Source organism: Calonectris borealis, chromosome 1, assembly GCF_964195595.1.
Source record: "Calonectris borealis chromosome 1, bCalBor7.hap1.2, whole genome shotgun sequence".
In the NCBI taxonomy this organism is placed as follows: domain Eukaryota; kingdom Metazoa; phylum Chordata; class Aves; order Procellariiformes; family Procellariidae; genus Calonectris; species Calonectris borealis.
The window spans coordinates 157,326,646-157,398,734 of record NC_134312.1 but is presented as its reverse complement, the minus strand read 5'-3'; positions in this window follow the sequence as shown (position 1 = coordinate 157,398,734).

Here is a 72,089-nt window from a genome sequence, read left to right as displayed (position 1 = left end):
AGGGAATGGTTTTAAACTAAAAGAGGGTAGATTGAGACTAGATAAAGGAAGAAATTTATTGCGATGAGGGTGGTGAGACACTGGAATAGGTTGCCTAGAAAGGTGGTAGATGCCCCATCCCTGGAAACATTCAAGGTCAGGTTGGATGGGGCTCTGAGCAACTTGATTTAGTTGAAGATGTCCCTGCCGATGGCAGGGGGGTTGGACTAGATGACCTTTAAAGGTCCCTTCCAATCCAAACTATTCCATGATTCTATGATTCTAAAAAGCCACTTAATGGAAAGGTGGTCTGTAGGAGAGGACTACAAATTGGGCAGTTTCAGAGACAGTAAAAATTGAGCAGAGGTCCAGAACTGGCCTTTGGCTGGCTTTTGCTCTGCCTTTAGAGATGAATAGGCAAACTTTAAAAATATACACATAATGTAAGCTTAGATATAGGCACAGGCATATGTCTAACCGTCAGTGTAGATATCCTGTGAGAATTTAGACATGGTTATCTATTCTTTCCAAGCAGGCATTTCTTTGACTGTGGGACTCGCTTTACATGCACTGCTACTAACTAATATTTTGCTTGAACTTGTGAAATTACTTTAAAAAAATCAACAGATTTCTGAAATGATTATGTTGTTTATGAAAAGGCAAAATCTTTAACAGTGCATTATGGAATGGAAATTAAAATTGTACTTAGTTGGAAAAAATAATTTGTATTTGAAATGCCTAGAAGGGAAGAATACTTTTGTTATTGTTGTTCTATGTAAAAAAAAAGTATCATCTTGACACATTTATGAGTTTTTTCCGGTATTTTATGCATTCTGGCAAAACACAACTTAGTAAATACCAAGATAGCGAACAAATCTGTTGGAAAAAAGTATATATTCTTTTGAAAAATGTTGATGTTTTGAGACCTATGTTCCTTAAAGGGAATGAATATCTAATATGTGAAAAGTACATATAATACATAAAAACTAGTATTAATAAATTTATGAAAGGAATTCTAAGATGTGACTTATTAAATAATAGCAAATACTGTGCACATAATTTCCAGTAATATACTTTGGTTTCTGAAAATTTTTTGGATAGCATAGATTCCTGTGATTAGATATAAAAATCTTAATTTTATAATTTCTCAGTGAATAATTGAAAAAAATTATCTGGAAAATTAATCTATCTTCCAAGAAAATAATTCTATAATCCATAGCAAAATAACTGATGACTGTTGAGAAAATACTAACATTTTATAAACTTTTAAGAAAAAATGTTGCTCTTTTGCTGAAAATTGAATGTGTGGCCAATAAGAACTGCATGCAAATTTAGAAAGCAGCAGTGATTTTTTTTTGTTTTGCTTGAATAAGTGCTATAGCAGAAATGTAAAATACTAAAGTATTTAATTTCAACATTTTTTGTATTTCCTAATTCTATCTAAAAATGATATTTTGAAATTTGGCCATTTTGATAGATCAAACAAAAACTCAAAGATATGTTTCATTTTGTATTTAAATAAGGTTTTTGCATTATATTCTCAGATTTAATTTTTAGCTAGTAGCAAATACATGCTGTATCCATTTAAGCTTCAATGACTTTTTTCATGTTTTTTTCTGCTTCAAAACATCCTTAATTAATAATTATGTCTTCTCATGGCTAAATAGAACCCTAGGAACTTCCATCTTGCATCTGCTAAAAAGCTCATTTCATTGAATAGAATGTTACTATGTTTTCAAACATTTTTTAAAAATAAATCTTCATATAAATGTATTCTCTGATTCTAAGAAACTCTCATTTCTTCTTTCTTCCTTGCGTCATGTTTTTGTATGTCTTTCTACAGCAACTTGTGTTAGAGATTCACCATATTTTTCGCTCTCTCAAAAGAAACCAGAACTCAGTGAGAGATGAATCCTGCTTTGTGTGGGATGTGCTGTTTCTCTCTACATTCTTCTCTCGTGAATAATGCAGAACTGTCATCTCCTCTCTTATGCACCATTTTTGCCCTTCCCATTTTCCTAATCAATAGTTCTATGCAGTTTCTCAGCAGTGACTGTAACACATCAGAGGAATTGGTACATTTCTGAATTATGTTTCTCTTTGCTGTACATCACACATGGAAAAAATAGATTTTCAGGACCACCTCTTTCTTCCTCCTTTTCTAATTTGCTGTGTATATTATGTTTAAGTGAAAAGCACAGATGCAGCACAACAAAAAATTAACACTACCAAACACAAGAGAGGAACAAAATGTTAAAATTTATCCTACATTCTCGGCACAAGTGCTATTTGTGCCACAGCACAAGTGCTATTTGACCAAAGTCTCTTTTATGGAACTATGTCAGCTCTTCTTTTGCAACCCATATATGCTTTGTAAAACATGTGTTTGATAGTATGTGAAATATTTTATTTTATTGGGAATGTTCTTAATAACATCCACTATGGGGACTTCTCTTTAAAAAATGGTATTTATTTACAGTTGGTTCCCACATGCTAAGTATTTTCCATACACCTTCTTCAAAAGAAAAAGAAGAGTTAAAAATCACAGCACGAAACAAAATCCAAGAGAATTACTAAGTAGACCTCAACCTTTTACTTCTTTCATCCTTTTGAGGAACAAAAACAATATCATCTGAACAAATTAACTAATCCCAGTTTATAAAAGAATAAAATATTATATCAGAATAATAAAAACTGCCTCCTCCATAGTGCACCTGTCCTGGACTTGCAGGTGGGGGGGGGGGTTGTGTATTATAGGAATTGTAGCAGACAACAGTCAGCGGTATTAACTACATCTTGCCCATTCCTCCTTTCACCACTCTATGATCCTCACATGTTCAGGCCTTGGATAACCAAGCATAAAAGGACACAAACATCAGTAGCCCATGGGTTTAAGAAGATAAACCATTTAAAAAACATTCACAGATTGAAGACTTTATTTATTTTGAAATCTCTATATATTTAATATATGAAAAAAAAGTAAGAACTCCTACAAAATTACCTTTCATAAAAATTCTGCCTAGTTGATAAGTAGCTATAATTGAAATCGCATCTATGTGGCATGCATGTATGATATGACTCTTTAATATTAAGTTATATGCATATATTTGAAAATTGTCATGTGGGCTTAAAGTGTCACATACTGGGAATGACAGTGTGGTGCTATAATATTTCCTTGACAACACAAAGGTTATTCAAATGAAGAAAATGAAGTCTGATTACATGCCATGTATTTTATTTCCGAAAAACTACATTAATATCATCAAAATGGTGTTGTTAGAAGGACAAGATTTTATTCAATGAAGAATGATGGATAATTTCCCCTGAGTAACAGATATAATGGATGGAAGCCATTTTTCTAATGTGTATGAAGTCCACCGAACAAAAACAGTTGTAACAGTCTCTGAAAGCATTTAACTTTATGTATGCCTGTTTCTTTAAAACTTTAACTCTCTTGTGCCAATGTTTTTCAAAAAGGAAAGCACAGTACAACTGGGTACATAGTGCTGCAAGTTGCTGAGAATAGATTTTCTTAAATAGGTTTATATAGACATTTTATCGATTTACACAAATTTTTATATTGTTATCTATTTAGTTGTGATATTTACAACTTTAATGGTAATTTTGGCTTTAAGCAAAACATTGAAAACTTTCTATTCATTTTCTGCTTTATTGTTTTGATTTTATCCATTTGATTTACAAGAGCTCCAAAAGTACTTGAAACTACTTTAGAGATGTGAAGACCTTTTAATATGTCTTTGCTTACAGAACAAAGCCTCAGAGCAGAATTACCTAGCAAATAAGCAATCATAGCATTTAGGGACAGATAACTGTCTCAGATATGTGAAAAGCATTCAGGTGGATTGCTTTTAATAAAGAAATTTTCTGTAAGCAAATCAGTTTCTCTTATCTGATGACTTTTTCTCCAAGAGATTTTGACCTATGATGTAATTTATTTCCTTGTTGTGAAACAATACTATAGAGGTGTGTATGAGAAGTAAGTACTACTTTGAAACTGCAAGTATAAACATGCCTAGATATTCAAAATAAATGAAGCATATAATGATGATCATGGAAAGCATCATAAACATGTCTGGATTAAAAAAAAAAAAAAGGAATGACAAGAAGACATCTAAACACCATTTCCTTTGTGCTATCTGCCCCATGTTATTAAAACAGAGGGTGTTCAGAAATTATTAGGAAAAACTCAGGGCTGGGCTGGTGCTCAGTTCTATGAAGGAAAAACTGATGTCATTGAGTCTGAGAGCTCTTGGTACTTTCAGAATAAATTACAACATTGTGAGGATAAAAATTGATTGCTATTTATTTTGGATACATGGGGTAAGTTTTTCTCTTTTGTGTTTTATCATTTCAAACACTGGATGTTTTTGATTGCAGTGTAAATGCAGATAATGGTACTGACAATAACCATGTCCAGTAGATATTCTGTTCTTATACCATTATCTACAGAAATTCTTTTTTCTCAGTTTGTTTTTCATGTTCAATATTGAATAAGCAATGATAAAACTTTTTTCCTCCTTTTTCCCACCCCCAAATTTGTCATACTTTTAGAGACAACCCATAAGTACAGAGAGAGCAACAACCTGGACTCATACTCCCTCACTTGTGGCTCTAAATGGGCACATTGACTTAAGAAGCCTTATAATCCTAGAAAAATTTCTAAAAGCAATTGACAGCAGTCAAGATCTAAGTCTCTTTCGCAGGAGATTTTGAGTAACCTCACAGGATGTTTTTAGCAGCTAGATCATCAGTAGCTTCAACTAAGTGCCTAAAGCTGACCATAAACTGGAATGAAACCAAGCCATAAGTCAGGTTGTCAGAATCCAAAACAATAAGACCATTCTGAAGTTTGTAAATAAAAGAATTACTAAATATTATCTCTTCTTTCCAACAAAAACAAAAAAATCCTGAAAAATTTTTAAAGTGACACAATGACATAGCAGAAAAGTGTCTCAGGTATCACATTCCTTACTAATCTTAAAGTCTGTGGAATAACTGTGCATTACAGAATAACATTTGTCAAGTGGTGAAGAGTATAAACGTCCTTCCATAGGATGGGGCAATACCACTTAGGTATAGCTAATAGAATGCCAACTAAAGCTGCAGCAAAATGTTACAGTCCACCAGCTTAACAACACTATGTAGGCAACAATACTCCATGACCCTTAATTAACATTATAAAATAGCTTCACATGTTTTGGAGATTATAATTGCAAGATTTTACAAAGATTAAAGTGGTTAAAAAATACTGCGCATTGTTGTGTATTACATATATAGGTTAATAAGATCTAGCAGGAAAAACGTTGCAAGTTCCAATTACGGAACAAAAGCTACCTTTTCTGTTCAAGATGAGTGTTCTCTATAGGCCTTTAAATTTTATTTAAAGGCTAATTTCTGCTCAACAGCTTTTCTTAGGTTTTATAGCAGGCTGATATTCATGCATTATATAATGTTTTGAGACTTACAGGCATTATTTAAAATAAAATGAGTTTTTCTCCTGATTAATTTTTTCTGTTAAGATAAGGGGAATGTATTTATTATTAGGCTAAAATTTTTTTTAAATAATTTGAGATTTTGGTGTATGATTCCCTTACTGGAAATATTTATGTGAGTGTGAAATGATGAAAAGATGTTGTTCTTTGCATACAAGAGGATCAGCAAGCCACAAAACAGAAGAAACTAAGCTAACAAAATTAGTTTCATTATTTTCATAGGGATTCTCCCCGCCCCTGCCACTTCAATCCAGTCAGAAGCTCTGTTGTTTAAATTGATGACCACTATTCCTCTCTCTACTATTGTGCAGTGTAGTAAAAATCTTGGCTCTCTCTTCTCATCAACCTCCTCATAGGTATGGGAAGGTGACTGTGAGGTGCTTCTGAAGCTGTCTCTGGCCGGCTGAGAAAGACTTGCTCCCCCAGCCACTCCTCACAGGGCAACTGCTACAGCCCTGACCGTCCTGGTGGCCCAGGACTCGCCTCAGTTTATCAACAGCTTTCTTCTATTGACTTATTTCTCAGTGAGGGAACCATGGATATAAAAGATAATACATGGCTGTGGCACCAGCCTTACAATCAACTGTTAACTTGCAGGATCCAAACACTACTACTAGAGCCTTTCCCCATCATCTGTAGGATTGTGCTGGTTTTGGCTGGGATAAAGTTAATTTTCTTCATAGTAGCTAGTATGCGGCTATGTTTTGGATTTGTGCTGAAAACAGGGTTGATAACACAGGGATGTTTTCGTTATCGCTGAGCAGTGCTTACACAGAGTCAAGGCCTTTTCTGCTTCTCACACCACCTCACCAGTGAGTAGGCTGGGGGTGCGCAAGAAATTGGGAGGGGACACAGCTAGGATAGCTGACCCCAACTGACCAAAGGGATATTCCATACCATATGACGTCATGCTCAGCATATAAAGCTGGGTGAAGAAGAAGGAAGGGGGCGACGTTCGGAGTGATGGCGTTTGTCTTCGCAAGTAACCATTACACGTGATGGAGCCCTGCTTTCCTGGAGATGGCTGAACATCTGTCTGCCGATGAGAAGCAGTGAATGAATTCCTTGTTTTGCTTTGCTTGTTCATGCAGCTTTTGCTTTACCTGTTAAATTGTCTTTATCTCAACCCACAAGTTTTCTCACTTTTCTGATTCTCTCCCCCATCCCACAGAGGTGGGGAGTGAGCGAGTGAGCAAGTAGCTGTGTGGTGTTTAATTGCCAGCTGGGATTAAACCACAAGGATCAAGAAAAATAGCACCATTTTCAAGTTTAAAAGAAAATTGAAACAAACGTGACAACATGCTGGGTCCATGGAGAATCATATCCAAATATATGTTGCCTAGTGGACATACTAGATATTCATCATGTTTTATGTTTTGCAAGCAAAAAATTATTTATAAACTGTATTGAGGAGAGGTGTAACTGAGGCTGCAATTCCATCACAGCACAACTCTAAGTCAGTGTTGTTACAATCTCACACACCAGCCGCATGTTTCTTGTGCTAAGAAACTGCACAAGAATTTACCTGGTCTCACAGTGAGTCAGTCTGGGGATTTGGACTGGTCCTTCAAAAAAAAAAAAAGTTTCATAGTTTTGTAGTTTTCTCCACGTGTTGGTGCCTGAAATGGCTAGGAAAACAGAAAGCATGTGTCTGAGCACCAGAGTAGAAGATACCAGAGCCATGACAGTACAAATTAAGATCTCGCAAACCAAAATATAATTGAGTGAAAGAAAAATATTGTTATACAAAAGAAAAGAAATCAGGAAAAGGGTTAAAGCTAAAGGATTTTCTTTTCCAAATACATTCTCAAATGACCGTAGAAACTGTTGACAGAGCCTTCTTATACCTCCACTATTATCTGTTACTCATACAGTGGCCAAGAGACATATAAGCAGAGTGAAGTAAGAAAACTCAGATCCGTATTCTGTCCAGATGAAAAGAAAACCAGCTCTAACTTTTCTCCCTAAGGCAGTTATCATTTATCTCTCTCCTTACAAAATGGATATACTGCCTCAATATGAATCTGCTTCTGACATGAAAAAATAAAAATCTTAGAAAAAAAACTTTAAAACCCCCCACTATTTTTATATTAAAATGTCCTCTTTTTTCATAAGTTAACTGGATTTGTAGTTGGCTGAGGCAATTTTTTATCAAATTTCAACATTTAACAGGGTCAAGGTGAATGTTAAGGTTTAGAATGGCCCAGGCACAAATTTGAGACACAGAGTTTTAATTTATTTTATACATAGGATGATATCCTGGCTGAGGTTACACCTCTAACCTCATAGTTAATGCAGAGATGCTTGTGTCTAACCACTGCACACTATTATCAAGATTTAGACTGCTCAGAAATTTATTATTTGCTGTGTCCTAAGAGTTTAAGAGTTAGATTATCGAAGGCTTACTAAGAAATACTTCTAAAAGGCAATTCAACCCAAAATGGATGTCTCAGGCCTGATGAATCTCCTTTCTAGGTTCTTGTATTTCTGATATCCTAAAGAAAGCCTAGACTGCATAGTTTAGATTTACAGGCATAGCTCTTAGACATCACAGGCTAGCCCAAATGAAGATCAATTTCCATGCAAAAGGAATTTGATGTTTTCAGGCACTAAGAGGCACATGCTAACCCATTAGTGCAGGAGATCTGCCTCAACAAATCCCAGATCCATTGGACCTCCTGAGTATGCACTACTCAGAAGATACATACTTATTTTTTCTGATTAGTACTAATCAAAGTGATACCAGTCTGTACTCTTTACAGGTTTATATGCACAAGAACCAATGCCCAAAAATGGCGCTTAGGAATAAGACAATAAAAATAATAGCTTTAAGAAGTAGTTATTGTAGAAAAATGAATAATAATATCTGATTCACTATCTGTTTTCTGTTGGATACATCCCAATCTTTTCTGTAGCAGCTGGAGACCAGTATGCTGCAGTACTGTTTTCTTTTGCAGACATTTTGTCTGAGTAACAAATAGATATTTTACATGTTATATTACTAGTTAATAGATTGCCAATAATAGCAGGCCTTTTTCTAACAAGTAGTGGTTTTAATCACAATTTTAGCACTTGTACGTGTTGCAATAGTGCCCACAAAGTTATAGGTCTTAACAACACTTTATATTTGCTCTTTAAGGCTTTGCAGAGGGACCTGGACAGGCTTGATGGGCTGAGGCCAACTGTATGAGATTCAACATCCTGCACTTCGGCCACAACAACCCCATGCAACGCTACAGGCTTGGGCAAGAGTGGCTGGAAAGCCTCCCAGAGGAAAAGGACCTGGGGGTGCTGGCTGACAGCCGGCTGAACATGAGCTGGCAGTGTGCCCATGTGGCCAAGAAGGCCAACGGCATCCTGGCCTGTATCAGAAATAGTGTGGCCAGCAGGAGCAGGGAAGTGATCGTGCCCCTGTCCTCGGCACTGGTGAGGCCGCACCTCGAATACTGTGTTCAGTTTTGGGCCCCTCACTACAAGAAGGACATTGAGGTGCTAGAGCATGTCCAGAGAAGGGCAATGAAGCTGGTGAAGGGTCTAGAGAACAAGTCTTATGAGGTGCGGCTGAAGGAACTGGGACTGTTTAGTCTGGAGAAGAGGAGGCTGAGAGGAGACCTTATCATGCTCTACAACTATCTGAAAGGAGGTTGTAGTGAGGTGGGTGTTGGTCTCTTCTGCCAAGTAACTAGCGATAGGACGAGAGGAAATGGCCTCAAGTTGCGCCAAGGGAGGTCTAGATTGGACATTAGGAAAAATTTCTTTACTGAAAGAGTGGTCAAGCATTGGAACCATCCCTGGAAGTATTTAAAAGACATGTAGATGAGGCGCTTAGGGACATGGTTTAGTGGGCACGGTGGTATTGGGTTGATGGTTGGACTCGATGATCTTAGAGGTCTTTTCCAATCTTAATGATTCTATGATTCTATGATTCTATAAAATGTACTAGTTTCATGTATTGTACCTTTACCTCTCCAGCACTTTGCCTCACCATTTCAATATTTTAAATTGCGTTAACTAGGGAATTATTTCTGGAGGTACCTGCGCAGTCATTAGGAACATAAGGACTAGCAGTACTGTAAGATCTAAACTTAAATATACAAGACTGAAGCCCATGAACAAGAGCCTCTCTGGTCTCTTTTCTCAGGGGCTGTAACACAGCCATGGAAGAGTGCTGGACCTCTCAGCTGGGCACAGGAGTCCAGCACCACGAGAACACCCCACACCAAGCCAGACAGCTGGTTGCTATACGAGATGAGCTCAGATGGGTCTATACCTGTCTGTGAAAACAGTTTGGAGCTTCTGTGGATAACTGATTTCTTTTTCCGCTAACTTAACAGGCACTGAATGAGGTCCCATATTGTTAAATCAGTGCCATCTGTGTTGTATTTCCTCCCATCCTCCTCAGCATAGGCATGTTTTGATATTATTCTAGTCTGGTGCACACATTTTTCTTTTTAGTTTTAATTTCTTTATTCTGTTTGCCATATGAGAAAAAGAATCAACACATCTTACAGAGATGATGCTTAGGACATATTAAAGTTTAAATATATTGATTTTTTATAGATCTTCAGTCTGGAAACTTTACATCAGTACAAAGATGCTGCTAATAAACCTTAACATTTTTCTTAATAATCTGTTAATCAGCTGCCTGGAAAATCCTAAATCATAAATGTATTATAAATGTTGGAAGATTATCTAGATTAAATTATTGCTTTATTAATCTAACCAGCCTTACATTATGGATATAGAAGTGTTATATTTTAGAGGTAAAATATGGTTATGGACTGGTACACTGTAAGAGAGATATGATATTTCTGTCTGGTTTTGTAGATGTTCATATCGTTAATCACAGATTTTCTTCAACTTATCCTACAGCCACTATATAAATCCCAGCCCCAGAGCTACCCTTGTCCAAAAGAAATCAGTCCATTAGTGATGTTTAAAATCAATAGGAGACTGAGCTAAGTGACAGTTTGCCTGCACGTGCTCTTTACAGCACACATTTATAATGTGTTTATAGGTAATTAACTTCCTATTTGCTCTGCTTGGGACAAAGATATGTGATGGCATGTGATTGTGCAGAAACAGTTTATTAGAGGGAGAAAATTTTGACTGATCACTAAAGGAAAGTAATTATTTCAATGATTTTTGAAGGAATGTGAAAAGATAGGAGCACTTTTAAGCAAGGTCCTCCTGTTTAATCGTAGAGAATGAGCTGAAAGAGCTTGTCTCAATCTATGGAAGAGAGAAGGGGTTTAACCTTATGTCTTGCAGATTTCCAGAAGTGTAGGAAGATAAAGTACCTCTGCACAGCCCCAGCAGGTCATTCCATGAAGCTGACATTCTTTTGGATTTTTCTCTAAAAGGATGAATCTGGATAAGTTAGTGATAACTGTGCAATAAATGAAATCTCTGTTAGAAGGGTTCAAGGTGTTCCCAAAAGGAAGCAGTTACAATTCTTCTGTCCTGCTCTTTCCCTCCACTGTACAAACCTAACTTCCGCAATGATGAATAATGCAATGATGAATAAACATGACAGAAAGAAGGTTAAAAGGATGGAATAAGGTGATTCAAAATGTTCAGCTATGACATAGTTCTTAAACAGGCAGGTTAGAAAACACCCTTCCACACGTCTGGAATTCACATTAGGTCTGACACTGGTTTTACCATATTAGAAGTCTTTACATACTAAAATAAGTAAATAGTTTATCTGGATAAACCTTTATACTAAACCATTATTAAGCTGTATAATTTTTCTATTAATTCTAGCCCATAATTTATTTTTAGGGAATGATTTTAGCCACTAGTAAGAATTTTAATTCTATTTAATGAGCATTTTTAATCAAGAGCAATATGTTATTATGGCAGCAGGATCTTTATTTTTAGCCAAGAAGGCCAGATTGCTTAGAGGAAGAGATTTAGCTGGAAAGTCTTCAAGTTTTTAAAATCTAAACATTATGTGCTTCAATATATGCAACAACTGGCCCATTTCCTTCCTCCCTTCCATCCTCCCTTCCCTCTTTCCCTCTTTCTCCCTTTCCTTCCTTCCTTCTGCCTTTTTGCCTTCCTCCCTTCTTTTCACATAATGTAGCCCAGTAATACCCTTTTCCCATCTTACAGAATCACAAACATACATAATACTTAAAAATACAAGAATTGGCAAGTACAATACTTGTAAAATCTTTGTAGGATGATTTTATTTCAAACTCTAAGTCAAGTGCATTAATCTACATCCTGGTTTTAAAGCCATGCAAAAATACGAGAAGGGTTCTTTTCTCCTGTTCCCTTCCCTTCTCCCCAGAGCATGAAATTATTGTGAAATGTTTCATAAACTGGAGAGAAATTTTCCATTAAGTGCAGTATGGCTAAATATAGAGGTAACTCAAGTTTGTGCTGCACCAGAAACACACACTTAAGTTCATCAAACTCTGGCCAAAACTTAAAAAAATTGAACAACATATATGATGCCAAAATGTATCTTAATATGCAATCTAAATTCACATTTCCCGTTCTTGTAGTTCCGCGGTCACTAAACATATGCAGGCATTGACTTTTCCAGACAGAAAACAGTTCCTCTCTTCCTCTCGAGAGTTCATTCCTAAGTGTCCCATAAGTGTAATAGCTTAATAAACAGAAAGGAAAAGTTCAAGGAGATGTTCATTCTTCTTTCCTACTGTTTGAGCTAACTGTCTACAGAAAAATATAAAGCTATATGGTGGTGGTGGTGGGCAAAAACTTTTCAATTTCCAGAGCTTCCCAATAGCCAAGAAAGAAGATATTGATTTATGTATCGTTAATGTGCCCCTCAGTAGACTGGATGCCTCCTGGTCTAACTAAGGGAAACCAATAAACCACAGTTAGTTCCTGAAAACTTAGTTCACCTGTACCTCATATCTACTATGTAAATTTGTAATTCTCTATAAACCTTGTGTACTGGGACCTAATGCTAATTTTAGTCTTGATCTTGATCTCTTCTTATTTTCCATCCTTTTACTGTTATTACTTTCACAGCTTGGCTGCATTTCCTACTAGGCCTAGGAATGGGACAGCTTTGATTCTGAGATTTGTTGATGAATCCATTTATGTCCTGATCTTTGTGAAGCAATCAACCAATATAATTAGAAATCTTTCTTCATTCAGTTATCTGAATGCACTCTCCTTCTCCTAGCAATTATTTCTCATGCCTAAATAAACTCATGCCTCTGACAGTAGGATTTTATATAATTTATTTTATTTTTCAATCTGTGATGTATGTTTCTTAAACATGGGTTTTCCTATTTTTATACAATATCTAAAACAAAATTCAACAGTACAAGCAAATTCATTAATAACACTGTTATTAACAATTCCAACCATTTTTTTACAAGTATCTTGATGCTTGTATTGGCCTGAGGTGTGAAATTCCTCATATTCTCATTATTTAGATTTCAAAATTATTGTGTGCAGGCATATAAGAAAAAACATTACTACAGATAAGTACAGTGCATATCTACAATGGAAAATTGTAAATGGGAATTTCTATCAGTGTAACATGAGAACTTTAAAAAGCATATTTTCACTTCCACATTAAAGAAAGGCAACTGAAGCATACTGAAATTTTTTTTAATTTCGTATAATCAACAATAAATTTCCATTTTGAACACTACACTTAATATTAGGCAGTACTTGTAATTCATTTCTGCAAAGTATGATCTTTTATAATGACATCTCATTGAGAAACAGAGTGGTGAGAGAGAAAGTAAATGAATTAAAGCATTGAAAGGCAAAAATAGAATCAATCTATCACACAATTTTCTGGCTATCAAAGACACCCTCAGAAAATGCGTAAGAATAACTGCCTAAAAGTGCCAGGAATCTTTTCTTTGCGAGGTTTGCACACCAAAAATACCAAACTATTGGTGAGGTTACCAGAGAAACAACTTCATAGCAAGGTAAAGAATCAGACTATATGGTGCCTTTTCATTAATGGATTATGTAAAATGGTACAATATGAAAATACAAGATGAACTTTTATCAAATGTATTTGGTCTCAAGAAAACATAGTGCCATAATATTTTTTTTTCTTATTTTGCTTTATAGATGACCTGTTTATGAGCAACAACAGCAACAAAAGCTGTTAATACCTGATTTTCATGTTATAAAATAATACAGACCGTCTATTTATCATGCAACTTGTGCTCTTAAAGACTGGTAATTTTCTGTCCTGGTTTCAGCTGGGATAGAGTTAAATTTCTTCCTAGTGCTGTGTTTTGGATTTAGTATGAGAAGAATGTTGATAACACACTCATCATGTTTTTAATTGTTGCTAAGTACCCTATGTCAGCTTCCATGCTCTGCCAAGTGCACAAGAGACTGGGAGGGAGCATAGCCAGAACAGCTAACCCAGCTGGCCAATGGGGTATTCCATACCATGTAATGTCATGCTCAGTATATGAATGGGAGCGTGATCCAGGAAGTAGCGATTGCCACTTGGTTATCGGTCAGCGCGGGTGCTGAGCAATTGCATTGTGCATCACTCATTTTGTATATTTTATCATTATCATTATCATTATTATTTTCCCTTTTTTTTTCCCTGTTCTATTAAACTGTCTTTATCTCAACCCACGAGTTTTTCTCACTCTTACCCTTCTGATTCTCTCCCCATCCCACCGGGGTGGAGGGGAGTGAGCGAGCGGCTGCTTGGTGTTTGGCTGCCTGCCAGGTTAAACCACAACATTGTCATCCTGCTATATACCATTTAAATCTGTGCTTTTCCTAATATAATCTCAGGAAAATATTGTGTACACCATGCATAAAAGGAGTAAATTTACATTTTCTATCATCACACTGATAAATTACGCAACTGCCTTTACTGTGTTTATAAAATAAAGCAAATTTCATATAGCACTGATTTAAAAAATAGGATTAAATGTCGAAGTAAAGAGATAAATGAAAATTTGATCTATAAAAAATTTCCCAGTATGTAGTGCCTCTGACTTTGTTCAGCAAGGTAGTTTAGCATATGTGTATGATTGCCTTCCAATCAAGGTGTCAAAGATAGCCAAACATTTTCACAGGGATTTAGCAGACAACAAAAGCAGCATGACTATTAGCAGGTTATGATCAGGCAGAGGATATGGAGGTGCATGATGGATAGTGAATTACATTCTGTGAATGAATTTGAAATTTCTACCATGTACTGTTTTCTCTACTCTGCTCTCATGAGACCTCACCTGAAATACTGCGTCCAGTTCTGGGGCCCCAGGTACAAGAAAGACATGGACCTGTTGGAGTGGATCCAGAGGAGGGCCACAAAAATGATCAGAAGGATGGAACACCTCTCCTGTGAAGACAGGCTGAGAGTTGGGGTTGTTCAGCCTGGAGAAGAGTAGACTCTGGGGAGACCTTATTGCAGCCTTTCAATACTTAAAGAAGGCTTATAAGAAAGGTGGAGAAAGACTTTTTACTAAGGTCTGTGGAGAGAGACTTTTTACCAAGGTCTGTAGTGACAGGACAAGCGGCAAGAGTTTTAAACTAAAAGAGGGTAGATTTAGAATGGATATAAGGAAGAAATTTTTTACGATGAGGGTAGTGAGACACTGGAACAGGTTGCCCAGAGAAGTTGTGGATGCCCATCATTGGAAGTGTTCAAAGTCATGTTGGATGGGGCTTTGAGGAACCTGATCTAGTGAAAGATGTCCCTGCCCATATCAGGGGGTAGGACTAGGTGATCTTTAAAGGTCCCTTCCAACACAAACCAGTCTGAATTCTATGATTCTAAAGTAGATACTAGTAAAAGAACATTTTATATTCCCCTCCTCTTAGACAAATATATAAACTTAAGTGAATCCAACTAAAGTTTCCTCTTTATAGTTGGTGAAACTGGTAAAATGAATCTCAACACATCTAGATATCAAGGTTTTTTCCAAATGTATTTTTAATCTGAACTCTGTGGCTTAAGTCTGTATTTAAATCATTCAGAATAGATACTCAGTAAAAAATTCTGATGGTCTAATGAGAGATGTCTCGTTCATTTCAGCCAGACTGTTCATGTAAGTTCAGATTTATGCATATATACAAACAGCAAAAAAATTCCACATAATAAAGAGCATAACTCATTTGTTATTAACATTTTTCTGATAGGAGAAAACAAGTATGGAACAGCTGCTCATTTTGACCCTTTCATCCCTGTAGAAGCTCGATCAAATATTTTAATTACACTTTTCAGATTTCCTTGTCCCAATGAAGATCCATTTTGCAATATTTTTATGACCATTTATGATAATTTAATGTCTAGAATTAATTTGCATTATTTTATAGTGTCATACTGTGCCTTGAACTGAAATTATTAATAAAACATAAAGAACTTTTGTGACTATTTTTCCAGCAATCAGTGAGAAGACAGTTGATATTGATTTCCACAGGAAAAAAATATGCTTCTTTTAAGTATATTTCATCTGACCAAAATTTGAAAGAAGATGAAGCAATCTAAGAGCAGGAAAGTTGACTAATCGTCCTCATGACTTTTTGACAGAGTAAGATTTCCACTTCTTTTTTTTAATACTTCTCCTTTTTATCCCTATTTCCTTGAGTAAGAATGATGTTTAGCAGGAAGTTAGATTTTGCCTTTTTATTTTGAAAAATGTGTCCACATACTTGAATGATAAAAACAGCCATGCCACATTTTATGACTGTGTTTTTTTAGCAAACGAGGTACATGTCAGTACATGCATCTGTATATGTGCACACAGGCATCTGTATGGAAAACTAGTGAATGCATACATGCAGTGAAAATTTTTAGAAAGGTTTTATGCTTTGTCCTACTGTATTTCAGCAATTTTGTGGGAATCTTGTTCTTTATGGGAGTCAGCAATTCTGTCTCACTTATCTGTTAGATACTGAAAGAAACCATTGCCTTCCTTTGCCTTGTGCTTGACTTGTCCCAGATGCAAGAATGAATTAGAAACCAAATGTTTTTCTCTATTACACTCATAGTTCTCAGGATGTTTTCCAAAAATTTCTTCCATTAATTTTAAGAAAGGTCTGAAGAACATTTGCCAAATCTCACTTGGGTTCAATTAACGATGAACAGTGGAAGGACACAATTAATTTTATACTCTCATGTTTTGTTGGCCATTTTTATAGACAAATGGGTGTCAAAAGTCATAAATAAGGCAAACTTTATATTGACACTCTGTGAGTTCCTTTACTTGCTAATAAAGCTTTCAGAAACTGCCATTCTGAAATAAATAGTATTCAATGTTAGACCTATCCAGTGGAAGATAGAGACTTTTTTTATTTGTTGGTTGGTTGGTGTTGTTGGTTTTGGGTTTGGGTTTGGGTTTTTTTCCACATATGTGCAAATATCGAGCACTTTCAAAGATTTCTGAGAGGTTGAGCTCAAGGGTACTGAGAAGCCTACAAATACTAAGATATTTGTATGAAAAGTGGCAGAGACATTTAAATTTCAGCTTTGAATCTGTTAGTTTTGGATCTGTTAGTATCTGTGTGGATACTTTTCCCTGTTACACTTCCTTTTTGGTAAACTGGCATTTTTCTGAGTGGATTATAGAAAATGAAAAATTTTGTCTATACTTCAAGAAATGAAGAGGGGTTGGAATAAATGCTTATTTGGAATAAATGCTTATTTGAAATAAATTGTGAGTATCCATCGACTACGGCATAGCTAAATGATTTTTATTTCTCCAATCTCTTTTTCTAGTGGAGCGTACATTAAGTTCAATTCAACTTATCTCAGCTTAAATTATTTGTTAGTTTTAAACCATTGCAACATTAAAAAGCAGCTTCAAAAGACAGTCCTCCTTCATGTCTTTTGTTAAATTTCATCTCCACTTAAATTACATAAACAGTCAACCAACAACCTAATCATGACTATCTTGAGTGAGACACTTGCTTTTCTACTGAGGAAGAACACACTTTTCATATTATATTGAACTGTTAATCTACGCATATAGCTGATCCAGGTAGCTACACTTTTCTCATCATTTTTATTTTATACTTTTTTTCTCTTTCCAACAGTTAATTATACTTGCTTGGTTTATAGTGTCTTTTATTAAACTGTAATGTGAGTTTTCAAAGACATGGTTAGTACTTAAGCATCTAATCATCATCAAAAAACAAAGGTGGTAGGTTCTTGGATGTTACCTTTCACTGGTACCTTTAAATTTTGATCGTCCTGTGTTTTCTACAGTAATCTACCCACATTTTTACAGAGCATCCAGAGCACCTAGCAAATAGAACCTGGAACAGAGCTACTAAACAAAAATCCATTCTCACAATGTTTATCCTCCTTTTCTTTTTTTATTTCTTTTTTTTTTTCTTCTTTACTGAGTCATTTCAGATAGTTTTACCTCTTTATTTCTTAAAGTAAATTTATTAAAAACAACAACAAAAAGGGTTGTCATAACTTTTTCACTAAACCAGCCCTTTCCCTTTTCTCTCATTCCCTCAGAAAAGGACAAGAGTTCAAACTGGGGGCATTGATGATGAATTTTTTTTTTTTAATAACAGATTTATTTCTTTAGATCTTTGATACAGTTTTACTGTTTTTTCAAGGTGGTTTTTTCCCTCCTTTTCTTTGAATACTTACTCTTTTCAGCTTCATTTTTATTAAATTGGGTTTTTGGGGGGTTTTGTGAACATTTTAATGCACAAAGTTTCACTAAAAAGAGAAAGAGTTATGATGGTATTTTTGCTGGAAATGGGTTTATTCCGTTAAACTACCATAGAGCTATACCAGATTTGCATGATGTTCACTGAGAAATAATCACTAGTGATTATCCTGATCCCCTTACACAATTTGGCCTACAGTGACTGTCAACCATTTGTCAAGAAACAGGTATCTACAAGGAGAGAGCAGAAAGCTGCATAATTAAGCAAAACCTGAATAATTATGGTTCATTCTTCTGGGGTTTCTGAATGCTCTACAGCTGACACATTAATAAACTTCCATTGTAAAGCAAAAGAGGGCAAAGATGTACTTTTTCAATATTTCAGTACTGTAGTGAACCTGTACGCATTTGTAGTGATATCAGGTTTGAAATTCTTGTAAGCTTCAGTTGCCTGGCACAAGATCAGCTTCTCAACAGCCCCTGTTAAATTCTGCAGCCCTTGGTACTAATGCAATGCATGTATAGCATCTGTGTTTACAAAAGCAACATACTAATTTGTGGAATTTTTATTCTTGAACCTTAGTTATTATCATCATTGCTATAGTTCCAGTCTATTCTTTCTCACAGAGTGGCATTCCTTGCCTAAATTCACTATCTTTGATAGATGTTTCTTACCAATATTTCATGCAAAATCCTCTTGGTTACTTTTAGCCATACTGTGGATCATAAAATCATTTTCACTTTTGACATTTGTTTTTAGAAAATGTAAATGACAGTCACAAGAATGAAAACTTGGCCCACTCCTTTTTCCCACAACAACTCTAGAATTTCTTTTTTCTTTCATTGCTCCAGGCCATAAATACTGAAAATCCTAATTAAAACACAAAGTTTGACTCTGTTCTCTTCAGGGAATATGGGAACTAAGTAAATGAAAGAAATGTGAACTAAAAAATTATACTGGTCCCAACAAAGACACCCTCAGAGTTTTAAATTGTTAACTTTTCTTTGCTCTGGGATCATGTACCTTGTAAGGGAAATAGTTACTGTGGAAAAACTAATGAATGTAGACATCATTCAAACCAGTTTCACACATACATGAACTGTCAATGTGAATAGAATTTCAAACAAAAACATCTAAGCAATTACGCAAGGAGGAAAGAATTATATTTGCTAGATACAAAGACAGCTTTGTTGCATCTGACTTCATAGAAATAAGCGCACTTGTGTTTGTGTGCGTATGTAAAGTATGCCTTTACAGTAGTAGTAAGGCTTCACCACTTGAACAAACCAGGCAAGAAAACTGACACATGTTCCAGAGCTGATGTCAAGAGTTGTAGGTCAAGGTCAGGCTGAACATAATACCTTCTCTCTGTACAAGGCAACTTTGTTTGATTGTTGCCTCTCTTCTTCTCCTTCCCTCCCGCCCCCGCCCAGAGGTAACACACTCAAGTTGAAAAGGGGAAAAAGCAGCCCTATTTGCCAGAATCTTGCCTGGCTGCAGCCTCCCTGTTGATAAGAAAACCAATTCAACAGCGTGGCTGGATTATTCTTACCACAGATGAAGGGAGAAAGGATAGCTAGTTTGTTTCATAGGGTATTTTTGCTTTGTCTGTTGTATTGAAAATAAATGCTAAAATGAACTCTGGATACAGATAATGAACCAGATTCTGTCTCTAATATTGTATCAAAATAAATTAGGAATCAAATGAGTGAAATTTGCCAAATGAACAATGATTTTCCATGGTACATGATTTGGCTGATCTTATGGTGTTTGATAAGTGATCTTACAGTGTTTATACAAAACTGAATTGGGCTTTTTAAGGCTATCAAAATACTTATAGAAAGATTAGAATAGAATAGAATAGAATAGAATAGAATAGAATAGAATAGAATATTTCAGTTGGAAGGGACCTACTAGTCCAACTGCCTGACCAATTCAGGGCTGACCAAAAGTTAAAGCATGTTGTTAAGGGCATTGTCCAAATGCCTCTTAAACACTGACAGGCTTGGGGCATCGACCACCTCTCTAGGAAGCCTGTTCCAGTGTTTGACCACCCTCTCGGTAAAGAAATGCTTCCTAACGTCCAGGCTAAACCTCCCCTGGCTCAGCTTTGAACCATTAATTGGCTGCCTTTGATAATTTTTGTTATTTCCTCCAGGGAAGGTGTTCTTGATTTACATATAATGTAGATGGTTAATAGAATCCAATAGCTTTCAACTCCAAAAATACTTTATATCCCACCTACATTTAAAATGCCAATGGGAAATAATATGCAAATTCAGGGTTTTTTTGACTTTTTCAAAACAGTGAAAGATTTTACAAGTAATAAACTTATATGTTATTATATTTCATCCATACTTTTTTAGCTAAATCTGGAGAACATTATTGAGCTTTTTTTAGGTCTATTGCAATACCCAAAACAAACATGATATTTTGGTTTTTTTGTTATTTGGTGTGTGTTCTTGGTTAACCACAGCCACAGTGACCTTAGTCAAAAATGTAAGACTACTTGTTGGACAATCAGTTCAGGCCTTAACTATACACCGAATTCTTATAGAAGAAAATGATGTTTATTTAGTAATTAGATCATTAGCATATCATTAAGAAAGTGATTCAGATCTGAACTCTTACATAAACAAATACTAGTTTCTGTAAAACACTGATTTTCTTTTCTCTTCTGGATCGTCTCTGCAGTACTGCAGAAAAAATTTGGTCTTTTCCAGAGAGGTCTAATATCCCAGAAACATACAGAACTGCTATATGTATCCAGCTATGAGTTGCATGCACGTGCAATCTGTTCATTGTGTTCAACAGCATGCTCCATTAATGTAACATATCTAAATACAAAAGCACTGCAGAAAGAAAACACATTTTAAAGCACAGATTCACTGCATCTAAGTCAAGGGGCCCTTCAGTTAGCAACCTACATTCTCTAGACAGTGATTAGGGAGAAAAAAGTATTCCGGATGGGAGATTCAGCTCATGAAAGGTCTGAACTATGATTCTCTCTTTCTTGAAAATACTGCATTATGACAGCTAGCTGGCCTGGACACTCTCAGCAGTGTCACAAAGCTAACCGCAGTTTCATATACGCTTAGGTGTTCAACTTATTTCATAAAATATACTGGGAATCTAAGCACTAAACTCAGGTTTTTTTGGTTGTGCTCTATTACCACGGACTGGTTTAATCTTATTTAATTTTAAGAATGTTAGAATAGAATAGAATAGAATAGAATAGAATAGAATAGAATAGAATAGAATAGAATAGAATAGGAGTAATTAAGTTGGAAGGGACCTACAACAACCTTCTAGTCCAACTGCCTGACCACTTCAGGGTTGACCAAAAGTTAAAACATGTTATTAAGGGCATTGTCCAAATGCCTCTTAAAGACTGACAGGCACAGGCCATCGACCACCTCTCTAGGAAGCCTGTTCCAGTGTTTGACTACCCTCTCGGTAAAGAAATGCTTCCTAATATTAAGTCTGACCCTCCCCTGGCACAGCTTTGAACCATTTTCTCCAAGGTGCTTCAGATGAGGTCCTAATAATCAAAGGAAAGGGATAAGAAGACAATTCAGCCTTCTCAAAATTTAAATAACCAAGTAAAGGTACATATCTTTGTAATGACTATAAAGGCAGTCTAAGTTGATTAGGCTTCTAAATCAGCCATCTGAATTTAGCATGTAATATGGGATATACAGTACAGGACCAGGTGCCTAGAAGATAGGTATTGGCTCTTGTGGCTCTTGTGGCTCTTGTTCAGATGTCAAAGTCTTTCATTAAAAGTAATCTTGACACCTCAAATAAAACAGGCCTTAAATTGGGAAACAAATATAGAGTATATAAGCAAAAAACAGATAATGGAGTGTGGCTGGCTTGCTTGTTTGTTTGTTTGTTTGCTTGTTTTGCCTTTGTGTTCTCTATATGTGTATTTTCCAAAGATTTCTCTCCTGATGTACAAGAATTCTTTAAATCCAAAATACATTCTTTTATTTTTTCTTACTAGGTTGGTAGCTAAAGAATGCAATGAAGACTAATGTCTCACCTAGCTAAACAAACATTTATGAAGAGATGGGACATTCCTCAAAATACCTGCAAGTAGCTCAAATATAACTCATCTGAGCTGATTGGAACTATTTGTTCCCAAATTCTCCTCTTGTAAGTGAAGACACCATCCTAAATTCTGATCAGTTAAAAATAAAAATAAAAAAGTACTAATTCCTCTTGTCTGCTATGCATATGCAGCACACAAACAAGAGCACTTACTTCCTTGCAAATGGGTGACACTTCCATAATAATATAGCAAGGACAATTGCATTCTGCAACATCTATGTTTGCTTCTCAAATCAACATAGATTTACTTAGTCAACACAGATCATCATAGGAACATCAAGATATCCCTACATAGATTTCTTCACCTCTCAGCAAAGTTGACACTTGGGGAAAAAAACTAAACTAAACTAAATTAAACTAAACTAAATTAAAATCTTAGCTGAGACAAATGAGGGAAACCACAACAGAAATGCATGCAAACTGCAGGGAAAAGAAGAAAAGAAGTAATAACATTAAAAAAGAAAAAAAATAAAAGGAGGAGAGGAGAGGAGAAGAGAGGAGAGGAGAGGAGAGGAGAGGAGAGGAGAGGAGAGGAGAGGAGAGGAGAGGAGAGGAGAGGAGAATATGAATATATGTCCTTTCATCTTCCTGTGATTATTTCCTCAGCTATAAGAGACAAGGAAGGCTTTTTGCAAATGACAGGTTCAGAATTTGCAAGGATTTGGACTGTGGAATTGATCTGAACTCCTTCCTCCCTTGAGCAAGGAAAATGAAGAAGCATAACTCAGATTCTGAATATTGAAAAATACACAGTTAACTACATGCCCAGTATTCTTTCAGGATGACTTTTCAGAGCTATTTATGGAACCTGTTCTTAAAGACTTCCACTACTGGAAATTATACTACCACACCAAGCAACCTACCTCCTAAAAGGTACTACCATTCTCCCATTTATTAAACATTTTTTTCCTGCTGAAATTTAAATTCATCAGAGACATGGATAATTAGTTATTTCTGTACTGCTAATTCTTATATAATGAATATATCCTTTTTTTCTTTTTTTTTCCTTAGACTATACAAACTTTCTTCATTCTTTCTTCATTTACTGTTTTTTCTACATCTCTGATTATCCTACTTGCTCTCCTCTGGTCTGCTTCTACAGGACCACGTTAACATGGAACTGGGTACTTCACAGTCTGTAGTGTTCATATATTCACAACTTTCCATTTTATACAGGAGGAACGTACAGACAGAAAATTCAGGGTTCAAAACTACAAAAAGACTTAGCTGCGACATGATTTAGAATCACTCTGTGGTTTTTTTCCTCTGTTTTAGGCATCTTACTCCCAAAAAGGAACTCACAGCCACTAAATTCCTAGTGTGAGATGAATCTGTGTTAAGCACTAATTTTTGACTTTTAACTTATATTAGTTTATTCATGTTAGACTTTCACAAGAGTTGTTATCCAATCAAGAATCTAATTTGCACAAATAAATGAGACTGATTCACAACCCATCACTTCTGAATTAAAGTATGTAAGACATATAATATAATGCACTTTAAAGTGTTAAAAGCAGAAATGATCAACAAAATAATTGCAGGATATCTGATGTGTACTTGCAATAAAAACCTTTAAGTTACTGATCTATGGATGATAAGAGGAAAAAGCAGAACTCGTGAATGGTAAATCCTGTCACGGAGTTGAAACAATTCAAATGAAATAAAAAGCAGTGAAAAGGGAAAAAAAAAGTTAACAATTAATATAGATTTAGGTTAGAAGTAGACCTACAAAAGTTCCAAGTTATTTTTAGTACTAAGATTGTTATTAACATAATATATATTTTTTAAGCAGAAATCCAGAACATGAGGTAAGTTAAATATTTGGTTGACAAGACTGTTTTCAGTCTTCAGAAGGTTATGAGGAGCTTCAGAAGTGGAGATAATACATGTAGCTGGGCATTGAAAGCAAAGGAAAATCACTGTAGAGAAATGCAAGCTTATGTACAATAGAAGGAACAATTTCAACTTGCACAAACTGGTGGATCCTAAATTAAGTGTAGCCATCCTAGAAAAAGTAAAATAACAAATAAGTATAATTTTTAAAAGCTCAGGGGAAACATCTGTTCAATGCCCACTGTCTGTCAATAAAAGAAAGCAAGTGGTAGAATATTATGAAATGAATAAATTAAAATACTGAAAATATTATGTCAGAAGGATAGCTTCTCCTTGATATAAGAAAAACAAGTACAAAATTCAGAGAAAGACAGCAAAAAACTTCAGAGTTATTTTACTGTATTACTGTAAGGAGATATTAAATATAACAGAACTCTGAAAACAGATGAACAGCTGATTAAAATTGGTGTAGTGCCTTTGATTTTATTAGTATTTTGCAATTTACAGCAGCTGAAAACTCGGCCACTAAGTTTAAAGAAGAGATGAATACCAGATGACGTGACTGAGAAGTATAAAATAACAAATAGTTTAAAAGCAATTATATGTTCTTGTTTTCCCCTTTAGTTACAAGAATAAAAGATCAAACATTTCAATTAAAAAAAGAAAAAAAAAAAAGTAGTCACAGTTAAAAAAAACATACAGATTGAGGGTAGGGCTAAAAGCATTTTATTAGAAATTGATACTGCAAAGCAGCGAGGCATGCATTTTATTCTCTGATACTTACCCCATACATACCAGTTTTGAGTTCAGCTTCTGTGATAATCATTCTTTCCTCTTGATTTGGAGTCTTTTTTCATTCTCATGTCTTTTCCTCACACCTTTCTTAGCATGGCCTACACTAAAATATATTTTTTGCAATCAATGTTAAAATAGATAACTACTGAAAGAAGAAAAATCCATTAGTCCTAAAATAAACAAACAGGCAGAAGATCCAAATAAATTTCTGAGAATGGTAATGCACGTAGAACTACATAACTAAACTCATGGAAAATGTCATCTGGGCTACAGCCCTGAAAACAACTCAGGAGTGTCTGATTTCTTGTGAAGTTATGTGTATATCAATTACCTTCTCTATTTATCATTTAAAAATAAAATTAATAACACTTTTTCATCTCAAAAAAATATTGTCGGTTACATTTATAATGTGAGGCTATCTTATCTTTTATTTGCTCTAAAGAGACAAAATTCTCCCCAGATGAGATTATTTAAAATTAACCTGTGTTTCATTGTTTAGTGAACCAGTCCTAACAATGTAAATGACAAGTCAGTCAGTCAGAGACAGGTGAATTAGGAATTCAGTTCAATGCTAGGTAGCTAAATTCTGGTAGATAGCATCTTCCTCCAGAGGTCTGCAACATTACCTGTTTTTCTCTGTTCACTAGATAAGAGAGGCAAGCACTTATAGCATGTAAAATTCAGTAAACATCCAAGCAGTACATGAAAACACATTATTCAAGTGAACAGGGTATAAATCTACAGAAAAGAAATTATCACTTGTTTCTAAACCAAGTCTTTCTTTCACACATTATTCATACCTTTCTGTGCCTATGATTCTCTCAGATTTACTGGCCTTTGAGAAAAGAACTGTTTCATTTGTCTATAGATATTTTACTATGCTTTTACACAAAGTTATTATTATTGCTATTGCTATTGTTATTTATAAAAAAGAATTCATAGAAAAAATATGATGTTATATAAGGTCAAAATTCTCTCCTCTGATCCACATTAGTAAAGTAAAAATTGCATTATGAATTACAGATCTATTGTGGTGATTATACAGCAGAAATTTTCCAGTGTTACTGGATTTGGAAATGAAAGATGATCCAGGTAGGCTTTACATGAGAATTAATATCAGTGCTCCAGGTCCATTTTTGTTTCTGAAACGTTGGAAGTTATTTAATTGAAATAATACTGTGCTACTTTAGAAATGTACAGGACTGTTCTCTTTTATTTTTTTTAATTATAAGGGGGAACATACTTCAGTGGAAAACAGTAGAACACCTTAAGTTTTGCTCATGGTAGAAATTTCTCTTACTCTGGAAAGGACAGAAATCGCCACTCCATATAACAATCTTGAAACCGTTATTAAGAGAGTTCATCTTTATCGGAACACACAATTTGATCAATATAAGTTGCTGCTGTTAAAGTTCTGTATTATATCATTTTACTAAATAACAGAAGATAAATGGAGCTGAAGTCAGACGTTGATAAATTCTCCCTGCAGGAAATGTTTTCACAACAGATGGTCTCTAAATATGTAAATATGTAACTTACATCAAATATATCTCTTGGTAGCCATTTTTATAATAAAAAAATTAAGTAAAGAAAAAATAGACACATTACAATTATGGACCTTAATTGCCTGAGTAGTTAGAATAAAAAATCCTTTGAATGTAAGCAGAACAAAGCAGAGAAATGTTAATGATCTATACCTAAGTAAATGGTGCATGACATAGAGTAATTGCATGTTTTCCAAGATCCCTTCCAAGTACCACATTTTTTTTCCTTTGGTATGGCTGAAATGACTAAATAACTAAAGAAGACTAAAATGTTTTCTATTTAAGACCTCATTTTTCTTTTTTTTTAATTTGTTTTGTTCACGTGGGCTTTTCCCTGCAACAAACAACACTATACATTTGTTAACGTAGCCAAAAAAAATCACAGCACACACAGACTTAGATTTTTCAGCTGTCTTAAATATTTAATAAGTGTTTTGTTTCCATTATGAAGAAAAGGGGTGAGGCCCAAAGCTTTGAAGAAGAGATCACATAACCTGTAATGAGGTTTCTCAGTGTTCCAGAAGGAGGGAGGATAAAGATGCCTTCAACATTCCTATGGTTTGGAATAGTTTCACTGTTGGCATCACATTTGTGAGACATTTACAAATATTTATTTACTCTCTGCAGAGTGAAACTGTTTATGTATCACCCACTCCCATTGTGGTAGAAATGGCTGTATTTCTTTAGTAGCTCACCTAAAATCAACTGTTTAAACTTTAGGCTTCAAGTCTAAGCTAGACATCTGGGCTCTGTCTCCAGTCAATGAAGGCAAAAGGAAGAGCCTCTCAAGGTATGTGTTTAAGACACTGGTAGAGACTCAAATTCTGAACCCACCTCTCCCTCTCAATCTCCCTTTCCCTCTCCTCACCCCTACCCCATGACCTCAGAGGTAGCTTAATTAGGGTCCAGACAGATTCCTGCCGTAAACAGAATTTGTCTCCTCCTATCCAAGATGTCTTTCTTCAACACCTTGCATGCTCACAATATCTGAGTTTTCTTCTCAGGGCAGAGTCAGTTTTGTATTAAGCATTTTTGCTGTGCTCAGTAGAACACTTACTGAGAGGTGTGGTTGATATACTAGACCTAATAGCATGTGGTATGTTGTTACTCTAATCACCTCGTTACTCATTGCATTTCATCTATTGTTTTAATGTATCATATTTGGCTCAGTGAAAAGTTGTGGTAAGCTGTCAAATATGGAGATATTAAGATGTTTATATAGTTAATGTTTCCTTTGATATATGATTTCTAAACAAATGTTATAAACTAGAAAGACAATGCATTAACAAGAAAGACTAACCAAAAATCAGAATACAAGTCTGAATTTCAAGCCAAAACTCTGTGATAATTGGTGAAAAAAAAACAACCCACCTTACAGCATTTGCACTATACCATAACTTGGTCCAGATATCAGAATTATTATAATGCAGTAATAAAGAACATGTAATACAAGGAGTCCTCCACATATCAGGATAGTTGTGTCTGAATTAATGTACAATAGTATCTCCCACTTTAAGTTAAAGGGAAAAGTCACTTATTTAGAAGAAATTATTTGAAAGTTTCACTTGCATGCTGGAGTTATTTAATGATCTCAAGGTGGAAGTGGGAGACAGTGACCAAGGAAGTCGGTTCTGAGGAAAAGCATGCAGGGTGGCACAAAATAAAATGGGGTCATTTCCCCAACATAAACAAACAAGAACTACAACACAGAAGAAATTTTTATGTGGCAGCAAGGAATGCCTTGAAAGGGAAGCATTGTCTTGATAACATGTTTTTTCATGTTTCCTCATTCTGCAACTCTATTATCCCACTTTGCTAAAAAATAAACTGCTTTTAATTTCACACATACAAAAAAAAAAAAATCCACACAAAAAAAAAAACCACACACAAAAAAAAAATCCACACAAAAAAAAAACAACCCAACCAAAAAACACCTTTCACACTTTATTAGAACAGAAGTAGAAAACTGTTCAGATAAGCCATGTCAGAAAGATTCAAACTGAGGTCTGAAAATGTATCACTCTTGGAATTTTTTATGTCTTCCAGAGTTGTAACAAACTCTGTGTAATTCTACCATCTCCATCCCTAGGAAAGCTTCTTTATTTCTTAAATTAAATTTCTTTCTTTCTTAAAGCTTCTGTATTTCAAGAGGCCTTGTTGTCTGCATGCTCCTTGCTGTTTTCAAGAATCAAGTCTCTAGTCTAGCTACAGGTTGTCTGCTTGCTGTGTGTCCCAAGGTTTGCTGCCCCATCACATGCCCTGATGCTTCCCCAAAGGATCATATCCATGTGCTCTGATATAAAGAATATGCCGTCCATTTCTCCATTCAGAAAGTTTCAGCAAACATGAATGTAACAGCCAGGGAAAGACAAATGTTCAAGCTTCCTCCCACCTGCTAAACCATTCCACCTAAAAAAGCATATTTGGTAATATACTTTAAATAGTAAATAAACACAAAGAAACAGTTGATATGTTACCTAATGCTGAGGACTTATCATTTTATTTTGTAGAGCATACTTGTCCTATTCTTACCCTTAATCTTTCTGGGGTTGGTCAGACTACTCCTTAGAGATCACGACACCTCAATACCATGATGAATAGACACTTCCGAGGGTTTTGCAGAGAAATCTTTTGCCCACGGCTTCTTTAGCAGGCAAAAAAAAGTGCACCTATGCAAGCATCAGACTGTAGAGACATGATATCTGGTACTGGGGAAGGTGCTGTAAGCCTCACAAACTATTAGTTATTACCATAATAAAAAACACAGATAGCATGCATGTCAACCCTTTTGGAACAGCAACAAACAGCACAGTCATAACTTTAGAACTAGTCATTGTGTATTTCCTTTTATATATGCATATTAGATTCATTTGTGCAAACTATAGGAATCCGCTCCTTTAAAACAAATAAGGAATAAATCATAGTCTGAATAACATGATCTAATAGCTGGCACATTTGGCAAGATTATATTCAAATCTCCCAATAGACAACAAAAGCAATGAAACTTGTTTTTAACAGATTTCAAAGCATAAATTTAAAAGCATTTTCTGTATTTTTAACTTTTTTATTGTGATGCTCTTCTCACTATATTAAGATTTACTTTGCAGTCATGTTAGTTTACTGTTTAAAATGACATTGATGTGGGAATTTTGTATGTATATATGCAATATAGAACTGTTGTCTTCTGAAAAACAACTTACAAATGGAAAAACAAAACTCCCTTGAGAATTAATAAATATATGTAAAATGAATCAGATCAAGGATTTTCCAGGACTTTTTGATTAAGACAGAGTTAGGGCCTCATCTACCTACTTTTCGTCTAATTTCATGTGCCTAGTGCATTGGTCCCCCTAAACAGATTAAGTTCTACAGTCAGTGGAAAGTGGCTTTTAAAGGCTGCCAGAAGAAAATAATTTTAATCTAACATGGAGGCCTTTTCTATTGACTACGAGTCTTTATCAAATGGCAGGACTGTAGATGGTGGATCCCTTTGTCAATAGTAGAATGTGCCACAGTTCCCACCCAGTCTGTGCATTAGGACAAACAATTCACCATTGATGTTCTATATTCTTCATTCACACGTAATCCCAATAGACATGGACACTATAACCATGGTCTTGGGGGAACAAATGGATGAATGGTCCCCATAATCACTGCCCTGGGACTATCATTATGACTAAATAATAATAGTTTGACACAGAATGATTGGCCAAATCATGGAATCCAGTATTTTGATGGGATTTTATGGCGCAGGATAAAAGATCTCATGTCTTCTTGGCCTGCTTCCTAAACTAACAATATTAGAAGAAAAAATACATATTGTTCTACTTCTGCTAAGTGCTGTGCATCCATGTCGTGGTTTAACCTGGCAGGCAGCCAAATACCACGCAGCCGCTCACTCACTCCCCCCACCCCCAGCGGGACGGGGAGAGAATCGGAAGGGTAAGAGTGAGAAAAACTCGTGGGTTGAGATAAAGACAGTTTAATAGAACAGGGGAAAAAAAAGGGAAAATAATAATGATAATGATAATGATAAAATATACAAAATGAGTGATGCACAATGCAATTGCTCACCACCCGCGCTGACCGATAACCAAGTAGCGATCGGTACTTCCTGGATCACGCCTACCCTTCATATACTGAGCATGACGTCACATGGTATGGAATACCCCATTAGCCAGCTGGGCTGGCTGTCCTGATTATGTTCCCTCCCACCTTGTGTACCTAGCTCAGTCAGTAGGCACGGGAGCTGTCCTTGGACTAGGAGGGCACTTAGCAACAACTGAAAACATCAGTGTGTTATCAACATTCTCCTCATACTAAATCCAAAACACAGCACTAGGAAGAAATTTAACCCTATCCCAGCCGAAACCAGGACAGTATCCACCCCTTATTCCATACCATTTACGTCGTGCTTAGGTCTCACATCTTTTTTAAAACATTTCAATTAACCACCACTATCTTTCTTTATATATACACACATATATATATATGCACACACAGATATCATTCCCTCGGTCTATGGACTATCCCTCTAAAATGTCCACTGAGTTCATTTAGTCCATGACTTTGGGCTCCATCTGTTATAACAGTCTTTCAGGGCCGAAGAGATGGTGTGCGGTGTTGGGCCGTTGCATCCTGAAGCCAGTTCTCATTTCGGTATTGTTGCGCTCGTCCAGTTCTATCATCGTTGCACTTCGCTCGGTTTCATTGGAGTTAGTTCATTCTTCACTAATCTGGGTGATTTTCACTGCTATACCACTGCTATATCATAGAAATAATGACATACAATATCATGTAACAGTTGACATCAAAATTCAGTTCATTGGCTATTTTCACCCAAAATCAAATCCCCTTGAGGTACACACCGGACCTCCCCATCCTTTCGCATCACCCACCAAGTGTACCCAGGTCCTTGAGCAAAAGCAATCCCACGGATGGGTTTTCCCTTGCCAGAGGCAGGAGTAACCCAGACTGTCTTCCCCAGCATATTTCTCATATGCACGACAGGGACTTTATCTCCATCTACAGTACGTAAGAGTCTTGACTGGGCAGGGCCAGCTTGATTGGCAGATCCCCTGGTATTGACTAACCAGGTGGCCTTTGCTAAATGTGTGTCCCAATGCTTGAATGTCCCACCACCCATTGCTCTCAGCGTAGTCTTTAGCAGTCCATTGTATCGTTCGATTTTCCCGGAGGCTGGTGCATGGTAGGGGATGTGATAGACCCACTCAATGCCATGCTCTTTGGCCCAGGTGTCTATGAGAGCGTTTCGGAAGTGAGTACCGTTGTCTGACTCAATTCTTTCTGGGGTACCATGTCGCCATAGGACTTGCTTTTCAAGGCCCAGGATGGTGTTCCGGGCAGTGGCATGGGGCACATGATATGTTTCCAGCCATCGGGTGGTTGCTTCCACCATGGTGAGCACATAGCGTTTTCTGGTAGTTTATTATACAGTGGGGCTTCTTCAGCACGTATCTCCTCCTCCTCTGGGGATATGTCAAAATCTTTGCCTTCTGGCCAGTTCGTGATCACCTCCCAGATTCCTGGACGACTGGGGTTTCCTATTCGGGCCCGTTGTGTGATCAGTGCGACCCACTTACTCCACGTAGCATCGGTTGCATGATGTGTAGAGGGGACCCTCCCTTTGAACATCCAGCCCAGCACCGGCAGTCGGGGTGCCAGGAGGAGCTGTGCTTCAGTACCAACCACTTCCGAAGCAGCTCGAACCCCTTCATATGCTGCCAATATCTCCTTCTCAGTTGGAGTGTAGCGGGCCTCGGATCCTCTGTATCCCCGACTCCAGAACCCTAAGGGTCGACCTCGAGTCTCCCCTGGTGCTTTCTGCCAGAGGCTCCAGGTAGGACCATTCTCACCGGCTGCGGTGTAGAGCACATTCTTTACATCTTGTCCTGCCCGGACTGGCCCAAGGGCTACTGCATGAACTATCTCCTGTTTAATTTGTTCAAAGGCTTGTCGTTGCTCAGGGCCCCATTTGAAGTCGTTCTTCTTCCTGGTCACTTGATAGAGAGGGCTTACGATCTGACTGTAATTTGGAATATGCATTCTCCAAAAACCCACCACGCCTAAGAAAGCTTGTGTTTCCTTTTTGTTAGTTGGTGGAGACATGGCTGTTATTTTATTGATCACATCTGTTGGGATCTGACGACGTCCATCTTGCCATTTTATTCCTAAAACCTGGATGTCCTGTGCAGGTCCCTTGACCTTACTTTGTTTTATGGCAAAACGAGATTTCAGAAGGATTTGAATTATTTTCTTCCCTTTCTCAAAAACTTCTTCTGCTGTGTTGCCCCATACGATGATGTCGTCAATGTACTGCAGGTGTTCTGGAGCCTCACCCTGTTCCAGTGCGGTGTGGATCAGTCCATGGCAAATGGTAGGGCTGTGTTTCCACCCCTGGGGCAGTTGGTTCCAGGTGTACTGGACGCCCCTCCAAGTGAAAGCAAACTGTGGCCTGCACTCTGCCGCCAAAGGGATGGAGAAGAAGGCATTAGCAATGTCAATTGTGGCGTACCACTTGGCTGCCTTTGACTCCAGTTCGTATTGAAGTTCTAGCATGTCCAGCACGGCAGCACTCAGTGGCGGCGTGACATCGTTCAGGCCACGGTAGTCTACTGTCAGTCTCCACTCTCCATTAGACTTTCACACTGGCCATATGGGACTGTTGAAGGGTGAGCGAGTCTTGCTGATCACTCCTTGGCACTCCAATCGACAAATCAGCTCATGGATGGGGATCAGAGAGTCTCGGTTGGTGCGGTATTGCCGCCGGTGCACTGTTGTGGTAGCGATTGGTACCTGTTGTTCTTCAACCCTCAGCAACCCCACAACAGAAGGATCCTGTGAGAGACCGGGCAAGGTGGACAGCTGTTTAATTTCCTCCGTCTCCAGGGCAGCTATACCAAAAGCCCACCGGTACCCTTTTGGGTCCTTGAAATACCCTCTCCTGAGGTAGTCTATGCCAAGGATGCACGGAGCCTCTGGGCCAGTCACAATGGGGTGCTTCTGCCACTCATTCCCGGTCAGGCTCACTTCGGCCTCCAATACAGTTAACTCTTGGGATCCCCCTGTCACTCCAGAAATACAAATGGGTTCTGCCCCTTTATAGCCTGATGGCATCAGGGTACACTGTGCACCAGTGTCTACTAGAGCCTTATACTCCTGTGGGTCTGACGTGCCAGGCCATCGAATCCACACAGTCCAGTAAACCCGGTTGTCCCTTTCCTCCACCTGGCTGGAGGCAGGGCCCCTCTAGTTCTGGTCATAGTATCCATCTCTCACTTCTTGCAAACGTGAGTCAAGAATTTCTTCATTGCAATTACAATCCAAAGTAAGATCAGCCCTTCTACTCTGTCTGGGGAACTGTTCACTGGAAACTGGACCGTCGTGAGACAGGTTTTTCCTGACAACTGGAGCAGCATTTTTCCTGGGAGAACCCCCTTGTGTGATTGTTTTTCCTTGCAACTCACGTACACGTGCCTCTAGGATGAAGGTAGGTTTTCCATCCCACTGCCTCATGTCCTCTCCATGGTCACACAGGTAAAACCACAGGGTGCCCCGTGGTGTGTACTTTCTATATCCTCTCTCTTGAGGAGAAAAACGCTGACTCCTAATGGCTGAGATACTGGTCCGTACAGGTGGAGAATAAGACATATCCTCTTTGAGTTGCTGGACCTCCCGGGACAGTTTCTCCACAGCCGAGACAAGGGAGGAGGAGATAGTTTCTTTGAAATCCCGAAGTCTGCTAACCACCTCATCCACCGTTGGTGCTTCTTCCTCTGCCCAGGACAGTACTGCCAACGAACTGGCATACGATGCTGGTGCGCTCCGTACCAACTTCCGCCACATGGGTCGCGTGCACTGGACGTCATCTGGATCTTTGGGTGTTCGGGCGTCATCCAGGTCACTATAAACCACCTCCAGCACGCCTAGTTCTCTCAGGTACTGGATACCTCTCTCCATAGTGGTCCATTTGCCTAGGCGATATATAACATCTTCCTTGAAGGGATACCTTTCCTTTACGCCTGACAGCAGTCGCCTCCAGAGGCTGAGGACCTGTGTCCCTTTTCCAATTGCTTTGTCAATACCCGCTTCCCTAGCAAGGGATCCCAGCTGTTTGGCCTCCTTCCCCTCTAATTCCAGGCTATTGGCCCCATTATCCCAGCATCGGAGCAGCCAGGTAACAATATGCTCGCCTGGACGACGGCCGAAATCTTTCCGCATATCTCGCAACTCATTCAGGGATAAGGATCGGGTGGTTTCCGTCTCGTTTATGAGTTCTTCCTCTTCCTCCTCCCCTCCTCGTGATGACCCTGCTTTTCCATCATCCTTTTCTAAATGACCTGACTTCCGCTTCAAAGATTTCTTCTTCTGTACAGGGGCGACGGATACCAGCGACGGTTGGTCCTCTGGTTCAGCTGTAGTACCCGTCGCGAGGGTTTGGGTAGCTGCAGTGCCTGTCGCGGGGGTTGGAGTAATTGTAGTGACTGTTGCCGGGGTTTGAGTGGCTGCAGTGCCTGTTGCGGGGGTTGGAGTAACTGTAGTGACTGTTGCCGGAGTCTGAGTAGCCATAGTGGTTGTTGTGGGGGTTGAAGTAGCCACGGTGCCTGTCGCAGGGGTTTGAGTAGCCACAGTGGTTGTCGTGCGGGTTGAAGGAGCTACAGTGCCTGTCATGGGGGTTTGAGTAGTCTGTTGCTGGGGTTGATCTCTGGACAGTATTCCTGAATAGTTGTTTAACTCTAAACAAGGCCTGAACCACATTCAGAAGACATAGCAATATGAATATGCTCGTTTGAACATCCCAAGGATATTCAAAATTCTCAGGGAATATTGTAGACGTCTTCATGAAGAGGATAGAAGAAAAAGGAGTTTCTGAAGATATGGAGGGGAAGGTGAACAAGTGGGAGAAAGTGTCCCATCCTGTCTCCCCCCTAAATTCATCCTCTGAGGTGAAGACGTAAGAAGTGTTATTATTAATAGTTTCCAAAAGATAGCTCCTGAAGAACAGGAAAGATGGCAGTGCTGAGTACAGGCTCGTGACCAATAATTTTATCATAACATAAAGCCAGGTCACACAGTATAGCAAAGCAATGACCTTAATCCATTTCCCAGAGATGACCAACCCCACATACAAAGTGATAATCAGCAGTATAGACAGCCAGTAAGGTGCTATATACCACAACTGCAAGAACAGATCCAAAAACTCTGAGAGCAAATAAATCAACATTGTGAACATCGAGTACTAAACTGATATAATGAATGCTTATAACAAATTTGTTTTAACCCGTTCGGGTCAGATGTGTCGTTATCTCAACCCTTCGAGCCCCACGTTGGGCGCCAAAAAAGGACTGTCGTGGTTTAACCTGGCAGGCAGCCAAATACCACGCAGCCGCTCACTCACTCCCCCCACCCCCAGCGGGACAGGGAGAGAATCGGAAGGGTAAGAGTGAGAAAAACTCGTGGGTTGAGATAAAGACAGTTTAATAGAACAGGGGAAAAAAAAGGGAAAATAATAATGATAATGATAATGATAAAATATACAAAATGAGTGATGCACAATGCAATTGCTCACCACCCGCGCTGACCGATAACCAAGTAGCGATCGGTACTTCCTGGATCACGCCTACCCTTCATATACTGAGCATGACGTCACATGGTATGGAATACCCCATTAGCCAGCTGGGCTGGCTGTCCTGATTATGTTCCCTCCCACCTTGTGTACCTAGCTCAGTCAGTAGGCACGGGAGCTGTCCTTGGACTAGGAGGGCACTTAGCAACAACTGAAAACATCAGTGTGTTATCAACATTCTCCTCATACTAAATCCAAAACACAGCACTAGGAAGAAATTTAACCCTATCCCAGCCGAAACCAGGACAATCCACCAGATGGATGTCTCAAGTACTGAACTCTAGCTTAGAGGGAAAAGAGCCAATAACATAGTCGAGGCAAGAATGGTGGGATTACCGTCCATGTGTCCGTTTCAAATATGGAGCTGTCACACATGCAGAAAAGTTTAAAATAAGTAATGAAAACAAAGCTCAGAAGCACATATTCTACTAAATTATTTGCTTAGCATTATTCTTTTAGTTGAAGTTCAATCATCTTCTCTTATAAATTTGTGATAAGTAAGAGTTGCAGATGCTGGAAAGTAATCTATCCTCTAATGTCTTTCCTGTATCTCTACAATAAGAGTTATTATCACATTACTATTATTACTTTAGAAAAGACTGGTAATTTTGGTGACAGTGAGTAGATTATAACAGCCTTTCTGGCTTTGCTACACAGAAAGGGGTCCAAAAGAAACTGAAGCCAGCAGTGAGGCTTTATCGTAGCCTGCCATACTGGGACAATAATTTTCCATGGTTTACGTTAACCATTACAACTGTCTTTCTTAAAACATGCCATTTATTTGTTTCTTACTGGAAAACATTTTAAGAATAATATTCACTGTGCATGACTTTGAGATCTGGCTTTGCATGGATTTCTAGATAATCATGCCCTTCAGGCCAGACAGCATGGAGGGGTTCATGTCCCCAGTGCTTAGGAATAACCTTTCTTGGATCAGACTTGCTGCATTTGTGCTAGAAACCATTTGGCCCTGCAGCTTCTCTGACTCCATATAGTATCCCTGAAACATGACTGTTATTTTGTGCAGGCTTTTTTCAGTTCAAGGAGTGCAACATAACATGAAGGCTGTATTCACCGTCTTTTAATGGATGAAACAAGGGTTTGGCGTGAAGATATGAGGAGGCTTCGGAAGATGCACAGACTGCTGGGATAAGTTTTGGAGGACTTGGAAGCGGGAACAAAACCACAGTTGCTACAAGCCCATCATGAACAGATCTGGAGTGAACCGTCCCTAGACCATGCCCAGATATTGTCTTGGAGAGCGTATTTTGAGCAACCCAAATCGTTCAGGGAGTAAAGCAACAGCTAAGTGGTGTGAGGCAAGGATTTCAAGCTTGTGCTTGTTTTCTGGCTCTTTTATTTATCACAATAGTACTCAGACTCCCTCGCTGTGTTAACATAATTCACAACAAAAAAGGTTGAAAAAATAACTCTGTATTTCAACAAATCCAGATACTGAAGGTATTCTTTACTTATCTTTTAAAAAAGGATATTTCTGGAGACAAATTAACCAGAAAAATATATTTTGTCCAGAAAAACAAGTGATACAAATATCACAATTAGCCATGGTGCTAATACATGAGTACACTCAAGTAAAATGACTGTAATTGCTGGCAGTTATGTATGTCATACTCTCATTTAAAACATTCTAATTATTTGTCATTGTAACAATGGAGTGAGGAGTAAGGCAAAAAGAGACTGAATGTACATGATGTTGTGACATGGACAGCATTTTTTTTGTCCTTTATGAATTAACACGACATCAACATGTTCACCACATTTTTATGAAAAACCAAACTGATTGAAGTCTAAGACGGGAACTGAAAAATACCAAAGGAAACTTATGGGGTGGTACTTTACATTTATGTTTGTTGCTTTGTCAAATCAGGTTTTTCAAGTCTTTGTCTACAGGTAGTAAAGTACATTCATTTGCAATCATAACAGCCATCAATTACTATTACCTTTACGTGATTATTCATCTTTGTTTTTTCTTGCAAATGCCACTATAAGCATTAACATTAAGTTCAGCTGTGCTGTCATTATTCTTAGGAATGGCACTTGTCAGAAAGTGGTCCCATATACTAGTTTCTGAATAATACAGAATACCAAAGTTTCTACATGACTGTATTTTATTAAGTGAGCTTCTAACTTTGCACATGCCTTGAAACTCAGTATTAAATTGTATAGTTTTCTTACTGTCCTTTAAACCCTATTCCCATATATTATGAATCTCACAATGGAAAATGTTAATCATACCTGAAGCAGTCTATAATGAAATCTTAATCATCTATCACTAGTATATCTGTGTTAAGCACAGACACAGTTGGAAATATGGAAAAAAAGCCTGTATTTCTGTGTTGGTTTTTTTTTTTTTCCTCATCATGAGACACTGACATGGTCTATCAGTGATATTCAATGGAGAAACTGGTGAATATTAAATAGCAATAAGCTCTCTAGGTTTTGAAATAACATAATAAAATAAAGCTACATCACAGTTAAAACCTGCAGGATTATTCTTAACTGTTGATATTTTTCTGTGAGCATAAAATAGGTTTGACTTGAATGGCTATGTCATATGCATTGAACACAGGTTTAGGTGCTTTGGTGGGCTAGGGCTGATATCAGAATAGTAAATTTTCCAGGAACTACTGGAGGCAATTTGAAAAGTAAAGCTCCTAGTTTTTTCCTTATTTTAAAAAGCAAACTTCCTGAGGAATGGATAGTGAAGATGATATGTCTCAAATACATACAGCACTGGAAAAAGCTTATTGCATCCCTAGGAGATTGAAAATTTTATAACTATGGCCTTCATATGAGGTATTGAAAGAGAACATATACTGCCCTGAGACTATGGGGTTTTGAGGTGATAATTGTAAAGATACAAAGATATTCTAGGAGTTGAAGGCAAGAAAAAATGAATATTCTCATCTGCCATGTTCATTTGGAGCAATGGACAAGGCTGGGACTATGAAACAACGATGCTGTGGAGAGTACTTTTTTAAACAAAAAAAATAACCTGGGGCTCCTGTTTTCCTGAGCATTCTGCTGTTTTTCTGCAGAGAATGTGTTACTACAGGTGTTCATCAGAATACTTACAGGAAAGATTTTAATTAGTAAACAAAATTCCCCCTTCTGCTGCTTGTGCCCAGCTGCAGTTCTGCTACAGAATTTGCCAGAGTTGTGCCTGTTTCTGCTGAAAGACAGAGAAAGGAGACTGGCAAAGAATATATCTTTTCTTTAGATTTGGTGTCCCCTTGGTAATACACAGGGAAAAGACGTTAATGTTTAATCGTTATCACTAGCACACAAGCACAGACGTTTGATTGTTGGGTGAGCTTAATGACTTTCATTTAAGAATGTGACTTAAGGAATTACTCCAAAACATATAAAAGAAGATGTGACAATTTAGGCTGGTAATATAGTGCTGACTGAACATAACAGTATGTTTTTAGGCAGTTGTGTTAAATACATACTCCTACAGAATGGTTGATCAAAAGTAATTCATAGTTTTAAGAGCAGGTAAAGAATACTTACTGGTTAATCTCAGACAGCTGTGCCTGTCGTGCCATTTTAACTTCTTTTTACAGATTATTAATGAACTAGCAGTTCATTTTAATCTGCACTATAGACCTAGTTACAGCGTGATAAAATGAATACCCCAGGCCATCCACAAAGTGAGATGATTTATGATTCTAATGTAATCAATAGGATAAATTAATATGCAGGTATTGCTTATGATTGCACACTAGAATAACTGTTCAAAATCACATTTAACCTATGTATTTAGCACAAACAGGAATGCCACCTACTTGTTTTTCTCTTTAATTCCTCATTGGCATGGGGGAAAGCAAAGCAAATGGCATCTTAAAATAATTTTAGTTGGAGATCACTTGCTCTTCTTTTCCCAAAAGTTTTCCCATTATTCACCTGTTTTTAAACATGCTTAGCAAATAAATGTGTCCACGTGTTTAAAAATACAGACAACTCCTATCACTGCTAAGAGATGTCCTGGGTTGCAGAGCTAGGGATTTTAGAGCTTAGCGTGTGCTATCAGATTGTACGATATGTTTTTTTCCTGCTGGTCCTAGAATCACTTTCTACTTGGTCATTCCTCTTTTCATGACCAATGAAGATAGTTTAGCAAGTCTTTGAGGAAAATTAATTTCATAGATCCCTAAAACCCTTTCATGTCTCTGTGTTTGTTACTGGGTTGGGGTTTTTTTGTCTCTATTACCAGAAGCTGTCTGTCCTGGTTTTGGCTGGGATGGAATTGATTTTCTTCGTATTAACTGGTATAGTGCTGTGTTTTGGGTGTAGTATGAGAATAATGTTGATAACACAGTGATGTTTTGGTTGTTGCTAGGTATTGTTTACGCTAGTCAAGGACTTTTCATCTTCCCATGCCCTGCCAGATGTGCAGGGGGCTGGGAGGGAGCGTGGCCAGGATGGCTGGCCCAGCTGGCCAACGGGCTATTCCATACCATATGACGTCATGCTCAGCATATAAGGCTGGGTGAAGAAGAAGGAGGGGGGGCGTTCAGAGTGATGGCGTTTGTCTTCCCAAGTCACCATTAGGCGTGATGGAGCCCTGCTTTCCTGGCGATGGCTGAACACCTGCCTGCTGATGGGAAGGAGTGAATGAATTCCTTGTTTTGTTTTGCTTGCGTGCGCAGCTTTTGCTTTCCCTATTAAACTGTCTTTATCTCAACCCACAAGTTTTCTCACTTTTACCCTTCTGATTCTCTCCCCCATCCCACCCGGCGGGGGAGTGAGCGAGCGGCTGTGTGGTGCTCAGTGGCCGGCTGGGGTTAAACCACGACGCTGTCAAAGAAAAGAGTCTTGCACAGTAAAAAGATTAAAGACAGCCCAGCATTGTAATTCTAACAAAATGCCAATGCATTTTAAAGATAGCACATATGTCAACAATTTATAATTAAAATATAAAGAAAATCTAAATATAAATTGGAAAGTAAAAATTTGAATACTCATAATTCTAGTTCTTAAAAAAAAATTAAATATTGCTATTGCAAACCCTAATGCACTGTTTTCTTACTTTCAAAAGTTCAATTCTTATTGAAAGTGATTTGTTCAAGTAAAAAAAAGAAGAAAGAAGAGTACATTTTCATTACTATCTATCTACTTTAATCCTATGAAAAATAAATTAAGGTGTCCACAGAGATGGATGTTTTTCTGCATTCTGGCTATAGCATGCACAGTCCAATAGTCAACTCAAGTTGCAACTCTACTTTTTATTTTCTATGGGACAAAACTCCACAATAATTCAGAAAGGATAAGATAATGAAAAATCTATGTGAAAAGAATGTGAGTATTTTTATGTTTAATCTCTGGTTTTATGTTCCATGAGTAATTAATTGACATGGACATTTTGCTTGCTATTTTAGTAGACACAAACCAAGATAATTATAAGATAATATATATATTGGGCAGACCAATAAAGATATAAATTAAAAAAAAAAAAGAAAAGACAAAAGAAAACAGACATCTAGGGCAGAAGATAGATTAGCTACTTCCTTAACAAACCAATTACCAATCAAAAAATTATGAGATCTCAATGGAGTTTATAAGAAGATAAAGCTCAACTTTGGACAGTAGATGCGTACATGTGGAATTTTAATTTACATACATTCTAAGAATGTATGTAAATTCAGTTTGTCTAGAAATTATTATTATTTTTCTTAAAACACCTCCAGTGAGAGAAATTTAATGTTAAAATATTTTAAGATTTATATACATTAGCATTTTAAAATACTTCTTAACATCTAGGTGTGTTTTCCTACTGAACAGTTTGAAAGATCCTGTGTTATTGACTCTTCCCTCCTAAGAAATCATATGAGCAAGAACATTGCTGCCACGTATATTCCTGCTGGTGGAATAAATCTCCAAATTTGATTCAAATGCACAGTCTATTTTATTGTAAACTTTAACTTCTTCAGTACTAACATGGGAGAAAGTACAAGAATTCCATTATACAGAGATACACTTCCCAATATCCTTCTCCTCTTTATAGGTCCAAACAGAGTTCTTACTAATTAAAATGACAACTAGCCATGAAAGCTGATATCAAGTTTCCCTTTTGGAAGCTTTTAACTGTATAAGACTTATACCCTTAATTGTTACTTTTCTTACAAACATCCAGTTGTCTTTGAGTCTAGTTAACCACTTGACTTTAAAACCATGATGTGACAACACGTTCTACAGCTACATTGAGTTACCATCTTTTGATATTTTTGAATTCACAGTTCTTAATTTCTCATTAAACTTCCAAAGTGTTTACAGACAAGAAAATGGAATATACTGTTCTGCCTTCTATATATAGTTTGTTGTTATTATGAGTATATCATCAGGAAACCCAATGACAGGTGCTTAGAACAAAAAAACACTCTCTGCCTGAAACAGTTTATAATCCCACTGTAATCAATAAGAATTATTTTATCTGATTTACACCTTCTCCAGCTCCAAAAACACCCTCGGAATTTTCTGTCTTTCTTGATGTGTGATTTTTCCCCCCATTTCCTCATCATTCTTTTTACTCTTCTCTGAACGCCCTGAAATTCTGTAATACCATTTCTGAAAAGAGGTGATGAGGGCTAAATAACTGGTATTGTGGAAGGAGGCACATCACTGGGTTGTATAATCACATAATTGTATCTCATTCTGAATGAACATTTACAGTTTTGGTCCCTTCTTGGAGCTGTATTGAGGGGTCTCCAAAAAATGCCTGTCAGGGGGAAGGTGTATGCAATGAATTGGCACAGTCTTTCGGTGCTACACTTGCACCACTTTCCTAATCAATACACTCGATTTTTTAGGTCAATGTGGCTGAATGTAGGTTGCTGGCAGAGCTCTGCAAGCTCTCTGGGGCAAAGGTGCAGCTGGATTCAGCCCTTCCCACCCAGCATCCACGTAATCCTAGCAGAAATCACCGTGTGAGGTGGGCTAAAGGAAGCCCGTAAAGGACAGCAAACAAAAGCATGTACTAATGGCTGTCGAAAGCCACTCAAAAGTATGGTTCGTTTCAGCAGAGCTGAAAAGAGAAAGAATGGTTTATTTCTTTGTGACTTTTCCACCAGCAGTATTTTTTTGCATGATTAAATGTAACAATATTTTCTAAAACTGCCATACGGCAACTATTGCTTGTGTATCTCAGACACAGACAGGACTATAAATATATTTCTGATTCTTATAGTCTGATAATATTTATAGTATGTATAAAACCCCACTGCTCTACACGTAGAAAAAAAATAAGAATTACAATTTCTTCTTACACGTAAGTGTTTTTTAATATATTTTGTTCTATCTCTCCAAATTGACCCTCAGTCTGTAATAATCAGACCAGTTATCCTCAGGGTATTCAGCCCCCTGAGCTGGAAGACAGGGATGGCGAGCAGGATAAGCCCCCCCATAATCCAAGAGGAAGCAGTTAACGACCTGCTACGCCACCTGGACGCTCACAAGTCTATGGGGCCGGATGGGATCCACCCGAGGGTACTGAGGGAGCTGGTGGAGGAGCTTGCCAAGCCGTTCTCCATCATTTACCATCACTCCTGGCTAACAGGGGAGGTCCCGGACGACTGGAGGCTTGCCAATGTGACGCCCATCTACAAGAAGGGCCGGAAGGAGGATCCGGGGAACTACAGGCCGGTCAGCCTGACCTCGGTGCTGGGGAAGATTATGGAGCGGTTTATCTTGAGGGCGCTCACAAGCGGGACAACCAGGGTATCAGGCCCAGCCAGCACCAGTTCATGAAAGGCAGGTCCTGCTTGACCAACATGATCTCCTTCTATGACCAGGTGACCCGCCTAATGGATGAGGGAAAGGCTGTGGATGTGGTCTACCTGGACTTCAGTAAAGCCTTTGACACTGTCTCCCACAGCATTCTCCTAGAGAAGCTGGCGACTCGCGGCTTAGACAGGTGCACTCTTCGCTGGATAAAAAACTGGCTGGACGGCCAAGCCCAGAGAGTTGTGATGAATGGAGTTAAATCCAGCTGGCGGCTGGAGTGGTGCTCCCCAGGGCTCAATTTTGGGGCCGGTCTTGTTCAATATCTTTATCAATGATCTGGACGAGGGGATTGAGTGCTCCCTCAGTAAGTTTGCAGACGACACCAAGATCTGCTCGAGGGTAGGAAGGGTCTGCAGGGGGACCTGGATAGGCTGGATCGATGGGCCGAGGTCAACTGTATGAGACTCAACAAGGCCAAGTCCCAGGTCCTGCACTTGGATCACAACAACCCCATGCAATGCTACAGGCTTGGGGAAGAGTGGCTGGAAAGCTGCCCAGAGGAAAAGGACCTGGGGGTGCTGGTTGACAGCTGGCTGAACATGAATCAGCAGTGTGCCCAGGAGGCCAAGAAGGCCATCAGCATCCTGGCCTGTATCAGAAATAGTGTGGCTAGCAGGAGCAGGGAAGTGATCATGCTTGACACTGGTGAGGCCACACCTCGAATACTGTGTTCAGTTTTGGGCCCCTCACTACAAGAAAGACATTGAGGTGCTGGAGCATGTCCAGAGAAGGGCAACGAAGCTGGTGAAGGGCCTGGAGCACAAGTCTTATGAGGAGCGGCTGAGGGAACTGGGGTTGTTTAATCTGGAGAAGAGGAGGCTGAGGGGAGACCTTATCATGCTCTACAACTACCTGAAGGGAGGTTGTAGTGAGGTGGGTGTTGGTCTCTTCTCCCAAGTAACTAGCAATAGGATGAGAGGAAATGGCGTCAAGTTGCGCCAAGGGAGGTTTAGACTGGACATTAGGAGAAATTTCTTTACTGAAAGAGTGGTCAGGCCTTGGAACAGGCTGCCCAGGGAAGTGGTTGAGTCACCAACCCTGGAAGTATTTAAAAGACATGCAGATGAGGCGCTTAGGGACATGGTTTAGTGGGCATGGTGCTGTTGAGTTGATGGTTGGACTCGATGATCTTAGAGATCTTTTCCAACCTAATGATTCTATGATTCTATGATTCCATCTTTCTGAATCAATAACAACAAAAAAATAGAAATATATAGTCAGATTGTTTTTTTTCAAGTTTCCCTATTTCAATTTTTTATATAGGTTTATACTGTTTTATTTTTAATAAGAATGCATCAGACTTAGGCCAACTCTTTGAAACCCATATGAGACAAGTTTTGCTTTCAAAGCAAGTTGATGAAGCTTTTAATGCACAAAATTCACTTCCGTTATCACCCTATTGCTTTCTGCAATGTTGTGTCTTCTCACTGAAATGCCTGTATCCAACAGCATACCTGATACTATGATAGCTTATCTCAGGTAAAATCTCAGACTAACCCACTTTCATTCTGAAGCAGGATCCCTCTGTGCAGTAGGGATAGTTACCTTCCATCCATCACATTTGTCTCTGAGCTAGTTAAGAGTTTTTACCCTCTTTGCATTTGAAGTTCTTCTTGTCTAATCCTGGAATGATGCAGGCTGAGCAAACTGAGACTGTTGCCATCATATGAACCCAATGAGCTTTGTGGCCAGGGGAGCTGAGAAATGTTACTCTTACAGGATATCAGTAACATATAATCACGTTTCCAGCAGCAAGTTTAAGCTTTTGAATGAAAGCTTAAGCTAATGTTTGACTCAAAGAGAATCAACACACATAATTATTTTACGGCAGATCACTATTCAGTGATCATGTATCATTTTTTAACGTTGCATGTTATTTGAATCTATGTTCTCAGGCAATGGAGACTGTGCATTTTATTGCTGTTTAACATGTTGTGATATTGTGACATCCAAAGTATGACCAGATTATAACATTGTTTATATATGATAATTATTTGCGGTGGGTTGACCCTAGCTGGATGCCAGGTGTCCACCAAAGCCTCTCTATCACTCCCCTCCTCAGCTGTACAGGGGAGAGAAAAGAACGAAAGGCTCATGGGTCGAGATAAGGGCACGGAGAGATCAAATCAGAGTAGGATAATGAGAAATAAAAACTAAATCTTAAAACACCTTCTCCCTCCCCTCCCTTCTTCCCAGGCTTAACTTTACTCCCAAATTCTCTACCTCCTCCCCGAGTGGCACAGGGGGATGGGGAATGGGGATTGCAGTCAGTTCATCACGTGTTGTCTCTGCCACTCCTTCCTCCTCAGGGGGAGGACTCTGCACACTCTCCCCCTGCTCCAGCGTGGGGTCCTTCCCACAGGAGACAGTTCTCCATGAACTTCTCCAGCGTGAGTCCTTCCCATGGGCTGCAGTTCTTCATGAACTGCTCCAGCATGGGTGCCTTCCACGGGGTGCAGACCTTCAGGAACAGACTGCTCCAGCGTGGGTCCCCCACAGGGTCACAAGTCTTGCCAGCAAACGTGCTCCAGCGTGGGCTCCTCTCTCCATGGGTCCACAGGTCCTGCCAGAGCCTGCTCCAGCACGGGTTTCCCACGGGGTCACAACCTCCTTCGGGTACATCCACCTGCTCCGGCGTGGGGTCCTCCACAGGCTGCAGGTGGATATCTGCTCCACCGTGGACCCCCATGGGCTGCAGGGTGACAGCCTGCCTCACCATGGTCTTCACCACGGGCCGCAGGGGAATCTCTGCTCCGGCACCTGGAGCACCTCCTCCCCCTCCTTCTTCACTGACCTTGGTGTCTGCAGAGTTGTTTCTCTCACATCTTCTCACTCCTCTCTTCTGCCTGCAGTTCCAGTTGTGCAGCAACTTTTGCCCCTTCTTAAATATGTTATCCCAGAGGTGCTACCACCATCACTGATGGGCTCAGCCTTGGCCAGCAGTGGGTCCGTCTTGGAGTCGGCTGGCATTGGCTCTATCAGAGATAGCGAATGCTTCTAGCAGCTTCTCTCAAAAACCACCCCTGTAGCCCCCCTGCTTCCGAAACCTTGCCACGTAAGCCCAATACATTACTATATATAAATATTAATTATTATGTTGATTATTTAAATCATGGTATAAATAATTAATCTAATAAGTGACAGAAGATGAGTATAAAGTGAAATGAAAAGCTTAGTGAAAAAATAATGAGATGCCAAAAATCTAGACATTTACTTTTTAAAGGAAGGAGAAAGAGATTGGCAAAAATAAGAAAAGGACAAAAAATTCAGCTGTCCAAAAGCTACTAAAAGGAAAGAGATTTATTTCTGTTTTTAAAAAAGTATTTCTGATTTCTTATGGTTGGACAAAGGTTGATTTCAGGTGCAGATGTTATACCCTCTTATTGCAATAGAAGCAATTTACAAATCTATTCCTGGGAAATGGTTTTCAGGAATTTGCATTATTTGAACACATGGAGACATTTTAGTATGTAAATCCTTCACTTTCATGGCTACAGAGCGCAAAGGCAGGTTTTTGCCTAAGTTTACGAGCTTTCTCTGTTTACTTGTTTTTAAACACAAATCACATGGAATATTCATTGAAAGCTGAGAACAGAAATTCAGACTAAACAAATTGGGAATGTGGAAAAAGCATTCACTTTATGGGTTAAGGTAAGCAAAGAATCAGAAAGGGATCATGGGTATTACAGAAGCAGGTTTTTACACCAGACCTGTCTGTCACTAGGTTGATCTTTGGTTTTCATTTAATTTTTATAGACTTCTTAAAACATTTATGCTTGCAGATAGAATAAAGTTGATGTCAGAAAACTTGGTCTTGTTGCATATAATTGTGAAAGGGGGAAAAAAAAGTTAGTTTTTATATAGCAAGGAAGAGAAACACTGAAATTAATATTCAAAAAATTAAGAAAAAAATGCTTTCATAGTTATGCACTCTAGCAAAAAAACAAAAACAAAAACAAAAACAAACCAAAACCCACACCAAACAAAACCAAAGTAGACTGAGTTTTATAGCTTAGGCTACCCACAGGCTCCTATAGCAGTGTAATGGATTGTCTTTAAACTGTGTGGGAAGGGTCAAAGTATACTGAGTTTAATTATGCGAATAGCAGAGTAGATGGGCATTAGCAAGGTTGGCAGCTGCAGCAATCTCAGAGAATCAGACAACATTTTGGGAAAGATAAAAAAACCTGAAGTTTTTTCTTGTCTTTATTGATTATGATAGTTTTGTATATATTTATCTTCCTGAAATTAAATGAATCAAAGAATGATCAAATTGCTAGTTGGTGGTAGGACTTTTGCTTTGTTCTGTGGATAATGTTGCATAAAAGCTCAAAAATGTCAGGTTTTTAGCCAATAGTTGTGGAACGTCTAACACAAAACTTCAGTGAACTCCGTCAGAATAGTTACTGACCAGAAAAGGCTAAAGTATTTCTAAGTGCAATTGAAATGCCTTTGGGTCAGTTTGAATATATAAGGCCACAAAAAAATTACATTCATTGCCTAGACAAAAACTGGAGACATAGCTTTGCTCAAGTTAAGAAATATTCTTTGTGTTGTGACACAGGAGTGGTAGGACATGTCAATAACATAGGTTTAATGAACATGGTGCACATACCCTGTCAAATGTTTTCTTAGGAACAAGGAGACTTTAATTGCTTTTAATTAGTTTTCTGATTTAAATGTTCCCTAAGAAGCAAAGTTGAAGCTTAATCCCATAAACCAGCATCTTTACCTAAAACTTTCTAGAGATGATGGAAAAGGACTAATACCTGGCAGTAGATTTCCTATGCCCATCTATATGATGTGTGACATACAGAAGTTTGCCTTTCAACTGATTCCCTTGTTTCCTTGCATACCCTAGGAAGTCTGCAAAGAAAATCTATTCAGAAGCTTAGTGTCAAGCTTTTGAGCAGATGTTCTTTCCACCTATACACCTATGTCTGGCTTTTTCTCTCCAGTCATCAGCTAAAAGAAAGATATTCAATATCTATACTCCTTCTCCTGCCAGCTATTAAGCTTAAGCCCCATCCTACTCCTTCTCTCCAGGGGCAGATGAGCAAAGACTTAGAAGAGTAGCCAAAGGCAATGAATTCCTGGAAGGGAACTGAAGTGTCAATATCAAATCAGGGAAAAAAAAAAAAAGGAATGGGAAAAGGGAAAAGAAAAACTTAAGGATAAATGTCTAGAGAAAGAGATAGTGAAGATGGACAGGACTGAAGAGGTAATAGAGAAAGATTATTTTCAATGCTGGAGAGTATAAGAGACAGAGTTTAAGTAAAAAAGCAATTAGAAGTTAGTGAAATAAATTAATAGAGCATAATTATGACCTCAAGAGAAACATGGATTTTGGACAATTACACTGACAGTTGCATAAAGCTACCAGTAGGGTATTTGAATGAAATTACATGTTAATTGTGTGAAATGTTTGTGTGTTTGCAGGAAGTATTGTTTCTGATCCCGAATCCTTTCAGCCACAAATCCCAGCTTTGCAAAAGGAACTTTTCTGTCTCAAATACAGCTGCACCACCTAATTGTTAGGGGTCAGGCTCTGGCAGTGAAATTTACTTTGCTGAGACAGTTTCTCATTCATTGGAAAGGGCAAGAATCAGGCTTCTGACTCTAGAATCAGAACAGCTGATACGAAGGGAAACTGAGTGGCAAAGGGAATGTGTGCATGAGTTTGGGTATCCATCTCATAGCCTTTAAAAGTGGGATGCAGAGCTATCTAGATCAACTCCATCCAGAAATACAGTGCACTTAGAGAAGGAGATGCTGGCAAAGGATGGTTCAAGAATGCAGCACTGGGGGAGGTCCGCTTAGAAAATGCTAGTAACAAGGGTATCCTAAAGCACGCTTTCTCCAAAGATTTGAGGAGCTGCTTATGCACCAGTTCAGGCTCTTGAGCTGGAGAACTCCTGTAAAGCTAGACATCTATGAGGAACACAGTAGATTGGAGGGGGGGGGAGGAATGTAGGGAGGGATGTAGGTGGTGTGGGAAGTGTACTTTCATAATGACGTGGTAATTACCAAAAAAGTGGGAGGTCAATGTTCAGTTCTCTCTTGAGCCTGAGGAGATTCAAACTCACATCTGCAGCAGCTTTAGATAATTCCTTAATCACTACGCTGGAGAATAATTAGATGACATATGCATTTTACATTATGCAGTGAAAGACTGAGGCAGCTTACCACCATGTATCTCAGTGCTCAAGCCCCAAAAGTAACATATTCAGGATTTTTCTTGCTTGTGTTCTCTCTGACCATGAAACTGTTCTCCTTTGTATGAAGAAAAAGAATATCTGATAGCAATGGATTTAAAGTTTTCGTTCTCTTACTGATGTGTATGTTACTCAAACAAGTGTAGAAAAGTGTCTTGACACTTTCATGATTTTAATTGAATCCCACTTGAAGTCAGGGGGATTAATCATGAACTAGTCTGAGGTTTAACAAATAATACTTATCTCTACAGGTTCCAACCAATGGTAGGGAGACTCTACCTTCAGTTGCAAATGGATTAAGATGAAATGTTTTCAGAAATTCCATACTGATTCCTTTTGTGGCAAGCTAATGAGCTCAGCCCTCACAAAGTGATCTCAGGACATGATTTTTAAGTCAGGAACTCAGCGGTGTCTGAGCATTATATGGGCAGCTGTTGTTAAGGGGTCACAAAGCTCTGTCAAAACCGCGGTCTTCATCCTCTCTTTTGGAAACCATAAATTGAACAGAATTCACTCCTAAAAAGTCCACAGGCAAGGATCTCACAGACTGTGTCATTTAAATATCAGTATATTTGGGGATAGAGTCACGCAATCATTTTCTTGTCTGTCTTCACCCTTTAAAGTGCTCCACTTTATTACTGGCAAAGTGGCGTGCTCTGTGACGAACTATACTTTTGCTTCTATTTTTCCCTCAAAATTACCATTCAAATTACAGAATTTAATTCGATAGGAAGGCATTGGAAAATTTCTACCATCACTTCTTTGCCTTTCTTGTACGGTGTTGATGTGGTAAACATATCCCATTAGAGGGCTGACAAAATACGATATATTTGAGAGGAAATTAAAATGCCATAGTTAGCATTAGAAACCATTTACCAATTAAATATGAGAAAGATTTAGTTATTTCAAAACACGAGTGAAATAGCATGGAGGTGATTTTCAAAAATGCTTAAGAACATCTAAGCAGACAACCTCCATTAAACACCTCTCTGGAAATTTGGCTTAATTCCCAGAAGACTTTTTAAAAATTAATTTTTACTCTCTCAGTGTCGTCTCCTGGCATGCCAAGCCTTTGCCCTTAACCTGTGTCTCTCCTGTTGCTTGCCACTTAGTCTCATACTATTTTTCCTTCCCACTCCTCCCTTTTAGAGTTTTTTTTTTGTTGCTCTAGTTCTCACTTCATTCTCACCATCTGCTTACTGAATGTTTTTCTGTTCGTATAGTCTAAGTAACCTTTTGCTTTTTGAGAATTTCTGCATGGTTCTTCTTTTCTCCTTTCCAAGAAGTCTTTTTCTTCTTTTTGTATTTTTTCTGTTCCCATTGCTGTCTCACCCTTACCCTCAACTTTTCATTTCTTCCATTTCTGTCTTGTTGAGGCCCCAGTTTTAAATTTTCTTAATACTTGTAGGCTATAACCTCCCTGGAAACCATCTAAATGACCATTTAGATTTCTAAGTTTATGAGTATATATCTGACATACCAGCTAATTTGAAGCATACTGGCATCACACTGATGGTTATAGCATGGGAAAGGCAAGAGCAAAATATATTTAAATTCTATGCAAAATGCAGGTCCTCCTGTGAGATTTTTGTATGTAGCCTTCACCTTTTTGGACTGCAAAATTAGCCTTCACCACAGCTTGTCTTCCAGACAAAACACTGTGTGAAAGAGCTACTGATCTGTCTTTTAAATGAACCTTTCTGGTGATTCTACTGTTATATTTTTATTCTTTTTTAAATGTATGTAGAAAGATTTCTGAGATTAAATTTCTGCGTTCCCCATCATATAGTTGTGTACATTATATCAGGACCCTGAGCTATCTCTCAATAAACTGGCATAATGTAGAACTAGGCTGGATATTAGAAAGCAATACACTGTGTTAGGACAAGCTGTGCTCTTCCTCAGAGTCACTCAGAGACATGGAAGTAATTAAGAAATTTCAGTGCCAGCCAGAGGCTACTGCACTGCTTTTGTTGGCATTAGTGGGATGTCAAAAAACAGTTCTTCATTCTGAACTGTAGATAAGTTAGTAACTTCTCAGAAAATGATTTCCTCACCATCTGCCAAGCTTTATTTGGGATTTTCTTATACCTTTCCAACTGAATAATATAATAAATAACTTCAATATAAGTTTTTTCAACCTAAGGAGAGATAGCTTTAAACCTGACACTGTACAGAAACTCCCCTCAAGCGTGCTCAGTATCCAGCTTCTGAGAATCAAGTCTTTTCTAATTGTCTCATATTTGCACCCAAAATTGCTGATAGGTTTGAAAAAATCTTTGTCTTTTAAGACAGAAGAATATTATGATCATTAATTTTGTCATATGCACTTACACCTGTTAGACACCAAATTATCCACATGCTCAGTTGGACATGTACGCAGTCCCTGTGCGTCCACACAACATAGAAGTATTCCAGTGACACTGAAAAGTGCAAGACCAAACAAATAAAGTAACTCTCTGGAATAAGTCTTTTTTTGGTAGTAATATAAATTAAATAAATAAATAGGCATTAAAATTCTCAGAGAGTGCCTGCAATCTGTCAAATGAGGTGAAAGTCACAAAGATCTTACAATGCCCACTAATAAAATAGAAAAATGCTAGTAATAGTGTTGTAAACCATTCTCTCAATCATTTAAAGGCTGTGAACAAGACCATATGCATTAATTTGTGGACTTAAGCATGCATTTTGTGCTGGGAAGTTAAAAAAGCTATCACAATATTAGAAGCAGGAAGGTATCTACTCGAATAATTCCCTTGCTCTGTTACTGCTGGTCAGAATGAGATCAGCGTTTGCATTTATGACCAAAATTTCTTTAAAGATTATATTTCCACCAAATATATTTCAAGAATCCATTGAAATATAATAGAGCCCATTTATGCCTGCACACAAGAAATAGCATCAGACTTTTCCAAACCAAAAATGAGTTTAGGGCATGCAGCTGCAGGTACATCAGCTGTTTTCTTCATCATTTGCACAAAAATCCTCTCCTACTTGCACTATCATTTATAAGCAGCCTCTAAATATTATTTTCCCATTTTTGCTCAGTTATGGGGTCTTTGTATTGCAGGAAAGTGAATGCTTATATTTTGTGAATTTGTGGCCAAAGGGATAATCACCTTTAAGATCCGTCTTTCTGTTAGTCATCCTAATTTCCTTGTGGGAAAAGGCTGCATTTCTCAAGTTTGTTTGTTGGTGTATTTTATCTGTTTGTTGGTGAATTTTATGGAAATACTTGAGAACTCACCCAGTCAAGGAGGCTTTTCACTCCTGTATAAACAAAAACAAACTTAAAGAAAAAGTCAGAAAAATAAACCAAAAAACACTGGGAGTCATAGATTGCCTATGGCAGAAGATTGTTCCTGGACACAGAAAGCATCTTGTTTTTTCCAGAGAGAATCTTGAGTCCAGCTGTTTTAAGAGCTTGAAGAACTCAGTGAAAGGAGCTCAAAATTGAAACTGAGCTCTCGCAAAAGACAGCTGCTATTATTAATGCAAATATTAAAACCATTGAAAGTTGAAAAATGATAGATGGAGTTCTAGGCATTATCTTTATGCAAGGCAGATTTGGCAGACAGTCTATGTTTACTTGAAGAGTGATATATAATTTCATTGTGACGCTGATTCCTTCTAAGAATGAAAATAAAGTTCAATCTGAATAATTGCTTGTTAATTGAGCTGTCATATATCTAATGGAAGACATTTGTTTGCTTATTTTTAAGTACACGTATCTCTGCAAGCATAAATTTGGGCACATGCCTTCTGCGGAAGCCATGGGAAAATACGAGAATGCTTGGAACTGAAATACAGTTCACTTTCTATGGGATCTGTAATAGAGGGAGGGCAACCCTAGAAGCTCAACCAGCTATTAACCTGGCAAAAAATATAATGAAGATTACAAAGATGCAGAGTGAGGAAGTACAGACAAAACACAGATAAAATACAGATAAAGTCCAGGCAAAAATACCAAAAAATTAAAGAAAGAGGATCTGAAAGAGAGGTCCAAATTGAAAGTAGAGGACAGTGACATGGAAAAAAAAAGTTATATTGATTTTATTCACAAAAGTGCAAGGACTAGAGAAAAACATGAACAGCTTGATAAGGCTGGAAGCCAAAGAAAAATAATTTTTAAAAATTAGGTAAAAAGAATAGAAAAAATCATGTCTGTCTGCCAAAATATATTTTATACACAGATACCTAAAATAAATGGTCAAAGATTGTTCAGCTGAATGGCAACTTGACATTACAAGCTTTACACAACTTTTCATTTAGCTTAAACAGCACCTTAATTTCATCCTTCTTGTAACACACATATGGAATTGGTACATGGAGTTATTCATGGAAGTCCATGTTTTCTTCTATTTTCAGATTACACATGTGGAAGCATAGATTTTTGTTGTGTCCTGCACTACTGATCCAAACACCTAATCAGTTGCTGTTGCTTCTTAATAATCCAAGATCCAGCAAAGAGTTAGGCTAATGATTTCCTAATGATTTCCTGTCATTATACAGTTCTGCCTAAAATGCACATTGCTTGACAACATTTCATTATAGCTGCTGTGACCACACTCCTGATAATGCTCCTAATCTGCCTTTCTGTCAAAGATGGAGTAAATCTTGTCTTAATATGCATGATCAGCTATGCACAGTCTTCCAGATGAGGTATTATGAATATCTTGTCTAACAGCACCAATATTTTCCTACTGTATTGGAAATGCATTTTGTTTTCCATAGCTACATTCTCTCACAGGCTAATATCATTAAATACATTAAGGTTTTTGTTTTTCTCAAGGGAAGGTTCCCAGTGGATAGCATATGGCTTACCAGTGACATTTCTATCAGTATCCAACTGGAGAGTCTTGTAGTTTTTCATGTAAATTTAATTTCCTTTGCATTTCTTCAAAGTTCATCATATTCTTCTGTTATTTTCTATATAAAAAAGATTCCCAGTCTCAAGTTACAAGAAAATGTTATCTGTCCCCTTTCTTTCTGTACGCAACCAGCTTTCTTTTAGGTTCACTCACTAGCCTCTGCCTAAGTCCATCTATTACCAACTTAAAAACTTGCCTATTAATCTGCCAGATTGTATAATTTTAAGGATACCTGTGAGGCGTTATGTCTTCCTAGAGCAGGTCACCAAGAAAGCAATTTCCTGTTTCTGACCATATATCCCCACCTGGGAGACTTTTTTTTTTTAAAGAGGAAGAGGAGACAGGAAGAACTTATTACAGTTTGTTTTTAAAAATCTTTCAATATTATTTTTAGGGCACTAACTCTGAGGGGAATCAAAGGTTTAGCATATCCTGGTGTAAGTGTTTGGATACAAACGTGATTGGAACCATGTTTGTTAAATGAAAATTTAGAGCAGTGTTTACACCTATTGAAATATAATCAGAGGAAGTGTTATAATAAACTTCTGCCTCCTTCAGGTCATGAAAATTTTGTTTCCAAGATCATGACTTCAGAACAAGCACATATATGAATATAAATGCACAAAACCAATAAGGAAACCATCAGAATTTCTGGGGTTTATTATTTTTAGATGCTTTCTCACTAGACAAACTATGAATAAGTATATATAAATGCAGGGACTATTCAGGAAGAAAAAAAAATGATTCAGCACAAGCAGTAATCGAGGCTAGTTATATCTTTTATTTGACTGACATTTGCAGATTTTAGAATGTATCTCCATCAACACAGGTTTGCAGAGGGCTGCACAGAGGACTGTGGGTGGGCTGCATTTGTAGCTGTTCTTACCTGCTTTAATGGAAACGTGATAAAGATGAAAATGAAAACAATGAATGTTTACATAAAAAATATCTTAAAAGTTATTAGCAAAATCTCTTTGAAACCTAGTCCTTCCAAAACTATTGTGATAAACCAGAAATCTATTACAGACAATGTAGTTGTAGTGGATAGAATGGGAGAAGAACCGTTGGTGATTATGGGGTCTTAATTTAGGACTTTCAGCTAGGAAACCACACAATAGTGCTAAGCAGAGGGGAGTTAAGTACAGAGCACTTTTATGGAATGTCTCTCTCAATATTAAATTACTTCCTCTTTTTTCTTTTTTTTTTTTAAACCTTTCATTTGCTGCTATACGTCTAGCACCAAACATTTCTTGTTAAGGTTGCTGTTCACCTGTGCATTCTCTAGTGTAAGCACATGCCATCCTCACACCATAGGTATCATTGAGGGTAAAGAATAATCATGAATTTTAAGAAGCTATCTTGATATTGTCTACTTATTCACCATTTGTTACTGCAGGTAATATATATGTTCCTGTTTTGTAATGTATCTTCCATGATTAGTGGCATGCATGTTTTCACCAACAAGATGAAAAAATGTGTGGTTTATGCGAAAAACAGTATTGCTCCATGAGGAAGAATAGTAATACTACAATCATGTAGTGAAATTCTACATCACAGTGTTCTGAAAGTTTGATTTTGCATCACTCAGTAAACTTTTAACCTATACACATGAAGACCTCCACAGTGCTATTTTTTGCTGTGTTCAAATTTAGTCTTTTAGGCATGAAGTACTAGTAGACTACACAAAGTGGAAGAAGTTTGTTCAGATAGAATTTTTAATGTGAATACGAGCTATCACCTAAAATAGGATCAGCAGTGCTTAATTCTATGCTTATGTGATGTTATATTTATTTTACAAAAATAAATACACCTTTATGTTTAAATGTGTGGTAAATAATATAATGCTAAGGATACACATCTTTTTGATTTTACAGTAAGATACTTTAAACTTGCTTAGTTAACTCCACCTCTAAACGGAGGAAATTAGCAATCAGTCCATGAGTTTCAACAGAGAGTGATATGGCAAAATAAACTCAAAACACAGTCTGATATTACAAATTACAAGGCACAAGATAGTCAGCTCTGCCTGTCATTTTGCTTTGGTTTATTTTTTTTCCTTGCTTGCTTCATCATTTTCTTCACATGGTGAGCCTTTATGACTTAGCCTTTGCTGAGTTTCAACTGAAAACAAAGTGGAAAAAAGAAAAAAAATCTTTTTTTTAAGGGGTTTACTTGCACTCCTCCCCAGGAGGCAACACTCCTAGGTTGCGAAATACTTCTCCAAAGAAATGGGAATTGAGTATTCTTAATCCACTAGAGCATACAATGACCAACTCTCCAAGGAGCTGTCTTGTTTCCATTATAACTTGCTTTTTATTGTGTGAAAATATTTGATTTTGTGTATGTGTGTGAGTGTGTGCCTAAAGAACAAAGCAAAGACAATGTAAGTTTAAAGTCTGGCACAGGAGGAGTTTTAGCTATGTGTGTGGTTCATGTAGATAAATCATTCCCTTTCAGATTATTCATTAAACTAGCTAGAATTATTCTCCTTGGACTGTTGTACTAATGTGAGCTGCAGAATGCAGAAAAAAAAAACCTAATTGGACTATTTCTCTTTTTTTTTTTCATTACAATAATTAACAATTAATTTAATGATGAAGTTAAAATAAAAAATCTTAAAATTAAAGCTGCAAAGAATGGCAATCTTATTTTTTAGTGTCTTTTTATAAATCATTCTTTTATATAACATTTAAAGGAAACTATACAAAAATAAATTGCATCGTGTTTCATTTTACTTGTTTTGAATTGGTTTGATCTAACACTCTCATATTATTTCAGAATGTGGTAAATGCCACTCAAAACCCGTGGATCAAACAGTTTTTCAAAATTACTTTTAGGTGTGTGAGGGCAAATGACAAATTCAATTATACCTTTGGCAGAGCACATACAAGATATAAGACTGAATTTCAGTGTACAGTGTCCTTGCAAAGGAGAAAGAAGGATCTTTTTTGCCACCTAATCATTTAGTTCCCCAAACCAGAGCATTCTCAGCTACCACTGAGGTCAACAGACATGGAAGGTGAATATCATCATTCAACATCCTCCTATTGTTCAACATCCATCATCCCATCCTTTGGAGATATGTCACTCGGTACCAGAAGGAATCCAGGATTCATGCGGGTTACAAAAAGTAGAGAGTACAAAGAAGCCTGACTCCATATCATGCCATGAAGAAGCTCATGTGAGTGATGGAAGCTCTGCTTTCCAATTCTTGCTCATTACAAAGTTTCTGTGGTTTTCTCCATGGTAGTTCAACACAGGCTTTAGAGATCTGGGAGTCCACGACACTCAGTTATGGACTCACACACCTGACTGATTCCTCTCCTTGATCCATGAATCTCATTTCTTTCTCCATATTGGTACAACTGATGCTTCTCCTAGGTCACCACAGCTTTGCCTAATTTATTTCCCTCTGATATCTGTGTGACAACACCAGTTTGATACCACTCACCCCAAAGTGGTGTTTTGTTAAATATAGCTAGAAACACTCGTTTTGAAAATAATGAATAAGTTAAATGTCTACACCCAAGGTTATTATTTGGTTTAGAGCTGTGATCCAAGTCTCACAAGGCCATCACACTCAGGATTGCAATCTGCAGTTAATCACAGGAAAAAAAATGGGATTTTAAACAAATTGTATTGTATTTTGTGCTTTTGTTAAACTTATGCATCCGCCATGCACATTGCTCTTGCTCTTCTGACCAATATTTGTATGTGCCAAACTCTCCCTGTGCATTGCACATAAAACTTGAACTTTGAATCCCTAGTTAAGCACAAAAATGCCTTTGTTTCCTTGGCCTAAATGAATTAGCCAAATTGTCAAAAGATGGCTTTGGAAGAACAGAAATAAATCAGATTAAGGCTTAAACCATTGGATTATCCCTTCTGTAGCTAGTTGCAGCATGGAATAAATGTAGAGACTATAAATATTGAATTTAAAATATCAATAACTTGTATTATGCAAAAAAATTCCTGTTTTGAAGATTAGATGTTGAATATTCATCCATGATTATTTTTACTCCATTATACATGGTCCTGGTTTTGTCTGGGATAGAGTTAATTTTCATCTTACTAACTGCCATAATGCTGTGTTTTGGATTTAATACGAGAATAATGTTGATAACACACTGATGTTTTAGTTGTTGCTAAGCAGTGCTTTCACTAGTCAAGGACTTTTCAGCTTCCCATGCTCTGCCAAGTGCACAAGAAGCTGGGAGGGAGCACAGCCAGGACAGCTGACCCAACTGACCAACGGGATATTCCATACCATATGACGTCATGCTCGGTATATAAGTTGGGGGGTTGGCCAGGGAGCAGTGACTGCTGCTTGGGAACTGGCTGGGCATCGGTCGGCGGGTGGTGAGCAATTGCATTGTGCATCACTTATTTTGTATATTCTATCATCATTATCATCATCATCATCATCATCATAATTATTATTGTTGTTGTTGTTATTATTATTATTATTATTATTATTTTCCCTCTCTTTTCTGTTTTATTAAACCGTCTTTACCTCAATCCACGAATCTTACTTTTTTTTTCAATTCTTTCCCACATCCCGCTGTGGGACACCCATCCTTTTGAGGCAGGGTCTTCTGGATATGAAGTCAGGCCAAATGTGGACCACAGTAATAGAAAATATGGTAGCAGGAGAGGTTAGTTTCTATCGGGGCTCTTAATTGAGAGAAAAAAAGCATTACTCTTGAGCAACTTACTTGTTCTAAGAGAAGCCAAATGTATAAACAAGCTCAGATGAATCCTTGAAGTTTACAAAACTTCTGACTGTGAGTTTCAGAAATAAAGAAATAAAGTAAAAATATTGCAAGCCTGCAAGACGCCTCATGCATACAACATCACCTTTAAAATATCACCTTTGAAATAAAATACACACTCACAAAAATACCCCACAGTATAAAACATGAACTTATTTTCATTAAATACCTTAGATAATGGTTTTCTGAGATGTAAAGAACCTTTTGATCAGGACAAGCATTTAACAGACTCTATCAACTGATATTGAATCAGTTTTACTCCATTATATACTGGAAATTATTAGTATTTCAAATATTAAGAAAATACAGACATATAGTCAAAGCTTTCACATTAACACTAATATATCTGATTATGATAGAAAATGAAAAGAGCTATTGCAGGTAGCAACATAAGATTATAAACTCTGTGTAATTTTTCCTTAATTGTTCATGTTTGTTTACATGCCTTATCAACATTTTAAAGGGTAACAGCTTGTGTTCAGTAAGAATATAAATACTTATTAGATCAAATGGAAACATAAATAGTGTTAGCCAAAGAAAGCATCACCAGAGTTCCTATTCTTTGACCTAGGTTTCTTAGCTTAAAGCTGTAGGAATTCCCACAGCTGTTGCAAAATTTGAACCCCAGAATCAATAATAAAATATAAATTTTATTCTCCCAACATTTCAGTTATTTACCTATTGAACATCACAAAAAAAAGTGTGTTTCGTCGCATTTTTATATTGATCTAGCTCTTATGAAATAAGAAGTTCATTCAGAAAAATATAAATCTCCCTAAATAAGCTGGATTCCTTTTACAGTCTGGGAAAGAAATAGGCACTTCTATGGAGTGGTTCACTTCAGGTTTTGGACTTCTTCTTTAGCATCAGATGAAGTGTGCCTTGGAAATGTATATTTCTTTCAGCTGTCTGAAAAGGCTCCCTAAGTTGGCCAGATTTCTAAAATGAGGTAAAATGAATCCCACTCAGACTTTCTACTGTTTGAAATTGTTCTATCAGCTGGTAAAAAAATCAGACTCTTTTTTTTTAGCACTTTAGAAAGAATGGTGTATTTTTAACACCCAATTCACTTCTGGCTTCTTTGCTTCTACTCTCACTACTGCCTGTATTATTTCATACCAGCAACCCCTTAGTATTTCACTTCATTTTATTCCTCTTGTTACTGATATTTGATAGGTGACTTTCAGTCAGCCCAAGGGAAGAAGGGGACAAATTGAGAAGAAAATCATTTATTCCAATGAAGACTCAAAATGCTTGCATTTATTTGCCACACTGGATATTCTATTATCTTGTAGTGAACCTATAAGAGACAGTTGTAGAAATGTGCTAGAAAACTTCTGGCTGATCCTGCAGAAATTATTTTAGTACATATCTAGTTTAGTACATATCCAGGTATTTATTGAGCTTAAGTAACAGCAGTAAGAAGGCTGAAGTAAAAAATGGGTTTAAGTGTGTTTAGTTCTTCCTAATTTTAAGCACTTACTTCCTTTATTGAATATAGTTTAAAAAAGTTGAACAACTGTACTGGTGTTGGCTGGGATAGAGTTAATTTTCTTCATAGTAGCTAGTATGGGGCTGTGTTTTGGATTTGTGCTGAAACAGTGTTGATAACACAGGGATGTTTTAGTTATTGCTAAGCAGTGCTTACACAGAGCCAAGGCCTTTTCTGCTTCTCACACCACCCCACCAACGAGGAGGCTAGGGGTGCACAAGAAGTCGGGAGGGGACACAGCTGGGACAGCTGACCCCAACTGACCAAAGGGATATTCCATACCATACGTTGCACTCAGCAATAAAAGCTGGAGGAAGAAGAAAGAAAGGGGGGGACATTTGGAGTTATGGCATTTACCTTCCCAAGTAATTGTTACGCGTGATAGAGCCCTGCTTTCCTGGAGATGGCTGAACACCTGTCTGCCAATGGAAAGTACTGAATGAATTCCTTATTTTGCTTTGCTTGCGTGCGCAGCTTTTGCTCTACCTACTAAACTGTCTTTATCTCAACCCACAAGTTTTTGCACTTTTACCCTTCTGATTCTCTCCCCCCTATCCCACTGCTTTTGCTCATTGTTGGTACTGCTTTTCTAAACACTTCTTACAATTTTTACTTTTTCCTCTAGAATAAGAATCTTCATGGATGGTAATTTTTAGAAAAACAAGAGAGAATTAATTCCATACTTCTCCTCCCCCTCCCTTTTTTTTTCCCTGAGTTTGGAAGCTAACTTCTGCAAAAAGTGCCCTTTCACTTATACTTCAGTTTTGCGTTTTATGGAGGTACATATTTTGCTTATCCATCAAAACAAGTTTTGCTACCTGTTTTCTTCCCCCTGACTCCCCAGAACTCTCTGAAGTCCTCTCCAAGGAACAGCACAACATTCATCAGGGAACATGACTCATTCACTGTTACTGCTACTCTTAAGAACCAACATTCTTTAAGAGTTGAAGAAGCCTTGTTGGACTCACCTGGAAAAGCAAGAACCTGAGTAAGAGAAAGCTGTTGAAAAGATATCTTCAGATAAGCTATACCAAAGACAGGCAATTTCCTTTACTTGATGAATGTACTATTTCACTAAATTGCTTTAAGTTTTTTGTTTTGGTTTTGAGGGTTCTTTTTTTAAGCAGAAATTAATATTTATACTGTCAAAATAAATCTCAAATAGTAAATCAAATATAACCCAACCTCACGTGAAAAGTGCTGAAGTTGAGTATTCTTTCTACGCCTTGCAAACAACAAATAAGCATTTAATTCAGTAAGAACAGATTTATTTGTGGCAACAATTATATATTAAGACGTGGGCAACAGAGCAGACTTTTTTTTTCCTTAGTGATATACTACTGTGTCACTTTTTTGAACAAATTATTTTATTCTTTCATGCTACTTAACCATTAATAAAGATATCTCTATCTTTGTGATAATTCTAACAAATATTGTCTCCTCTTAGATATGGCAACTCTAGCAATACATCAGTTCTTCCTATTTCCATGACCTTCACCTGGTTTTAAAATATATTTCTAAACGTGATATAATCAGTGTATCTGGAGTTTATGCCAAGATTTAGTGTCCATACTTATTATTTAGCTATTAGCTGCAATTAGTGTCCTTGATCATTGTGTGAAGTAGCATCTGAGAAGAACAGATGGAGTTTATTGTTATAAGTCTCTAGAACCCTGTGGAGAACCTGGGCAATGCTATTAGCTGGTTGCTCATACTACCAGCACCTTCATTATCATATGACATATGATTTGGGAATAACCAACCAAACAAGTAGCTCATGTTTCCAGGCCCTGGGGGTAGAATAGCTAATGATATTACATAAGGTAATAGTTTATGTGATCCCAGAAAGTAATCCACAACTGATCTAAGATAAGCATCAGGCTCCTACTGCTGATCAGTCAGCACAGCTGACCAGTACACATTTTCAGATGGATTTGTTTGCTGTTCTGAAAAAATCTTTTGACGTCCTGTATAATAGCAACAGTAGTACACAGGATAATGTTATAATGCAGCAATGAGGTTTGAGATGACATATATTAGTAAAACTGCTCTGAATTCTGCCCTAGAAACTTTTTGGAGGGGAGGAGAAGGGTAAAGGCAGAGAGTGGAAGAAGTTAGGAATATTCAAAGATAAAAGGCAATAATGGATGCTTTAGACTTCTTTACCTTTACTATAACTTAAATTTCTCTTTATTCCTTTTTTGCTTTATCAGTTTCCTATCACCCACTGTTGAAATAGATGAATATTTAATTATGAACCTGTGTACTCAGGGGAATCACAGGTAGAGAAAGAACCCTTCTAATTACTAATTCACTCTGTTTCCGTGACAATGAAATATTGCTTCCCACAGTGTCTTTGCCCAGATGAGTTTTAAGTGCCTTACACACTTTGGCCTCTACACTTTTCTTAGCAGTCATTTTGACAATGTAATCACACCTCATTGTCAGAAAGTTTATACAGACATTCAAACAAATTATGCCTCCTGAACTTTCATTCTTACCATCTTATACCACTGATACCACTCAGAGTAATTCTTGCTCTGTTGTTGGTGCATGTAGCTTCCAAAGGCTTCACATGGCAATATCTCCTCTTTTACAAGCTGAAAAGCTAATTATGTGTATAATGCTCCAGTGAATGAATCACTGCTTAATCCCTAAATTTATTTTTTCTTGGAACTCTGGCCAAGAGTCAATATTTCTGCAACAATGTCTGCATTAGCTGGTGGAGTGGCACAACAGGAATTAACCTGTACAGCAAAACCATTGATGTTGAGGACCTGATGTTCACACTGGATTTCTTCTAAAGCATAACTTCAGAATGACTCTGGTTATGCAGACGCAAAACCCTTGAGTTTGAATCCATCTTCCTGTCCAGAGTTATGTGACAGGAACCTAGTTGTGTGTTCTGATATTGCTCTGCTATGCAAACTAAAGAGAATTAAGCAGGGATGAGAGAGATATTACTTTCAAAGCACACTCCTGTCCAATCTAAAACAGCAATGTAGATGCAGCTGGTTCCAAAGTACCTAAATTTGAATTCAAACAGTGACTGCAACAAAACTATACATCACAAATGAGATTGTATATTTGCTCTATGACTTATTATCTCTGCAGCTCAAAGTGCCCTTGTCACGATTCACGGTGGCCACTGGAAAAGCCAAATTCCAATTGAAGTTTCTATTCCCAAGGGCTTTTTCATTTTAGTTTTTTGTAAGATTTCCTTTTCATTTAATACCCTGCTATAGGTTATATATTCTCAAATGTATTCAGTTGCAACTTCTCTGTTCTGAATCACGTATAAGGTGCAATTTTTTTTAGTAATGCTAAAGATAATTAGCCATTGAAACAATGTACTTAAGGTCATGATAAATTCTCTAAAATGTGAAGTTTTAAAATTGAGATTAGATTTATTTCTCAAATAGAGAGCCTTGCTCATCCTAAAGTTACATAGAAATCACCTGTTAAAATTCTATGGTCTGTGTTATGCAGGAGGTCAGACTAGATGATCATTATGGTTCCTGCTGGTCTTAAAATTTATGGAACTGCAAAACATTTTGATATTTTATGTCCATATTACTAATTCTTGGTCTCTTTCTGTACAATTTCTCTTTTCTTGGAGGTTTTCATAACACCTCCCAAATGAATTTAGTATTATCTCCGAATTTCATTTACATGCTGTAAATTCAACCGAATATATTGCCATTTATCAGTGCACTGTTTGCAGTCCTTCAGCAAGTTTTCATTCTGTGTAACAGTGTTCATATCCATACCAATGTGAATTAATTTTGTGAGTAGAATTTCATTTGACACTATATCACATGCTTTAATAAAAGCTAGATATATCACATCTCCTCCATTCCCCTCATAAACTGGTTTTGTCACTTTATCAAAACAAAGTATTCTTGTTTGTCTGGAATGATTTGTACTTTGCAAAGCTATTTCTGATTTTGATCATGGATCACCAAGTGAGAGGTGCTAAAGGGTGTTATAGATGTTTTCTTTACAAATTGAAGCCTTTAAAAATGTAACAGGAGATGAACCTCACACTAATTTGTAAATTTGGAATATATTCATACTTCCTTCCTACTCACCTCCCACAGCTGACAAACATACGTATTTCTCTGAGTTTCTAAGATTCTGGTCATTGTTCATAAACATGGTCAGAGCTCTACTTTGATTCAGTTTGCCTAATAAAGTAGTATGAGTAATATATACATTTTCTTTTAGCTTGTGCACAAATAAACATGGGGCTAATGTTGAATATGGCTGCCTTATGAGAATATTTTTAGGCATAAATTCCATCTCTCACATCTCTGAATGCTTAATAAACCTGAGGACTGGTCACTCCATGATTCTCTGCCTATCTCCCAAAGACTGAAGCTAACTGTATAAAAACTGTTACTAAGAACGTATATATACAAAAATACAAACTCTCACATATCTGCATTCAGAAGAAGAGAAAGAAAGAGAAAATGAGGGGATCCATCTGCTAAAAGTTAGACATCTAAATCTGGACTCTTCATCCCTTCATAGTCATAGAGGCCAGGTCTGAGATATAAGTTAGCTCAGGAGTACTTTGTTCAAGGCTTTGTTCTGCCTCATTCAGAGTGAAATAAAATCAGCTAAAGATGAGACTCTTAGATCATTCATACCCCATGCCAGTATACAGGCACATAAAAGTTCTCTCTTGAAAAAAGTAGATTTTTGAACTGAAAAGGAATGGTATGGCAAAAATCTATGCTCACCACTTTGCTAAAATATCTTTTTGTTTTGTTCTGCTCTGGAATTTAAGCATATTTTTAAAATAATAATAATGGCTCCAAAATTGAATTGTCATCAGCTGAATAGATTTATAAAATGGACAACTCGGTAAGTAATCATTTTCTTCTAATCATGCATGTGAATATTTGTAAAACCACTGGCTGCTGGCAGCTATGAAATCTTGCAGTTTATTTGCCTATATAGAATTTATTACAGAGAGTGTTAGCAGCCTGTCGGGGTGCCAATTTTCTGAAATAGTCTGCTGCACAAAGGCACTTCCAAAAATTCATTGAGTAGAGTCTGCTAATGGAAATTAATTAGCAGAAAGGAATTAAATGTGGGGATAAAACTAGGTATCACATCAGCAACCCCTATATTTATTTGAAATGACTGGCTTCTTCAGCCTTAGAACCAATATAAGGTATTTATTCTTACCTACAATCCCTTACAAGGATATATGCTTCTCGTGATATCAAGCTCTTACTTATTTGCAAGAAGTTTTGAGAGAAGCTCAATGAAATATGACAGAATACAAACCAAGTGTCATATTGCATCATTGATTTACACAAAAACATTGTGGTTCTTCAATTGTACTGGATATAAAGTTTTCACCTTCACGAATAAGTGAAAAAAACCCTGTGTTTCATAAAATCTTATGAGTGCCTTCTTCCTGTCCTTTCCATTTGCCTCCCCCCTGATAATTTGCAATACTTAAATACACTGTATTTACTTCCTTATTTGGTTCATTATTAACTAGTAAAGGACACTGTCTTGTGCTGAATTATGGGATTTCATAAATTATCTCATAAATCGTGAGTTGTCATAGATCATAAGTCACCACAAGTAAGATTTTTCTGTAATTCAAAAATAAGTGAGACTATATTTCATGTTTTGGCTTAGGCTCTTGTGAACTATTTTCTTAAGTAAAATAATTGAATTTCTTGAATAGTTTCTTAAGTAAAATAATTGAATGCATTCAAAATTCATCATGCAATTTTTTTACTTAATAACTGTGTAAGATCATTCTCACATTCTCATAATATCTTTCAGTTATTTATTCTGCTTTTATTTGAGATGTGCTCATTATGTCACTCTGATACCCCATCATAATCTCTTAATTTCCTTGGCCTTTCTCATCTCTGCCTTGTTTGCTTAGTTCGCTTGGCTGTTTCTGCAAGATTTGTTGGTCATGTATCTAATCTCCTGCAGGGCCTGTCCATTCATCAGACTCTTCAACGTCATACATAAAAAATGCCCAAGTTAACTAGTGAACTGAATTTTCTTTTTCGGTTTCTATTTATAGAACAGCATTCAAAATAAGAATCTGCTTGGTGCTGAGTTCTTAAGCCTTTAATAGGCTGGGCAGAATATAGGAAATTATCTTTCCAAAGTATTTTTTTCTGTCCAGTTTGTAACTATTTCAGTGAGTCTGTTACCGTATGTAGGCACAGTTCCAGAAAAAGGATAAGGTGATATTTTGCACATCACAAGTTTCTACCAGGTTCAGATCAGTAAATATCCAGGTGAATATTTACTTTGGCTGGATTTTGTTCTTGGTAATAGCAATGGGAAAATTCTATTGATTTCAAGGATACAAGAACAGACCTAATTTTTGTATAATTTAATGAAACAAGAAAACATTCTTTCTTTAAAATATGATAGGGCACACTCCTTACAAAAGCAAATATAAGCTGTAACTCCTCACTGCTGATGTCCCCTGGTACATTTTGGTTCAACATATCTCTCTCCTGTGTTTTCATCCCATACTTTTCCCAGGTCAAAGGGAGCTGAGGGATAAAGGAGGGGTTTCAGTTACTGCAATAGGTCCAAGCTTCCTTGGAATTCACGGTTTTAGTATTTAAAATTAGAAATACTTTGTTAGTAATCTTGTGTGCTTGGGGGGGGGTAGGGAGGAGGGTGTCTATACAAAAATATATACAGTCCTGTGACAAAATAGCCATCTGTTTTAGTATTTATTTGTGACATGAGACTAAACATCTCAAAATAGACAAAAGTGATTCTTCTCGCACTCTCTTCTACCTCTTTACCAGAAATGTTGAGGGGAAATATTTTCAAAGCAAAAGAAAGACATAAGCATAGCCACTCTTGTAAATCCTGGTCTATCTATCTGCAGCCATATGCAAACTATAGAGAGAAAGGATCAACAGTCTCAAAATTAGGTGCGTGATCTAACGTGTACCATGCTCTGCAGATCTCTGCTCACACTGGTATCCCTCTTCACATACTTGGCACTCGAACTTGCAAGAGGTTTCTGAGTAACAACAGAGAGGATAATTTCTGCAATGTCATACCTCCTGGGAGAAAAAAAAAAAGTCCAGAAGAATACTACTCTTAAGGGATAATAATATATGCAATGCTCATAAGTATCATGGATTCAGTGTAGGAAGAAGGGGAAAGCAAACAATAGTAGGTGTTGAAGAGGTTTATCATTTAGATCCAACTGTACTATTTCTTAAAATATATTATTAACAGGTTGTGAATGCCCTGTATTATTTTAAAGATAATGGTTACCATGTCATTCAATGAAATTATGCTATTAAATATAGATTTTACAGAAGAAAATTCAGTGAGATCTGCAAGTTTCACAAAGAGGCAATTAGCTATAATTTAACTGCGAAATATTGATTGCCAACATTTGTAGACATCTGCAGCATATGAGAATGGCCACCTCTACCTTACACAGTATCATTAAACCTGAGGATCACTGTGTGCATGTAGAAGGACTATGCCCAATGAGCTGTTTTACATAAAGTGAGCCCATCTTAACTGGCATAAGTTCAAGGGAGAAATACAAAAATTATTATAAGGGATGCCATATGCACCCACAAATGAGTGTGCAGTTAAAGTTTATGAGTAAGAATGCAGCTTGAAGTTTTCTTGATTGCATTTGGCTGTGGGACCTGCTTTTTCAGTTTGTTTGTTTTTTTTTTTTTTAAGTTGCTTGGTTTTCCGTTTGAGGTAAAAACGGAGAGAGAGCAGAGAGAAAGTCTGGTATTTTTTATATTCTTGTAAATTATTTTTCTGAATTGGCTCAGTACCTGTATCTTGTTTTTTTATGAGACTTACTTTCCAAACAGCATTTCATTTTAAATAGAAACTGTGTTTGTCAGCTAGTTCTCCAGGGTCTTTTCCAGTTAGTTCCTTGAAGTCCTCAGACCTTCCAGAACCAATTCCAGGAAAGCTTTCTCAGCAGAGTTTTCCTTGGGGTGCAATTTGTTGACTTCCATCTTAGAACCTTTCCTGCTTAAAGTCTTTCCTTTCCCTACAACAGCTCTCTCCGGTACCTGTGTGTTGCTGCATCCTCAGAGTACAAACTCTTCCTCTAGCTTTGCACTATGGAGGTATCTAAGAGATGACCACCTAATATGACCAAAGCTTTACAACTGTTTATTCCAGTTTTGGTATCAGAGTATACAGGTGCCTTGAGATCACTTTTGGCATGCACTTTTGGCATCCCAGTTAAAATTTCATTATTAGGACTCCCTCTATATATTTACAAGAATCCAAAACTGGATAATTGAGTTAACTGGGAATGGCTGGAATCCTCTGTACTATCTGTGCTAAAGTTAACCCGTTTGTGGAAAGACACATTTCTGCTAAAATGTATGTGAATGAAGTGATAAGCTATAGCCTAGTGTAGAAAGGTATCTCATGGACTTGAGCTGAAATGATCCCTCAGTGTGAGGAATAGGTTTGTCAGCAGACAATAAGGTAGCATGAACAGAGTGAAGCATGCAGACCTGAGGTACTGACCTACCAGCTAGACATCTAAACTACGTTTCCAAAGTGGATTTCTTCAGAGCTGTTTCGGAAACATGGCACTCAGTCCTGCTAAGAGGTACTTTTCTTCAAACCGCTGGCATTTCCCTGTTCATGTTGTGATTGCAGTCAGGAGTGGGAATGCTACTAATCCTCTGACACAGAAGCCAGCAGAAGTAAGATCAAGTCGAGGTCATCCACATACTAGCTGAAGGAGCAAGACAAACAGCACAATGAGAAGGATAAGGAGGAGTAAAATTATTTACTGTCCCTTCTGCTCCCTCTCCAAGGCAAGGAGAAAAGGGCAAAAGAGAAGCTGTGAAAGAGTGGCCATCCTCTTCAGTCTGCTCCTGGGACAGTGCTGCTGTGTGCTGCCTCTCCTCCCCCCTCCCAACCCCTCAGTTTTGGCTGGCCCCAGGATTAGGAGCAAGACCCTTGCAACCAGGGCTTCTATTGGAAACAGAAGTTCCATGTGCTGAGGGTTTATAGGACTGGACCCACAATTTGCTCAATTACTAGTGTAAAGAAAACCATAGGGAACCTGAGTAACAGCAACTCCTAACCAAGCACATTTGCACTTCATCTGAAACCCCGTATGATTTATCAGGAATCACACCCCCTCCTTCTCCAGGATCTAAAGCAATTTGTGTAGCTTAAATCAACTATTAAATGTATAACTAGGAGATAAAATCACAAACCCAGATCTAATTGGTATAGCTTAAATTAAGTTTTACATTTATTGCTGGGAGATAAAATTTGGATAGAATAACTATTACAACAGAATTAAGGAAAAGAAAATAGATACGGTGCAGGACCTATGGTAACTTTTATTTAAAACACATGTCTGATGGAGGCAGGAGTCTGCAGAAAACATCTGATACTACTGCACTGTAATCCCCATTTGCCAGAGCAACACCATTCTGGGTAGTGAGCGTAAAATATTAAATCTTAAACACGATGCTGATTTTGGAAAATATATAAAGACATAGGAGGTTCATTTGACAATGCATGCAGCTTATGTGTACAGAACACTACAAGAATTAATCTCCCATGGAAGATTTTTTTAACAGCAAGTTTTTTATAAAGGTTTAAAAGGTAGAGTTTAATAGAAACAAAACTGGTGAAGATAATTACTTTACAGAATACTAACATCCAAGGAGAAAGTAAAAAGAAAACAAACCCAGAAATTCCAACTTAAAAGAGTGTAGTTTGTTTTTATTTCCAGTATAATAGATATTGCCCTAGTTTTTTCATTCTCTCATCCTCAATATTTTCTTTTTATCTCCTTCTACAATTTTATAATAGGAAATATTGAATCATGTTTGTGTATCAGGTATCTTGTTGAAAAGTATAACAATTCTCTTCAATAGATGTGATTTGTTAGTTTTAGAATTAGAGAATAATTTAGGTTGGTATGGACCTCTGGACATCACCTGGTATTGTGCTGACTGAAGAGAAGGCATACCTCAAAGTTAAATGGTGTTACTCAGGGCCTTGTCTAGTCAAATATTTAATCTCTTCAAAGAGACAATCTCTCTGAGCAAGCTGTTTGCAACTTATTCCACTGCTTGACCATTGTCACTGTGGATTTCTTTCCTAATATCTAAAATGAAATTCCTTTGCTGCAGCTTGTGCCCATTGTCTTTCATCCTTTCAGTGTACCCTTCTGAGAATAGTCTGGTTTTGACTTCTCCATCACCACTGATTAGGTAGTTGAAGACCGTGATTAGATACCTCCTTTTAGCCTTCTCTTTCATATTTCAATGCAAATTCTATCACATCTTAAACGTAAAATTGTTTTGGTCACTCAGAATTTGCAGAAGGTCTGAAGGAGAGCAGAGCTATACAAACAAGGAGACAATCAAAGGTGATGTAACAACTTTCACCAAGTTCTTTTTCCTTGGTTTGTCATAATAAAAACAAAAAAACAAACCACAAAAACTGTGTTTTGCCAGACCTTTGCAAGCAAATCTGCCAGGAAAATGCCTTTCTCAGTCCTCCAAAGCAAGGTGAAATATCAACGTGAGCTGCAGGGGTCTGAGGAGAAAGGCACAGGAGACAGGTTCAGGCAAAAAAATACATGTTCAAAATTTCCCAGCTCTTCACACAAATGAAAACAACTCTTAAGTGAGCACTTTAATCTCTGGAAAACAGCAATCTTAATTGCACAGGAGAGTTTGTGCTCAAAAGATCATACAATGAACTCCAGCTGAAAAACTCCAGTCTGAGTTGCTCTGTTTAATAAAGATCATGCCTGTTCAGTGACCTCTGTCACTGTGTATTTCTTATCCTCATATTGCCCGACAGAGCTTTAAGTGTTTGCACTTGTGCAAATACTGTCAGTTTCCTGGTAGATCTGGCTG